The sequence below is a fragment of the Lampetra fluviatilis genome, chromosome 5 (assembly GCF_964198595.1).
Source record: "Lampetra fluviatilis chromosome 5, kcLamFluv1.1, whole genome shotgun sequence".
In the NCBI taxonomy this organism is placed as follows: Eukaryota; Metazoa; Chordata; class Hyperoartia; order Petromyzontiformes; family Petromyzontidae; genus Lampetra; species Lampetra fluviatilis.
The window spans coordinates 10556143-10627507 of NC_136279.1; the positions used below are offsets into that span (position 1 = coordinate 10556143).

A 71365-nucleotide genomic window follows, 5' to 3' on the forward strand; every position below is an offset into this window, starting at 1 on the left:
GGCTGTCGCAGAGTGAGAGTGATGTGAAGACAGAGCCCAATAAAACTTGCCTGCAGGTACAGGCACGCTTCCTGCTTGACTGGTTAAGGCTCATGCTTACTGGTGCTTGAAATAAAAATACTGCAATTTTATAATGATTTCTCCATCCAACGTAATCTGGGCAGAGAGTGTGACGAAAGTATGGGCAAGAGAGTCTTTATTAGCTTCGCTCTTGTGCAGCATTGTTTGGGTGGTTAAAGCCGCCTCCATTGATGCAGGACTCATTGGGTTTTTTTCTTATTCTCAGTTTGCTACATAATAGCGTGCGTGCGTTGTCCTATCAGATGCCGGCTCATGTCAGACGTGGCATCACGTGTCCGATATTACATTGGCCATTGTTCACAGCAGCAGGCTTATGTTTTGAGACATGCATTTTGCACTGTATCAAATTAAACTCCGAGGTAAAATAGTTTTAAAGCTTATTCAATGTAAAAAAAAGATATATATATTAATTAATTTGTTCTTGTGTAATAAAATGTATTATCAATGTGTTATTTTCACAAATTAGCTTATATTTACTAACCATACAACCCTTTTCAATTAGCAATTGTGATTTTAGGTTCAGTGAATGATTGCAGTACTATATTTTCCAATGAACAGTCGTTACTCTGCTTGTGACTTTAAATTAGTTCGTTGTACAAGAGAGTTAAACATAGTTATTGATATTGAAAATAATTCGAATGTTTAGTTTATTCTACCTTGAGTAAAACGTAATTTTGGCAACTTTTAAAAATTACTCAAATATTTTACCTAAAAAATCCCTGGAGATTAAACATCTCTCGTATGGAAGGATATCCAGGGTGTGTGTGTTTGTGCACGTGGTTGTGCATGTAGTATGTCAGTGCATGTGATATCAACTTTTATCCTGGGCCTCGCCTCGGTTTGCTCAGTCTCAAATGAGTACTTGGTGCAGTATGAACAAATGGTGCTGGGTGTGCTGCTGGCAATGGCACTTCGTCATGTGCAGTGCGGGCCTTAATGGATGATTTCTCACTGAACAGCACTTGTTCCAAAAGTCTATATGGAGGACTATTGTTTTGTTCATGTGTGTCCATACATGTGAAGTGTAAGCGGAGACAAAGTTTTTCAGGCGCACCTTCTTTATCACCGCCTTCACAGGTTCACAGGTTTGCCCTCGCACTCTCCCTAGTCGTCTAGCCTCACCTAAACACAACCCCGACCGTGTAACACCGATGACGCCGACAGAGACAGCCAACAACTATCCGGCTGCGCAATATCCGGCGAAGGCGGCAGCGACGAAGGCGGCGAAGACGACGAGACGAGTCCACTCCCAGAACCGGCAGCCACGAGCTCCCACTCTCGGCTGCTTTTATGCTACGCAGCTCCGCCCAGGCCGTGCCTCCCTTCTCGAACCCACTCGCAGGTTCCGGGGGCTTCCAGACGGGGTCTTCCGTGACCCTTGCCCCAGTTCCTCCGCCCTGCCGACACACACACTGTGCATATGCTTACCGGTGTGTCTGCTGTTCATCCACCGCAGTTGCCGTGGCTGGACAACAGTCGGCGCTATTACACTACACGTGTGTGTATATGTGGGGAGCGGTAGTGTAGTGGTTAGCGCGCTGCGCGACGAACCTGGCAACCCGGGTTCGATTCCCCCTCACGGCCAACACCAGTGACGGTTATCTGAACTGGTCCTGCGCCTCCCCTAGGTGGTCTCAAATGAGTACCTGGTGCGGTGTGTAAATATCGTCACGAAGGAGACAAAGGCGTGGTGTTGGCCACCCACCCCCTCGTGTGCCGTGCCAGCCTTCATAGGTGCTCGCTAACAGCACTTGCCCCAACAGTCTGATCAGACTATACGGGGGATCTTTGTCTGTGCATGTATGTATGCATATAGTGTATACTAATACTTTGTAAATTTTAACAAGAATATAAACAAATTAAAGGCATTTTATAAAACGTCCAAAGGTATCTGTAAATTCACGAAAACAGCTTTTATTTCGATTTGAAGCTTTTGTGACTGCAGGAATCCATACTCTCTGATTCTTTCGGTAAAGTCACGTTAATAGAAAACATAATAAAAGAACACGACGTTTCGGTCGCAACACAAGCGTCCGTCATCAGGTGAAAAAAAATGATCTGCTGCTGTGGCTTTATATCGGCACGGGAGGGGGGTGAAGGGGGGGGGGTCTTGTAGAGTCGTGGCTGCAGGAGTTCACGTGGGGGAGAGGGGGGAGGGTTTGTGGCGTTCAGGGGCTATATAGAGCCACAGCAGCAGACCATTATTTCTCACCTGATGACGGACCGAAACGTCGTGTTCTTTTATTATTTTTTTTCTATCTACGTGACTTTACCGAAAGAACCAGAGAGTATACATTTTATTTCATTTCAATGCAGCCCACATTTCCACGGCCACACCACCTGTGTTGTGACCCGATGTTTACAGCATAAGTCAACTGTCAATAATGTTAACACAATATGATAAGGATAACAAAACTGAGAAAGTGACCTTTTTTATTCCGTTGTTGAGAAACTTGTGCAAATTAATGACCGCACTCATTGTTAACTTTTTTTTATATATCATCCGGAAACTGGGTAGGTTCTTTCATTGTCATGAATTTCCGTGTTTTTGTCGCAGTCAATGTTACATACACACCGAGGCTGCCACTGAAACAATGTTGCTTTTGACGGCTGCCAAAAATTATTTTGGGAATGATTCATTTTCCATTTCCATAACACAAAGTTTACTCATAAAACCTGGGAGCACCTGTTTAATTTCCGGAAACCCACATTCGCAGTTTGATTATAGAGTACATATGCAAGGCAAATTGCACTCGTTAGTGTGCCTGTTTGCTTTAGCGGCACGCCATTCAAATTGAAATATCCTTGCTTGTGCCCCCACACGCATTTAAGGGTCCGCGGTTAAATAAAGGAGTGCTTAGGTGAGAACAGCTCTGTCAACATCCTTGTCGGAGCCACACGGAGTCTGGCAGCATATATAGTTTTGTTAGTCTCACAAAAGACAAACACATTTCCCGTGAACAAAAAAAAGCTGTGGATGATTGATGTTCGACGTGTTGCTTCGAAAATGACCTGACACGTAATAATGATAGAATAATCAAAGGCATGACAAAGACATTGTGCCCATTGAAATTATATTGCAAAGGCCAGGCTCCACGAATGGTATTTGCGTTTGTATAGCGATTTCGGATGTGAAGTTAGGTGGCCCTTTATTTACCGATCTTTATCTTTGAACTTTACACCGACGGTCATAAATTTACAATCCAGGCACACACTATTTTTCTCTAACGGTCTGTGAATGAAATGTGCGGGTGACACACTGTGTGTGTGTGTGCTCAGTCACAAAACAAAGACAAAGCTCCTTCATATCGCCTTAACAGAGAGTCTAGGCACCGATGAAGGGCAGCACGACACACGAGGCAGTGAGTGGCGATCACCACGCCAGGCCACCTTTGTCTTCCGAGTGACGATGTTTATACACAGCGCACCAGGTACTCATTTGAGGTTGAGTCGACCTCGGGGGACTGCAACGACTGGTTCGATATTCGAACTCGGGCCGCCGTGTTCGTTGCACAGAGTGCTAACCGCTACATTACCGCTCCCCCATCAGTCACGCAAACGCACACAGTGACACGTGCAGGCCCAGTCACATGCAAAGCACCAGCACACCCACATCACAAACATCACCTTGCTGTAAACTTCCTTCACGGGCAATGCACTTTTCACTCCGAAATGCCTTCCTTGAGAAAGTTCTGCAAATGAATTTAACAAAAAGGATTATCATCGAGATGCATTTTAATGTGGATTGTTGCTTAATATATTTCTAAATATCTCATGTAGCCAATTTATCAATTGTTTTATTTCTTGTCTTTTATCTGGCGAACACAACGACAACAACAACAAAAATCGTACTCGTCTGTGAAAAAGTGTCGGCATGTACACACCGAGCACAAAGACAAATATCCCCCGTATACCCTTATCAGACTGTTCGGGCAAGTGCTGTGATCGAGCACCTATGAAGGCCGGCAGGTCAATCAGAGGGTGGGTGGTCAGCACAACGCCTTTGTCTCCCGAGAGACGATGATTACACATCGCACCAGGTACACGTTTTTCAGGCTGAGTTGACCTAGGGGAGGCAGGCTCATGGACCCGTTCAAACATTCGCCACTGTCGTTGGCCGTGAGCGGGAATTGGAACTCGGGAGTCCGCTGGGTTCGTAGCGCAGTGCGCTAACCACTGCCCCACCGCTCCAGCCCCGCAGAATTTTCCCTCTAACCCACTATTGCCTGTGTACACCTCGCACGCATACAAAGACACACAACTCTCTCTCTCTCTCGCTCTCTCTCTCTCTCCGCTGAACGCTCAAGCATGCAAACACGGAGTCAATATAAGTTCACGGCTTAGCGCCCGGCACCGTTGAGCAATCTTGAGCGTGGGCGTGGAATGTGCCCAAATTCACTCCCGACGACACCTGATGCTCAGGTATGATGGCTGAAACCCACCGGCGTTGCACGCATTACATACGGGGGGAGGGGCGGGTTGCAAGCCGCCCACATGCGCGCGAACTCCGACACTGACAAAAAAAATGGGATTCTTTAGCTTACAGCTACAGATCTTGTGGTTTTGGGTAACCAAAGCAAAGATTGCCCATTTCATAACTTAGGTTGGTCGGCGTGAGAAAAAGGTGGCTTAGTTGGGAAGGCGCGCGGATGTGCCCCCTCTGACCCACCCGGTGCATCGATGTTGCGATGTTAACACCAGGGGTCTTAGGTAGGCGACGGACAAAAAAAAATAAACACGGCCATTTAAGAGTTAAATATTAGTGGGATTTAGAATGTGTCAAAGAATGTAGTGTCAAAAAAACCCACAATTTTTCTTATGCTGGTCCTTTCGCATTACTTCTGAACAAGAATTGTGGCAGTTGAGTTCTGCCACCTACTGGCAGCGATGACGTCATGTCGCAATGGTGAGTGCAGAGCGGCACGCTTTTAAAAGTGCCCATTGATGGTTTAGCACTGTGCCCATTGGTTATCCAAATAGATGCGCAAATACCATCTCCTTCATATATCTGTCTCTCCACGTAAAACAAAATCAAGTTTATATTTAAACACACTCATTACCCCAACGGCCTTCTGGCAGTGTATACTTTATGCTCTTTGGTTCTTTGGGTAAAGTCACGTCGGTAAAGTATAAAAAATACTTTACCGAAAGAACCAAAGAGTATGGATTCCTGCAGTCACGAGAGCTTCAAATCAAGAGTGTATAGTTTCTGCAGCATTGATTAAAGAGGAAGCAAACTCTGGACCGGGTTTCAATGCGCATTGTCTCATCAGCATTGCCAGGCTTAACTGGGTGACAGATTGCTGAGATACAATAGATGTTTTTTTTACGTGATACCCTTTGTTACTGCGAGCATTGTCAGATAGATCATGGGCCGATTGTGGCTGTGTTGCGTCGGCGGGCTTAATATCAAATGCTGAGCGAGTACAGTCTGCTGCTCATGGAGTCCACTTGGTGTATTTTGAATACGAACAGCCGGGGATTCCTGAAAAAAGGAAAAGCATCTTCTTGGTTCTTTCGGTAAAGTCACGTAGAATGGAAATAATAAAATAATAAAAGAAAACATCTTCTTGGTTCTTTCGGTAAAGTCACGTAGAAGGGAAGTAATAAAATAATAAAAATAAAACATAATAAAACAATTCTCACGACGTTTCGGCCACAACGCAAGTAGCCGTCCTCAGGCGAAGAATGAAACACCACCAAGCTTGGAGCGTATATTTAAGCTGGGTTAGAGGGGGGGAGGTGGGAAGAAGAGCGCCTAGACAAAATAATTTGCATATCAAGAGGAATTCAGCATATGGGAAATGCGTAGGAGGTGGGCGGGGGGGGGTTCCAAATCAATACTATGCCCGTGCATTATGCAGGATTAGCAGCATCAAAGGGGGGGGGGAGGGGGGTAGCATTAACAAAGGAAAGGAATGTTAATAGTATGTAGCTGCAGTTACTAAACAACCACGTAAAAAACTAAAGTAAAAACTGCATAACAAACTAAAGTATAAACTACATAGCATCATCAGTGTACTTACTATACTCTACAATAAGCTGAGTTACTAACAGTAAGTAATACATAAAAAATTCTACGTTGTAAAACATTATATAATATGCTTCCATCTAAACTTTATTCTCTTACATCACACGCGTCTATACGTACTATATACTGCCATAGACAAACCCAACATTAAATTACATACTGTATTGCTATAAACCATAGTGTTATATTAAAATGTATATACCTTATACATTTTAATATAACACTATGTATTATTCTACCCACCCTAATGTGTATCGAAATGGTTTATTACGTCCTTCCAGTGATTGCTTTTATTATGTTTTATTTTTATTATTTTATTACTTCCCTTCTACGTGACTTTACCGAAAGAACCAAGAAGATGAATCCCTGCAGTCACGAAAGCTTTAAATCGAAAAGAAAACATAATAAGATAATTTTCACGACCCAGATTCCAGCTTGGGATTTGGAAATTTTAAAAGAAATAAAACCACGGTTGTGTAATCTTCTCCACAAAGTTAGACGTGTTTATCGAGTATGCTGCTGATCTCAGCCCTGTCGTCGAGTGGTTAGGCTTTGTACCTGATTACATCCTTCACATGAGCGTGCATACGTGAAGAACAGAAGCGGTGATAATGTATCATAATAATAAACTCAAATATGAGTGTGTACATGAATGGAAAGATATCTCCACTACATACATGGACTGGACCGATCATTGCCTGCACTTTGTTTGGAATAGAGCTGGTGACCTGGAGATGTGTGGAAAAGCAAGCAGAGATTATTGACAAAAATAGAGAAGTGACTGATGGCAGAGGTGTGGACTCGAGTCATGTGACTTGGACTCGAGACAGACTCGAGTCATGAATTTGATGACTTGCGACTCGACTTGGACTTGCATAACAATGACTTTGTCCCACCTATGAGATGTGGACTCGAGTCATGTGACTTGGACTCGAGTCAGACTCGAGTCATGAATTTGATGACTTGCGACTCGACTTGGACTTGCATAACAATGACTTTGTCCCACCTCTGACTGATGGTCAACTGAACTATCGGAGTCAGTCGTAAACTTATCGTCTCGCTGGCTCAATTGCTGCTCCTCTCGAGCCTTCGGATGAACTGTAAACGATACAGCAGGGTAATATAGCACGCAACAAATACTACTGCGCACGACGCTATTTTGTTGAACGCATCTCTTTCACGGTGACTTCGCAGGTTTGGGGATAATATTTCAGCAAAAAAAAAATCCGCTGCGACATGCTTGTCTTTGCTCATGGCTTCAGACAGGTGTTGCTCATGGCTTCAGACAGGTGTGTTGAGTTTAGTTTTCTTCCCGCTTTATTCCCCCGCATGGTTTCAGTCGAGGTCCCCTTACACGCCCGTGCTGCGTGGACTTGGGTTTTCGCCGCATGAGCGCGTGTTTCTTGTCCGCGACACGCGAGCGGCTGTGCGCTGTATTGTGTTCCGTGCTTGCGTAGACGTCGCAAATCAATTGGCCTCCGTGGTGTGAGCTCAGCTGTAGCCTGGCTCGGCTTGCATGGGAACAGCTGACTGACAGCTGGCAGCAAGGGTCAGGTGTGAAGGAGGGGGGCGGCTGAACGTGCACGTCACGCATTACCCCCAGAACGCAGCAGAGGATTCTGCATTCGCTTGTACGAGCGTTCGTAGGTGCGTACATCTAGACGCGTGCGTTTAGAGGTATGCCCAGGGCCAGATCGTGATTGATGGGAGATCGGGTCTGTTTTCCTTTAGGAGCCCATCTTTGGAAATGCATTTTTTTTGTCGAAATGTTATTATCACCACTGCTTCTAATATATAGGTGTATGGGTTTTATTGTTGTTGTTGTCAATCCACTTCTATGTAAGGGCCTCGCCATGCGGTGCAGGCCACGTGGGTTATTTGACCATATTTCACCACGCTGCTACGTGTGGGTTTGTGAAGGTTCGGGGCATTGATATTGAAGCATAGTACCGTGCAACAATGGTTTTTTGTGCAACACTTGTTTAATCCATGTTTTACCAGATCTCGGTTTTAAATGCGTTCGTTAAGCTCATTCAAAGTTCAAATGAAAAATATTAAAAATTTGCGACATTACTGACAGTAAAGCACGTCGTGATACTCTCGCTTTAAATGTACAAGTTAGTTATAAGAATTGTTGTACAACTTACTGGTGAGTTGATACAAGAATAATTTGTGAGGTAAATCCTTGTACACGTGACAATCAATTTGTGCGGCCGTGCCGGGTAGTTTGTTAACGTCACACATTTGGTCAGATCATCACGTGGCCTAAACCGAAAATCAGTTCCGAATCATAATGTTGCCTACGAGAACCTGCAAGTTTAATCAACACATTGCTCTATAGCATTCATCATAGTGCTACAGTATTTTGTTTAAACCATTATAATCAACATATATTAAAATGTTAGGGGCCACTTAACATCTGAGGCCTCAGACTGCAGCCCTTAAAGCCCACGTGCTAAAGCGGCCCTGGCTGTGACCTTTGACCAAATCAACTGGAACACACCCGATCTCGTCAGATCTCTGAAGCTAAGCAGATTTAAGCCTGGATAATGCTCGGATGGGTGACTATCAAATGCATAAAACAGGCGTTGTAGTCTACTGCAGGGCTCGTGTTTTCAGCAGAGGGCATTGGAGCAAAATCCATAGTTGCTCTGTACTATGCTCCTATGTCTATGCTCTTTGACTTCACCGACCAACACTGACCAGCGTTATGAAGTATGAAGTGTGGTCAAACAACCCCCATAACCGAGCATTGCATGGGGATTCCGTCATCCAGCAGTGCTTTGCAAAGGGGTGCAAATGATACCGAGATGTCTTCAAAGTGCCAATTTGAATTATGTTTAACTACTTTTTTATTTATTATATATCTCAATACGAATACTCGCTCAGTGCAATCTTATTCAGTGTCTCATGGCTTCTCCAGAGGCATACGAGTCGGTCTGTATTGGCATAGCTATCATGCAGCATATGCCACCCTTGATGTGTACTTCTGTGGTAGCCCCTTTGCCCTATGACCCCACTCCAATATATCTAGAGGTTACATATCTGTGAACATACCAAATCAAGAATCGCCCTGCCACGGAAACTTGCAGGAATTATCTGGGTCGCCTCAGCTCATGTGCTGTGAACTGTGAAACCCTATAACTGAATCCACTCCGTGGCAGGGTATTGCGCTCCAACTTGGTCCGACAGCTCAAACACAAAACTGCTAGATATACAATTACATGACACATAGCGCATCCTACACGGAACACTGAAACTGCCACCAATAATATGGGCTCCTTGTTCTGGCCTACATAGATGCATGCAATCTGCAAGGGAATTTACATAATTTTCTTGCCACTGACATCAACCAAGGTCTCAACCATGTGCCTCACTGCCAACTCAAGTTCTGATCACCATTCTGGGATCGTGCTCTCACCATCTCACCCAGATCCAGAACAGTGCTGGTGAACAGAGTGGAACTACACGGACATTCAGAAATGAGCACCTCATTCGAGACTCAAACATCGCACCCCCTGTCTTGGACATTCCTCAAAGACACCGGTGCAACCATCAACTCCATCAGAACGCCAACAGGCCAATGTGCCCATCCCCTTCATATATTGAAAATTAAAGACAAGCATTAATTCTAGATTTGAAGTTTTCGTGACTGCAAGGGTCCTAACTCTTTGTTTTTTTCAGTAAAGTAACGTAGGTAAAATTTTAATTAAAAAAAAACAAATTAAATCACGACGTTTCGGAGGCAACACAAGCTTCCGTCTTCAGGTGGCACCGTCAGTAATTTTGCTGTGACGGTGCCACCTGAAGACGGAAGCTTGTGCTGCAAAGACAAGCAACATTGCGATGGTGGCCATGCAACCCAAAATATTGCAAATTTACACAAACGTTCCTGTAGCACTCTCGTGGCCAACAGACCTCGACATTGGCATTGAATTATTGAACATTTTGCCATAAGCAAGAGCAGTATCGTAGGTTTTTGATATATCTACTGGTTATTCAGTGTTCTCTTTGTATCTCGTGCGTGTGGGTTTTCTCTGGGTGCTCAAGTTTCCCCATCCCACGCAGTGAAATATTTGATGAAGGAGTTGCCAAACATCCGAAGCAGGATCCTCCTTGGGAAGAAAAAAAAGTTGCACGACTCACGGAGACTTTCCTGGACAAATAAAAGGGCATTACCATTATTTATACTTTTTTTTTCAGAGCCGTGTAATATTACAGGACCTTAACTCGCATTGCTGGAGCAATGCTGCCAACAAGAAAAAAAAAACGCTTTTCTTTGCCGCTGATTATGTGGAGCCGTTGATGCGAAGGAAGGCACACAAAAGGGACTGTGTTTAATGTACATCTTAACGTGTGCAGTGTTAACAAGTGGGTAAATATCCTGGCTCTCACACCACTGGAACCCTTGACCATTAAGTGACTGCAATTTACTGTAATAAAACCTCCGACCGCAAGAGCTTTGAAGTAGATTAACCATAATTGGTGTATTTACGTTGGGAGTTTTTCGCTTGTGCCAAATCAAAGTTATTATGTTGTTCACGGCATTCGTTACCAGTGCTCTCGGATTTTTTGGGTTAAAACCCACAACATCCAACAACACCGTGCCAGCGATGCACCTACGTGAATGGACTCCGTTCATTCCAAAGCCACAAAACGCTTCATACATTTTTTTTCCACCGCCCCCCCCCCCCATCGGGACCGCTCTACAACGGGATGCGATCGCCATTCACACTTTCATTCATAACGAACGACGGCGTGACCCGCGGCGAGCGCGCGCGCGCCGAGTGTTGCAGGAGTGCCGCTTTCCCGTGTAGCACGGAAACGGCAGCGAAACATCCTGGGCTGGAGGGGGAGCACCTCCCGGGGGTGACCCTCACTTCCCTCTCCCCCCCCCCACTGAGCGGTCGTGCGTCCGTGTGCGCGTCCGTGAATCGCGCGATTCACGAACGCGCGCTACGGGAGGCTCGGAGATTCCTGCCCCGAGCCGGAGGTGCTCGCCACCACCACGGGCTCGCTTCGCAGCGCGCACTTCAAACAAGCGGCGGTTTTTGTTGTTGTTGTTGTCCGCTATTGCGTTGGTGGGAGAGCCACAATTCCCCACCCCCCCCCCCCCCGTTTATTTTTTTGATACAGCTCTCTTGATGTGTTTCCTGGCTCGAGTGAGCGGATGTTAGTTTTTTGTGGTGTGATATTCGACCTTTCGCACCGCGTGCTCGGGAGTTCAGTTGCTGACGTGGTTTTAGAGTTGTACCGCGCATTGTCCGACGTTTTGCCTCCAGTTCCTCGTAGGTTCATACCGAAACAACACGCGGGACAACCCGAAAACACATCAGAAAGAGCTCTACCACCGTGAAAACCACACGTAGTTGCAATGCTCATTTGAGTCACCTATCTGCACGAGTCAAGACTAGATTTATATTAGAACTAGCATAAGTACCCGGCGTTGCCCGGGTGAAAAATATATTTCTTAATAACCTTACATATATACACAGATGGGCTGCTACCCCTGCCCCCCCCCCCAGCCACGATCTCCTGGGCCGCTGTGCAGTAATATGTACGGCCTATAGTGTGGTGGGGTGTCGAGGCCTAGTACCGTGCAGAGCCTCCGGCCTCGCCTAAATTGCCCACCCGGCTGAGGCTGGGTACAGGGGCCGTTACCCCCCCCCCCCCCCCCGCGCTACAATAATACTGTCTAATCGCTATAATTTTATTATCTACCGACCCTATAATAGTAATTGCACACATTGTGGTGGGGGGGGGGGGAGTGAAGAGGACGTGAAACTTTGATGAATTTACCGCCGTCCAATGAAACTGCGTATGGTCCGGCGACACAGACAGACATACACACAGACAGACAGACACACACACAGACAGACAGACGGACAGACAGACAGATTTGCAATTTTATATATATAGATATAACCTTGCCTGTGGCCATGATCACACTGCTTTCATGCGTCTTGTATATGTCGGGGCTATTTTACTTCGGGAAAGAGTTCACAATCTTACGTTCAAGAACGTTGTGTTCCACAAACTCCCCCACCCCCTTCACTCTCTCAATGACTTGTTTGTGAAACATCTTCAAAGCTTTCAGTAGTGTAAAAGCACGTGTCCGCGTGACCTCAAGGAAGTGCACCTGCCGTGTGTGCTTATGGCCTTAAAGTGGTGTTTTTAAAAGTCGGGCTTGAAAGATGTTGACGCACGAGCTGCCGTCCACGTGACGTTTATTGTCATTTTTTTTAGCAACAAAGCAGCTAAAATGTCCCGGGGTCGTGTGCATGTGATAATCTAGACCGGGAAATATCTTAGTGTTAAACGGTTTTGAGAAAGTGACACACATCTAACATGTTTAAGAAGCAAGTGGCTACACTTTGCTGTTCTTAACTCTGGAACTCGCTATCTCTGTCTATTGCGTTCACGTCCAGGCCCAATTCCTTTCTACACCTCACTTCCTACGTTTCTATGCCATGATACATGCTCACCAATACCGCATTGTAGACTTATTACCACCACATCGAATTTTTTTTCCTTTAAAAAATAACCCAACTCTCTGCTTTCTCCCATCACAGCTCCTCTTCACCAAGGAAGTGATGAAAGTTATTGAGTGTGCAGGAAGTGCAACTGCACCGCGACACACAGGCCGGAAGCGTCCAGTTACCGAGGTACGAAGAGGGGAGGAATTGGACAATGGGGGTTGGGGGGGAGGGGGCCCATGCCAACCACGTTGTTCCACTGCTCATAGATGATCATAATTCATGTCCCCCCCCACACCCACCCACCCTCCGATATGCAATTGTACTTAAACGCTTCATGAATGAATGTCGCATCACGTTATAAAGAGTAGAGGTGCAGCCCTGCAATTGCTTGCTCATGTCACTGGTGGTTGAAGAGCCAGTACGAGATGAAGCTAAAGACAGCACCTCTAAAGGCTATCTGGCTGACTCTTCCATACCGGCCACATAAACTAAACTGTAGATGTGTATTTTACCAGGTAAGGACCACTGAGCAATATAGCTCTTTTTCAGAAGCGATCTGGCCACAAAAAATCATGGCTCAACAAAAGGGGCTTACTTATCATGTGCAAATGTTTTGCAGCCAAATACTCTAAAAACAGGTTTCTAAATGTGGAGGACCTGCAGATGAATGCACGGGACCATGGGGAGAACATGCACAATCCAAATATACATCAGGCGTCAGGGTCGGGATCGAACCCACGTCCCCCTGTAAACCAGGCAAGGTAGTTAACATCTCGCCACCGTGGTGCCCCTTAGATACCTTGCAAGAGGTGAGATTCCACACACCCTACCCCATTGCACACTTTACCCCACCACTTTCCGGAGATGTAGCCATTTATACTGCTGAGTGGACATATGTGGGGTGGGGGGGGGCGGTGGGGAAGAGGAGGAGGTGACCGGAGGAGAGAGTTCAATAATGTTGCCCATTGTTCCAATTTGCTTGGCCGGGAGATCGAACCGACGACCTGTGGATTGCAAATCGCAGCGTGCTGCTGACCATCGCCACCGGGGCGAGCGCCTCCCGCGTCGCGTCGCATCGCACTGCGCCGTGCCGACTCCTTTCATGGCGTGCATGGCGCATTTCCGCGAGGGTCCGCAGCATGCGTCTCGAAGGAAGGGCTACATCAGCACATCCCTCGCCCCGTAACCCCTCCACGCCACAGCTGTTTGTTTGACATTACCCACACAGACCCTTCCCATTTCCATTCCCCTAAATAGACTCAATTAGCGCTAATTACGTTTAATTCACTTCCCGCACTTTTAAACTCTTGAGCGTAGGGGCCGGGACCTTAGAAACGAGCAATGCCCCCATCCCCTTCACCTCTCCCACCTCCCGCCCGAAGCCCACTCTCAAAAAACCCACGCTGATGTGAGTTGATGTGAGGCGTGTTTCTGTCTGCCATGGATGCCGGTTAGTGGTTATGTTATTGAAGTTGGAGAGACCGATGTTTGGAAAGGGAAGCGTTGTATTTGTAGTTTGTGTATTCAGGGCTCTCGGTTAATGGTGATAATAAATCATTTCATAGCCGAAGACCATTGCAATTCAAAATAAGTAAATAGAAAACAATAGCAGTCCATTAGGTTACAGCCAATTACCAGTGAAAGCTTTGCACCGAGGTAGCGGCGTGTGGCACAATTAGGTAAACGTTTGAGGCGGCCGGGCTGGCCCTGTGGTCAGCGTGCTAACCGTCGAGCCGGTGAGCATGGAGGCCTGGGTTCGAATCCTGGTGCCACATGGCAATTTCTGCCATGAAATACCAAAGCGTGCCTCCTATTGTACAGTGGATGTTAAAGGGCTGACTTAATACACAGTAATACTCGCAAATGCTTAATTTTTTAATGATAAAAGCTAATTTTAAGTGTCACCATGATCAAGAAGCATTTGAAGCTTCGCTCAGTTCCGCGTCTGTGAGCCAACAACGGGAATTCTAGATTTCTATCGCGGGAAATCTATTATATAAATGGTGGTATGACCATAACTAGTTTTCCGCGTACCTCTTGCAAATACAACAATGCATAATAGCAAGCTGACATCTGTGTTTTTTGTGAACATGTTATTTATTGTATAAATGTTCTTCGTAAAAAAATTAATTGATACCCCCTTGTCAATCCACTGTTAGATGAAGGGCTGCCCTTACCGTATCGGGTTGTTTGGCCATACTTCGCTTCACATTGCTGACCAGTGCAAGTTGGTGAAGGTGGGGTGGGGGGGTAGAACTAGTTCAGATGTCACTTGATACCTCGTCACTGATGTTAGCCATGGCCGGAAATGTAACTCTGATCAAAAGGCCCAATAGCGCACTGCACCAACCACTGCACCACAACGTCAACCGCGATTACATGGACTACATATGTATAATTTATATGCAGCAAATGTTTAATTGCAGCCTGCAGTGTATTATTGTTTTAAAGATTATAAAAGCATCTCATAAAAAGAGATGAAATACATCTGAAGAGAAAAGGGGGAAAATAATTCATCACACTGTTTTTCACCAACCAGCCAAAACAACACACAACTGCTTATTTCCGTTTGACAATAAGGCACGACTGCCTGATATTAAAATGGGTGGCGTTTTCAAAGTCCTTCTTGTTTATTTACATTTTTCTAATGTGCAATGGTGTTTTTTTCTTCTTCTTTTTGATCGTTGTTTGTTTATTTTTCAATTAAGCTTACCGGTTGTCTGTGTGGTCCTTTAAGGAGCATCGTAAGCGTAAAGGGATTTCAAGATGAATGTGTCCCTTATGTCTTCATAATGTTTGGAATCGGGCAAGTACTTTAACCACCACACGGTTTGAACATTTTACTATATTTGACTAATGTATTCCAGTTGACCATCTTTTGACGGCCCCTTTTATAGGACAGTAAAATGGGTTTATGGTTCAAAGGTGGTCAATGCCATCTTAGTGGGCAAACAGAACCTAAAGCTTTACTGACTCTTTTAGGTGGATCAAAGGAAAAGTGGTTACCCATGCTTTTTTACCCGCGTTGTGCCTGCGCAGCAACATCGCACGAAATCAGCCACTGTAAACTTATATTTGGTACAATTTGCATCTTTTTTCTTTTTTAGGGCACTACTCTTTCAAACCCGAGATATAAAAACCCATTGTGCACGCGACCTCTCGCTGTGCAGTAAAATCACGCCGGGGCTTATCTCTGCAGTTAGCTGTTAAGGACACCGCACACGGGGAAGAAAAAAAAGATCAAGCCGTTTCAACGCATTCCGATCCGTTTACAGGAACACCCAGGCTCTGGCTCCCTCCGTGGGCTGCGGCCCCTATGAGCCACCGGCGTGCGGGTCCCCTATCCGCCCCCCACCACCACCACCACCCGCCCGTGCGTTGCGGGCATTGTCATGGCTAATTGAAAAGTGCCAGGACGGTAATAAATGGGTGGCGAGCGGAGCTGAGAACATAGCCGGCTGGGTGTTCACACAGCCATCGGCGGATTAAAATGCGGCCGCGGCACCCGTTACGCTGGCCTCCGGGTCCGTGAAAGCAGTGCGAGTTATTCATTCGTGGGGTCTGTTCAACCAGCGGTTGAGATTTATTGCGCCGAATTGCCACCTTTGGACTTGAACCCCGCTCCGTGGACGCTTTGAACTTCAAGCCGTGAGGCCGTGTTGCTCTTAGGGCATAGCTGGTGAAGCGTTTCAAATCCACAATCAAGCAGCTGAAAAGCTCACGTCGGCACACGTGCAGGATGCATTAGAGCCACTATTCGAGAGGCCCGTTAATGACCGTTCCTCGTGACTGGACACAGCCCATTTGACATCGTTGGCATTCCGGACCGTGTGGTCGACGAGAGGACAGGGGCTGATGCGTCTTGGGTCGAACGCTTTGGCTTCGCGTGCATCCTGACACTTGAAATAAAGCGATGGCACCGAGCCAGAATTCAAGTTGAAAAGATAGTTGGTGGTAATTCACGATTTTAACGGCAACTTAGGAAGCATCACGATGTGTCGTGAGTGTTGATGCACGCTGTTATACACTGCCATATCATCCCTCGCTTATCTTTATTCTTGATATAATACTTCCATGCACATATCTTAAATGCAAGTCTGGCTTAATTGTAATATCTTTTTCAGTCTTAATGAATAGCATGTGTTAATTCCACACTCAGGAGTAGCTAAATTTACGGTGAAATCATATTATGTTTTAACAAAGGAACTCTGCACTTGCCGTTTGTTGGGGTGAGGATGTTGTGGTAATTGTGGTCACCAGACCCATCAAATGAGATGATGGATTTACTCGAAAGAGACAGGTGCTCAACCAACTTCCTCTCTTTAGTACTAAGCAAGCAAATTATTATCATCATCACCACAATTTTTGAACAGAATAACAAAAAGAGAATAAGCAGTATTAACTGCTTATCCTCTTTTTGGAAGAAAAAAAAGTACACTTGTAAAAATGGTTGTGGAATGTTAATATTAATAAATGATCATTCATAGCCCATTGTCTTGTTATTGCTGTATGGTCTCCCCATGTCATGTTGGTCAATGGGAGTCGTTTGACCATACTTCACCATGCCGGTCAAAGCGAAGGGTGGGGTTTGGGTGGGAAGGCATCCACAGGTTCAGTTAATATCACTTGTCACCGATGTTAACTTTGGCCAGGAATTGAACTCTGGTCGTCCTGTAGTTAGTGTAGTGTACTACTTCGTGGAATAAAAAGCACATCTAACCAGTGTGCCCAGTGGAAATCTATTCATGACAAGAAGAGCACATCGAAATATCCTAATAGGTCTACAACCTACTTGCTGTACCATGCTGGCTTCTATAGGCCTGCATGTCGTAAAAAAAAACACAAGTTGTTTAAAACTGAGTGAAAGGCCATCAAGACAAATGTCTCCATGGGAGACATGGGAAATATTGCGAACAGCGATAAATGTTCTATTGAATTTAACTGTGACTTGACGAGTGAGAGAGTCTGCAATAGAACATTAAATTACAAAGCCTGTCTTTTTTAAGCTGTGGAGGATGTGACGCTTTGAGGACATGGAAAATTCTGCAGGGGAGCTTCAGAGATAAACTTACCACCACTAAGCCACAGTCACCCCTTTCCTTCCCAGGCATTGTGTTCAAACCCTTAACTGCGACATCTTCAACATCTGCTTGCACACAACTGTGTTGCTAATGCAACCCCCCCCTCCCACCACAAGTCCTTGACTCACCCACCGTACCAGGATACAAGGTGAATATTAAGGTTGCAGTACTGCAGCTATTAGATTCCCGATCCATCTGCACTGACTTCTTAGCTGGGTGAAAAACGGGCTGCATGAAGTGATATCTTGCCATGTTGGGATTCCTTTAAATTTGCTGTTGAAGACACCTTGTTGCTTAGATAAGATTCGTGTCATCTCGTGTGTGGGTTTTCTCCAGGTACACTGGTTCCCTTCCCCACACTTGATTTCTCCAGAAGAAATTGACCAGGGAACTTGAGCGAGATGATCTAGAACACGACTCCAGTCTTGGTGGTGTTTATTTTCTTTTTCTGGATAACGGGTTACGTGAAACTTTCATTGCTGGCTGAGGACGGCCAATAAGAATGTGCACTGCCCATTACTCTGACGCAGTTGTAAGCCCCCTGGCAAACTGAGTTGGATTCCCAGCCACAGCTAATATCAATAACGAGTGATATCTGAACTGGTCCTGGGTGCTCATATCACCAACTGGCACTGCCCAGCGTGGTGAAGTCTAGCCAAACAACCTCCATGACCAAAAGCATGGTGGTGAGCAATGGCTTTATAAAGGGGTGTAACTTAGATTACATAAGTCGAATGAGCTAATTCTGGTGAGGTATGGCATGAAGTATGATGAAATAACCCCCACAACCCACATGGCATGGGAAGACCCTCATCAAACAGTGAGCTTCAAAAGGGCTCTGAACTTGTATGTAAATTAAGTGCCTCTGGTCCTATTTTGCCATGCCAGCTCTGTCCGAAATAGTCAGGGCCCCCACCACCACCCCCCGTTTGGAAGGTGGAACGCGTGCATGCACTCTTTGCCGGTGGCCTCTTTTCAACAACTTCCTCTTTGCTGCGAAAAACCGTGGAAAAACAGGAAACGTGGTAACATGCGTGTGTCCCTTAGCGCAGGAGGCGCAATTTACAACTCGGAGCTCCTGCGCAGCGGCACTGCCAAGCTGTCTTTATGGGCTGCTTCCATCGCTACAGCAAAATACTGTATTCGTCATTGTCGCTACTGTAGTTTTTTTCCGTCTTCCTTCCTTCAATTGACTTAACAGCGAGGAAAAATGCAGCTGATCACAGCACGTGATCAGGTTCGTCAAATTACCGGTGTCCCCCCCCTCCATACTCAAACGACGATTCAGCGGTGGTCATCTCTGATGGCCGTCCTGAAATATGGGTGAGCAAATAACATTCCGATGGAGGGGACAAGCTATGTTTCTCACAAAGTTGTACAAATTTTATAAACTACCGAGTTTATGATGTGCCGAGTTTAAATCCAAGTTCACGCTCAATTGGGATGTGAACTTACATAATTATTGTCGGATTGTTCGGGTGAAACAGGTTCAAGCTCGATGGATTATTGTAGAAACGAGTTGCACGCACAGGCAAGTTAACATCTTGCCAAAGAATTCGGTCCATATGTAATAGAAACAAAATATATTTTGAAACTGCAACATTTTAGTACAATAGTTTTTTAGATTTTCTTAATTTATCTGCTTTGCAGTGCAGAACAGTTTTGTTTAATTCAAAATATGCAACTGTTATGCGTTGGTAGCCGAAGGGAAAATCACAACAGCATGCACGTTTTTTCTGGGAATATAGCACCACCATGTGCAGTACTTTACAAGTGCACAAACTGCATTGCCGAGCATTGCGTGGCATGAAAGTCGGTGGTTGCGATGCATTTTCACAAAAACATATGTTCAGTTGAAACATGTGCCGTGGGTAGAAAAAAAGCAGTGGTGCAAAACCCATTGTTGTCCTGTTTTATGCTTCCCCACCTTGAACCGGCATTTAACCAGCGTGGTGGAGTTACGGTTGAAATTACCCCAATGAGAACCCCACACAGGCATGGGGAGGGGGGCACTCATCCAACAGTGCATTGGCAAAAGGGCTGTACACAGTACATGTACGATTACCAATATACAAACACAGAATTTCCCCATGGCCACGTGGCCATTCAAGGATTAGGCAATTTATTATTGCCATCAGTCATTTGTGTTGAATTGTTGACACTTGACTGCATATTTTAGGTTTCAGATTTTGTACCTAAACCACCTGAAAAAGAGGCTTACATGTCCATAGGAATACAAACTAGATGTTTAAATAATTTAATCAAATGATGTGAATTATAAATCTCAGTTACATTTCTCCTGCCCTGAGGGTTTAAAGGCAATGAAAAAATTGCTGTCAAAGCAAAATAATGCACACTTTTAGTAATGACAGTAAATGCAGTAGTTGTGTTTTATGATTTATTCACAGCTGGGCTCAAAACAATGCAGTCAGTCGTACATCTTAAAAGTGAACAATGCCTGCCATTACCTAGCGGTGGGAAAAAAATAGAAGATGTTTACAAATCCCTCGTGGCCTTTTAGTTCATCCACATAATGCACTTTACATTCTGAAAGTAACAACCCACGAACAAGTGCCGTGTGAATTTGTGGAAAAAAAAATCTGAACTCGTGAATATCACAACTCTAATTTAGTGCATGACATTGTTTTTTTGTCACAAGTTTTAGCCACTGTGCTTACCCTTATTAATTTTAACACACACTTCCGGACATCTTGTTCCCAAGTGTAACATATTCTCCGCGACATAAGATGCACTTTTTCCCGCTGTAATATAAAGAAAAAGTCGGGGAATCTTTAATAATCTGCTAGGTGTGTATGCGAGATTAGATTGGTAAAACTTGAATGAAACCAGGCGCAAGTTTGGGGTGCGTCTTACTTGCCGGAGCATCTCATAATTCGGAGAATACGTTAGGTGTTGCATGAAGATGCTCACTAGCTCAGAAGGCGCGGAACGACTGGTTGGGAAGGAACCCCAGTTGCAGGAAAGACAACTGAGCTTCGCTCTCAAGTGCGGCAAGCTCCTGCACACTCGGCGCCAGCAAGTCCACATGGCCCTTGTAGCCGCCGCTGCCTGCCGTGGGGAAAGAAAAAAAAAACATTCACACCATCGTGAGCGTGAGCCTTTTAAAGGCCAGTCTGAGTGATATAGCCAGGTGGCTCAGAGATCAGAGCATTTGGGCTGGCAACACTGAGTGCATGGGTTTGATTCCAGGTAGCCAAATCATGATTAAACTGGGTTCTCAATTATAGTGAGCTGATCATCACAGCTTGTTCACCAATAAGTGCATACAAATACATTCCAACAATTTGTACTTAATTCGCTCCAAGAATGCAAAATTCAGTTTCACTGTCAGTTTCACTGTCCTGCGATGAATATGAATCTCGCATGGCAGAGAGGGTGGGAAAATGCTGTGCGGAACAATGGTAATTTTAATACAGTTCAGAGGTAGCTCTGTGATATCTATTTCCATTGGCTGTTCTCCATCATGGTGGGTAGACACACTACCCTGGGAGAGCTCTGAATGTATACTTCCTCTTATGACATGATGCCAATAGCACAATCAGGTATAATGGCTAGTAAATGTCAGTATTTCTCTCGAGTCCCTTTAAATTGTAGCATCATGAGTTGCTATTTGTCCACGTTTAGAAACATGCGTTTAGATGAGTTGGCTGCAATAAAATTCCACGTAAGTCACTTCGTTGAGCTATCATTTGTGGCCAGGTCACTTCTGAAGAAGAACAGGTCAGTGGGCTTTACCTGGTAAAATAAAACGTTTGGTTTCAGTTGATTTATTTTTAGTGATTTGCTTACCTTTCCTATACTTTGCACTCCTATCGTTTGTTGTTGCAACTTTCTGACCCACCCCGACTGGACATCTGTAGGGTCAACGGCGGCGTGGTGTATTCCGCAAATATGGCCGACTGTGAGGGCGGGCACAAGCCGGCGTGAGTAGGTTAAACGTTGAGTTTTATAAGGGCACCACGGGGTGACCAGCCCCTCCCCACCCTCCCCACCCAGCCCCTCACCACCCTCCCCTCCCCACCCATCCCCACCCTCCCCACCCAGCCCCACCCCACCCTCCCCACCCAGCCCCTCCCTCCCCTCCCCACCCAGCCCCTCCTTTCCCTCCCCACCCAGCCCGTCCCTCCCCACCCAGCCCTCCCTGCACGACGAACACAATAATCCCCTGTGGGCTGGTGTAACCAGGAGGTTCCTACCAGTAAAAGAGCTTCATAGCTCATCGTATTACTCCAGGATAAATAAATATCCAGATTAGGAAAGGTTTATGATCTCATATCATGCTCGATGCCCTGCCTTGGGGGGACCATGTCTCCATTCCATTACCATGTTACAGCACATTGTTCTGTCAACCCCTGATGCTTCTCTAGGCTCACACAGAGGTTTTGAAATAAAATCAATAGTTTCCACTTTGGGTCGGGAAAAATTGTGTTGCTCTGTAAAAAAAAAAACCACTCCGTGCGGAAGCTTAAAGTTCCACGAACAGATAAAGTTTCCAGGGTTAATGTAATCCCTTTCCAAACATTACTTGTTGAATAATTAACATTTTTCATAAGCAAGAGGAAGGGAGGAGTGGAGGAGTTAATGTGATCGCCACGCTTTAATAACCATAAATAAGCAATCGCAGCACTTCCTCGTGTTTTCCAAACGGGAGGCAAGGGATTCTTACCAAAGCTTATTCGACACATGCATGGAAACTGAAACACTTCACCCTTATGGCACTATGTAGCTCATGCAGAGATTGATATACTGATGAGGGTGTTTTTTGTTGTTGTAAAAGCAGCACAAAGGTCAGTTGAGGGAAAGGAGATCAACACAGAGGTGGGAGGAAGGCTAATAAGGGCTTTTGAAGATGAAGGATTATATTTTTGTTGTGCTGATTCATAGCACTCGAGGACCAAAGCACAATAATGTGGTTCCTTTTTTTTACAAATCAGGTTGCCGTTATAGTTAGGAGACTAGCAGCACCGATCGATCATCTCAAGTTTTGAGGTGACAGATTTAGGGAGTCAATGGCTACAGTGATCAAAGCATCAAGTAGTGACAGCCATGCACGGAACTCAGGATGAAGCAGTCGAGGAGTCAAGCAATTATTAGCAGAGTGGAGTCATGAAGGCGTTCAGTGATAAGAGTTCTTGGGTGACGGCTATGAAAGGAGGCCGGGTGCGTGGCTGGAGTGGTTATAATACCTCCAGCTGCTTTCTTCTGGCCGTACACCACCTTCCCGTCAAACTCATCCGCAGGCACTTTGATGTCTGGCTCCACCTGCTGGACGGTGATGCCCAGGTGCTCCTCCACGTCTGCTAGAAGCTGCGTGTGTTTGGGAGTGCAGTGGTGAGAACACTATCTCACTCAAGCGGCTCAGACTGTGAGTCTCTCTTAAAATTGAAGTATATGATGAGAAAGACGATTTGTAAAAGTTATCATCTGAAACCATGCCTACAATCCAGGGCTTTGGAGAGGAGTTAATTGCAACAACTTGCAGTGGCTTTCACCCACATTCTCTTGGCTTTAGCATAACTCTTCAAAAAAATAACCTGAAAATGTCAGTTATTGATAATATTGTGCCATATTTCAACTCTATATGCCGGAAAACCTCCACATACATTTCCTAGGCTTACGTAAAAAAAAAATAAAGAAAATTACCCCCCAATATTTGGGGAGACAAATTCTGATATTTTTTTGCGGGTTTCTTATCATAAGTAAAGACTCAACTATATTGTTTTCCATATTGTTGTTTCCCAGTGCTTACAAAAAAAACATAATTGGAATTTACGTCACTCACAACCATGCTTCTTAACTCCAAACCTGCAGGGCTACAAGGTAGTCAGTAGAGGGAAGTCGGGCAAGTATATTGCTCAGCCATTTGTACAAAATTTTTACATCCCATCTGCATAAGTGTTTCAAATTCTTCTATTTTGTATGCAAGCATTTCGTTACAATTCGACAAGTGCGAAAAAATATTGCACCTTGTTAAGCAGGGGTTGAGCCTTAATAGTACCTGGATGGGTGTCCACAATTCATGAACAAGTTATCGTAGGGCTGTGGGATGTGTCGGGCAGTAGAGGGAAGTGCAAGCAAAAAGCATTGCTCTACTGTACTTCTACGTCCACGAACCCACACGAAAAAGCATGAATTATGGGCAAATAATCCCCAAAGCCAGCATGGCAATGGGGGCCCCTCATCCAGCGGTGAATTGACAATACCGCATAAATTGTACCGTACACACGCTCACCTGTTGCTCGTTGTACCAGATGGTGCAGCCACCTTCATCCTTCAGCCTCGTGTTGTAGCAACCGCGCCCGCGGTTGGCGCACACGTGGTACCACACCTGTGCGGGTGATCACAGTCAAACTTGCAACTTTGCTAAATAGTTTGCTCGTGACTTACTCCCATTGTATTAACTGTTTGTTGACGCGAAATTATTTTGTAATTTTCAAAGTAGACATATGTCTCACAGTTCTCGCCCAGTTATAAAGTTCAAAAACGTGTTTACTTACCTTTTCTTTTTCCGTTGCTACCAAGGAGATGGCCAACCCCATTCTAAAGCAAGCAAAACAAAAAGTTTCAATATTGGACATCAGAGTACATGTGTTTGAAAATGTTTAAGAGCTATACGCATCACACCGTACCTCTCAGCTCTGCCTACTCTGCCAATGCGATGGACGTAGTTCTGCTTTTCGTCGGGAAGCGTCACGTTTATCACTGAAAGTGCACAACGTTTTGCACGATTAGTCCTCGACACTAAAACGGATACACAACCCCGGCGTGGTATTTTGTTCGTGAAAAGCCAAAGCGTCTTTTATATTTGTCATGGTGCTGTGGGCAAGACTGACCAAAAGGAATCCCAGTAATATCGATCCCTCTTGCTGCAACATCAGTACAGATCATGAATCGCACTTCCGCTTTCTGAAAAGGAATTCAAATAAAAAAACGGAATATTAAAGGCAGTCGATTGAAAGGTTGCGTGCAATCTGGTAAGGTGTGGGTATTCCCACCTCTTCCAAGATGTCTAGCCAGTGTGGAAGAGTAGGCCAAATACACCCTCCAGAAGGGCTCTCTAGAGCGCCCTCTCAGAAGCCTCTTTCCACCAGCAGTGGCATGAGCAAGAAATTCCCTTTAACTTTTAGTTTTAACGTTGCAGCCTCATACATTACGCAATTTAAATAATGGTTGGTTAAAACCCCTTCAACACTTATGGCATAACTGGTAATTACCTTAAACCTTTCCAGGTTGATTTTGCGTTCGTTTGGTTTTCGGTCGCTGTGCAGGCAAACGCAGGAGTACTGGTGTTGTTTTTTGTCGGGCCCTGCGAGTGGAGGCAACTTTATTGGTACAGCAAACATAAAATATGACAAGCGCACCAAAAATGCAAGTCGAAGAATTCCCCCTGCTAGAGTGATCGTAGAATGGTGCTCATCTCCAATGACAGAATGGAGCCCAATCCTGGAAAATTACACATTCCAAAATCAGGGGCAAAATCTATTGAATGCATTACCAATATTGACTTTTAAAAAAGTTTGTAATGATTTTGACCCTAGAGGGATCAGTTAATGCCCCCACCCCACAAAAAATTAAACTCACAACCTTTCCCATGTAATTTAAGCATTCTAACCATACCATCACCCAACAGCACATGCAAAAACTACAAGCCAGTGCTGAATCGCAACATCCTGTATTTCACATGTAAGCTCAGACTTATACAAACAAGAAAGATCATGCATATGCATGGCTTATGTAATATTTTCCAAAGTCTTTTTCGATGTTTGACATTGTGAGATGTCACATGCAAAGTCGTTTTTGTTGCCAAATTTTTGGCCAGCCCTAATATCAATTTGACTGGCTTTCTGTAGGCCAAGTCGCAAACAGCAACAATTATCATAAAGAAGATGTAAGATTATCTTTTCAAGAGTCATCATACGCTACTGTTACAGACAGGCAGAGCTAATGCATGCATGCTTTCAACATTAGTCAGAAAGTGTTCACAAAAACAGACTTAACGGAAGCACGTGTGGCACATACCTCCTCCAAATTTAATCATGTACTGCTCCAGGTTGTCGCAGTCGAGTTTGGTACGGCAAAAGATGATCGCCTGGTCCATCTTATGCTCACGAATGGCACACAAGACGTACTCGCCTTTCAGTAACTTGACGGCCTCTGACCACATCTCTACAGCGGACATGCGAACGAGCCAGTTGTCACATTTTCAAGTATTTCAGCGTGTGCTAACATTGGTCACAGGCATGCTGTCAGATTAAATTTGTCTTGAGGTGTATTTTTTTCAGCATTTTAAAAGTATCAAAGTAAAAACAAAAACTTACCAGAGCTGTTGGCTCCAGGTCTTGTATTATCCTTCTGATGCACACCATCTGTCTGAAATGTGGAACAAGTGTATTGCAGTGTTACGTTTTGTCAGTGCCAACTAATATGTCGAACATTTCATCAAAAAACTTTTGGTACAGCAAAAATGATGCGTGGGATTCATTCAACTTTACTGAGCACAACAAGATTTAGTTTGTGTTTGGGAAAATCGGCACTTGTAGTTACATAATTTGTATACACAGGTCACTTGGATTTGGTTGTGACAAAGGCATATATTGGCATATGGCAAATTATGCAAATTATCTTTAACAAAAACTTTTTTTATCACTGGCTCAAGACTGCAAACTGACATAAGGACTGCTCCACTTCTTTTACTTAGGGAAAAAGGCACATTTATGTAATTCACCACAGAAAGTACAAGTGATCGCAATAGAATTGTTCACTGTGTGCCAAATAGCTGAGTGGCGATGGTGCCTTGGTCTGCGGTTCCCATGCGCATCACGGTTGCCTGTGAATCAATGACGTAACCAACCAGCGTGCAGGTGTGCAACTGCACCGGGGACCTTGGGTCAAAGGGGCCTAGGGGACAGGGAGCAAAGTGTCGGGGGGGGAAAGAAATTGGACAAGGAGGCACCCATTTAATTCCTTGCAAAAAGGCCCATGCCAACTGCACTACTCTTCTTCTGCTGCTGCTGCTGCTGCTACTGCTGCAGTTGATACCATAATGCGGTTGCTGGTCAGGCGCTCCCAGGAGCGGTCGGCCTTGGGATTGACAGGCACCACCACATGGTGCACAGACTCGGGCACGCAGTCCTCCCCCTTCAGGTCCACCCAGATTGGGAAGTGCATGATCTTCTCGGACAGTTTCTTCACATCGAAGGAATGCAGGGTGGCCGAGCACACGATCACCTGCAGCCAGCGGGGGCAGACACACATGATGAGGTGAAAGGATTGGGATCATGAGTGGGAAACCTACAGGCCAGGACTCTATTCAGTAGGGACAATAGCTACAAAGGCCACACATTGAAACGGCCCGCAAATTACACCGCTGCAAGCATCGGAACTGCACTAATTGGTTACTAATAGGCAAATCATATTTACTAGACAACACTTTCTCATTTTAGAGCCACGTTCAGTAACTTCTGGCACCACAAAGGCCTCTTGCAGTGACAAGTAACAGAGTTGTGTGTGTTAATGTGACACACTTTGGTTATTTAGAAGCCCTATTCGACCCTCAGAGAGGAAAAGGTTTCCTACTCCTTATATAGATGCTGCATAACATGGGAAGGTTTTGTTTGTTGTGTGGCATACAGCAACCACTTGGCCCAATGCACGTGTTAGCAGGAAAATAGCACTTGCTGGCATACATTTGTGAAAATTTTGCTCATTTTCAAACCAGCAACCACATGCATGAGGTCCAATATCTGTCACAAAAGCTAGATTAAATTTTATTTAAGCAGGAAGGGCTCGATGAGCTATTAGGCTCCGTTTCAACGGTGTCCTGCTACGGTGCATATGGTATACAGTATAGATCTTAATTACAATTGTAATAAGAGAGCGCCATCTCCTGCATTATTGTGGGGGTTACAGTTACAGACTGATACAGTCCACGGATTATCCATAGTAGGGTTTCTATCTGGGGGAAAGGTGATCGATTCTAGATTTGAAGCTTTCGTGACTGCAAGGATTCATACTTAGGTTTTTTCGGTAAAGTCACGTAGGTAGAAAAATTAAAATAAATAATAAGGCAGAGCTACGTGACCTTACCGAAAGGTGATTGGGCAGCTCTAGCAGGGAAGCCTCTGGAACTTTCTCGAATGTTCCAGGAGGGGCGTGGCCAGAGGCGGGGCTTAGCCTCTGGGGAGTGAATATAAGCCGGGGGTACAGCAACGTTAGGGGTCGGTGTTTGGAGATCGAAGAGGAGCTCCCCATCGCTGCTGCCCACCATCTCCACCTACCACGGGGCGGCTCGACCTCCAGCCGCTCCCTAGCGCGCCGCCAGCCAGCGGTGCGTTAGCGAGCGGGGTGAGCGCCACGTAGCACGGGGCAGCGCAGCCACGAGAGCGGGTCGACATCCGCGGAGAGAGAGAAGTGGCTGTACCGAAGATTTAATAAATACCTTGAAGTTACGTACCGTGTCGGAGCCACTTATTACACAATCGTAGGCAAAGCATTTAACAAAAACACACAATCACACTATATTATCTTATCATGGGTGCAGCTGACTGTCGGTTAAAATGAATTTTTGTGTCCAGTGTTATTTAGTCCAGCGTCCATCAAACCTGCAGTCGCTTGCCATCTGATGTGACCTGAGGGATCTGTCTGTGGAGACGTGTGATGAAGTCAAGGTTTCCTTGACTTATCAGCCCATCCTGCAAAAGCCAAAGCCAACATTATGAATGTATTATTGTCTGTGAGCACAATGGTGAATAAACAAGTATTCTATTATTCCATTGCTTTGCACGTAGGCTCCAGTGTTGCTTTCATGTTAAAAGAGTGATGTTTGCTGCATTCATTAGCTTTGTCTTCAACTAATTACACTACATATATAATTAATGATAAATAATCCACTAAGTGGCCGCACTCACCGCTTCATCCAACACAAAGAAGCGCACTTGGGAGACTGACAGCTTGCCAGTTGAAACGAGATCGTCAATTCTGCCAGGTGTTCCAATAACAATGTCAACCTGAAGGCACATACCAAACATGCACAGCATAATAATACATTCCTCGTGTGTACCTTTGGTGTCACTTATTTATTTGAAGCTTACACTTTTTCTTTGGATCCACATTCAACAGATGATACGTAGCATAAAAAAAAAACTCGGATGCCTTTCAGGAAAAGGCATTTACACTCGGTGTCAAGTTACCATTTGAACTTATTGTTTTTTTTATTCATGGAAATAAAAAAAAATAGGTGCAAAAAAGACGTACCCCATCGATTATGCCCTGCAGTTGATCTTTTGCTGCCACACCACCGATAATGAGCAATTCTCTGAATAAGAAAAAGTAAAAGAAGCATTGCTGTAATTATGACATTTAGGTCCTACATTGGTATTCATAGAGAGAGAGACAAAGATATTTCCACACTAAAACAAGCATGGGGCAGTAATCATCTCTACTGGCAACTAAGCTTCCCATGTCTAAAACTCCCCGAATAAATCGAGAGTATCCAAAAAAAGGATTAAAACACACACTTCCGATTGTGAGGCAGGTGCTGACCAGTGCCACTTAGTAAAACGTTGTTGAGCAGCACATTAGATGAATCGCAATAGTTTTCTTTTGTCCAATCCACTGCTGGATGAAGGCCGTGTCAGTCATGGGGTTTGTTTTGACCATGCATCCAAGCTGATCAATGTGGGTTGGTGAAATGGTCGGGTAGGTGGTGGTGGGGAAGGAGCTGTACCAGTTTTGATATCACTGACTGCTAACGTAAGCCATGATAGCCTCGTTCATAGCAGTGTACAAACTGCTGTGCCACGCTCCCCATATACTAAACATGGGTTGGCTGAAAAGTGTTGAGTAAGACCTGGGAAAGAGTGGACTTAAGGGGTTTTTGTGCAGTTGTATACCTCAGTTTTGGGTTGTCCACATGCTTCCTGAACTGGCAGACGTTGTTGTAGGTCTGCTCTGCTAGCTCCCGCGATGGCTCAATGATAAGAGCCTTGGGAGCGTTGGGCTGGTTCTTGGGCTGTGCCATGGCCGTGCTGCCTGTGTAGAACAAAAAAAGAGAACATGCCAAGTGTTGCCGTTCACGGAGCGGACGATATGGTTTCGCTTGCAGTAAGCAGTACACCTGTGTCACAGAACATCTCTGGAAGATCAAGCAACAGACAATGCTTACCCATTTAATGCCGATTTTTTTTTATTACAGAGTTTTTAGCAACCCTTATCAATTTACCCAGTTTTTTTTCTAGACTAAGACCTGAACAGCAACTCAAATTTATACAAATATTTCACTTAAATTGGATTATTTTTATGAGTTATTGTGACCCCATGGTACAGAAAAAATAGCACAGTGCTAATGCAATAGCACTTTAAACTTTAGTCAGATAGCATTCGTCGGGACCTAAGGAGTCGGTATAATCTGTACCCCTGAGTGCTCGTGGCTGGGCCTTGCTGCTGCTGCTACTGCATTTTGTATGTCAAATAACCTGTGTCATTGTTTCTCCAGGACCACTTATTTCAATGAAAACACATCCACTCGATGCAGTACTCACCTCTGTATTCGGATGTAGCTGTGCAGTTCTGAGGTGCTTTGGCCAGAGCGATGTAGCCATCCTTGGGTGGGAACTTGAAGTCTTCCTCGCCCATGTTAAACTGCAGTTCTCCATTCTACAGCGTAGAGGCAGGGCATTTATTTTAAATAGAGTATTAAGCAATGATTTGTATTGGTAGGTGTGTATGCTTGTTTGGTAATTATAACATCGAACATATAAGTGTATTTCCCAGGGAAGATTTTATGATGGTAAATGTACAGCCCTTCTTGCCAATCCACTGCTAGATAAGGGCCTCTCCACACCATGTGGGTCAAGGCGATGTATTTGACTAAGTCACCGTGCGGGTTGGTGAAGGCTGAGAACCGAGTAGAGGTCAACGATGGATGTTCCTGTACTGCCCTCTGCTGACAATGTGAAGAAATACTGTGACATGTATATATGCCGAACTTCTTTAACATCATACGTAGCCAACCGTGTTAATCAGGTGGGAATAATACACTCTTAAAATCATTAAGGTCAATAACAAGCCAATACTCAAATATTATTTTGAAACATAACTCCAATGATTTCGATAAATATGAAGAAAGTAAATCACTTAATGTTGTTACCTTCAGAACACAGGAAGCAAACATAGCTTGGCCCTTCAGAGGTGGAGGGATTTCAAATGCCAAACCCAAATCTACGCCTAAAAGACAAATAATCAACAGAGGGTTAAAAACTTATATTGCCATGTGACATTGCCATGTGCATTTACAGATGAAACAATTGCATGTTATAGAATGATGACATGCCAGTTATTTTAAAATATTAAATCAACCTAAATTGTATTGTATGTTTTCATGCTGTCACTATACAACTTACCATTTTTGGCAAATTTGATGGTTCCAGCATCCATGTCAATGTAGGATCCCACAACGTCATGCATTGTGAATGACTAAAATACATAAACAAACGAGGATTTTCACACATTTCGGTTTTACCAAAATTGAATTATGAATCATTTAGTAGAAATGTAACGATGCATTCACATCGAGTCTTGCGCTCACGATTATGCATTGAATCACACGTGCAAGAATCACATATGTTATATGTAAAAGGTTCACGTGACCATTGCAGTTAACAGATGCCACAAGTTTCATCACAATGTAAATAAGTATAACCCGTAAAAACAAAGTTTTTCACTATAAATCCTTTATATGCGTGGCAGCGAACTTAATATAAAGGATTTAAAAATACATTCGCCTGTGGAGGACGCGGGGATCGATCCCGCGACCTTTGGCATGGGAAGCGAGGGCGCTACCAACTGCGCTACTCCGCCACGGCCTGTGGAGGGGTTACGCTCTGGGCTCTTATACTGTGACGTTCAGCCAAAGCGATGAATGAGTTCTATTTGAATATATGTAAAATACAATTTTTTTGCCTAAAAAGTGTACAATTTTGGGATTTTTTTTTCACGAACATTAATTGTCTGGCACAACGAGTCTGTGTGGAAAATGTCAGCTCGATTGGATCACGGGAAGTGGGTTAAAAAACGAGCGAAAGATTTGCACGGTCCTAAGCAAGCAAGCAAGCACGCAAGCAAGCAAGCAAGCACGCAAGCACGCAAGCAAGCAAGCAAGCGAACTTAATATAAAGGATTTAAAAAGACTAACTGAATGACAGTGATTAGTGACAATTTGTTTTTATTGCCAGGAAGGTGAATCGCTATACCCACTCTCATTTCGCTTTTCTGTATTTTCATTAAACCATTTTTAAACAGAGTGATATGACTGTCTTGCATTCTGCATATAGCAATTGTCTGACCGTATTAATCCGGCATAATTAATGTATTCGTTTTTGCACAGCAACATAACCACCATTATGGGTATCAAGTAGCTAAATAAGTACGCAAGGCCATGGCATTTTCTCAATTGGGAACACATGAAATGCACACCTGTATTTGTTTTTTTGTTTATTATGAGAGCACGTTAAATTTAAACAAATTGTTTGATTAAATAATAAGCATGCCATTAGCTGCAAAATATATTTTGGACTAATTGACACGGTGCAATAAATAAATGCAGCTTATAGAGTCATAGCACTGGATATATATGTTCTGTGAGCATTCATAAAGACAAGAGTCATCATTATTGATTATAGAATAACATTGTTCATGTGTGAACATATTGGCCCTTTAAAGCATACTTTTATATTTACTAGTACTTTAAAAGAATATGAATAACATTTTACTTACCTCTCCATAAGTGTCGAACTGCTTGTTGTTGGATTTCTTCCCCGTTCCACCAAACCCAAAACCAAACTTGTCAGTGCCTTCACAGAACGCAAGCAACACGGTAACAATGTGCTGGGTGTCTTGAGCATGGTAATTATAATTTGAAGGAAAAAAATCACAGCTAAATACAAATCCTGATTTAATTTTACGAAACAAATTTTACATGAAGTAATCATGTAATGTAACAGTAAAAAAGAAAAGAAAAATCTAGTTATCTAAAACACCACTTAAAAGATAGTTTGGTCTTAATAGGTAAAAATAAAAACGAATTTAGGGACAAAATTGGGGGACACATTTAACAAACCAAAATGGCACTGTGTCTCCACTACAACATAGGGAATTAAAGATTGTACAACAAAAATATTTTACCGACAGGCATCTCACTTACCCAAGTCAAGAGCAGCTTTTATTGTGGACCAACCCACACGGCACAAACCTTCATCGTTGCACGTTATTTCATAATAGTATTTTCCTGGAAGAGAACATTGGGAACATTGCAGTGAGATCTTGAAATGAGCACATAAAAATTCTGCACATTTCTCTATGAAGTATGTCAAAAAATATTTTTACACAATTCAAGCTAAATTTATGCTGTCAATAATTTTTCATGTAGTAAATGCTGCAAGTTGCCCCGGATGAAAATGAATAGCCACCGTGTGACTATGGTGATGAATCGCAGACCATGGACCACATTGTCCAGCACTGCACATTTTGATCATTCACTGTCACCATTTTGGACCATTACAGACAGCGCCAACTGGCTCGATGACCTTGACATGAAGATATAAACGTTTTGATCAACTCCCCACCATACGAAAGAAGATGTGTTCAGGGTAAACAATGTCATTGTAAGGATTGTATGCATGTACTCGTCATGCAATGCATGACAAGTAATAGATGGCTTTGCTCACCTTTGGTGACACCTTTAGTGGAGCGACAGCCATGCCAGTCCTTGAACTCTCGGCTTTGGCAGCAGAGTCCATCAGGCCCAATTGCTGTAAGTACACATATAATGACGTGCAATCTTCGTATCACATGAAGGCCATTAAAAGCATAAACATTCATCAACAATTACATCAATTAGAAATGTGCACAACACATCAAAATGTTGCAATAATAACAGGTACTCACCGAACGCAGTGCCCCTATCATATGGGTTCATCTGCCACTTGTTCAACACTAAAGAGGCAAGGAAAGGGCATTAATGAAGCAATATTTGTTTTCATTACACATGTATTTTAAAATAATGACAGTTTGTGTTTTTCTCTATTAAACATTATTTCAGGTTGCTTTAGGATTGGAAATATCAGTCTTAAAATTCCAAATAAATACAGAGTATCATTAAAATCATGTTGCCTATTACACCATGTCCCACATATGACAGATTACTGGGAGAAACTCCATAAAATGTAAGCTAAAAATGTAAATCGCACTGCAGAAGATCAAGAACTAAACAGCATGAAAAGCAATGGTTAGCTATGTATCTTAGCTATGTTTCCATGCTGCGAAGTAACGTCACATGCCCGGCAGTTCCAGTTTATTATCCACTGTAGCATTAATGAAACATTGTCCATTCCAGACATGGCTTGTGACTTTTAGTTGTTTCAGCGGTGTTATTTTTACCTTTCTTTATTGTAGCCACATAATATATATTTTTACGTATAAATATCGATATGAATATTATCAGCTGTAAATGGGATATAAATATGGTCTCGATGGAATGTATGCATGTTGAACTTATTTCCCACTGTACATAGCCAACCTTGCTAATCGGAGGTGCGAATGGGCTTGTTTATAAAACATATATATATCAGTGGACCACACCCCTGAATTAGCCCAGTATTTGGAAGACACACTGATTGATACCATCCGATATAGTAATGTCTTGCTGATCAGAAGCTTACCTGCTGGTTTGGAACTCACTGAAACTTTTCCTCCTTTTCCCTCCTGCTGGTCCTTCAGAGTCTCGTACACAATCTGGATGACGGGGATGCTGAATGCCTGAATGATTAGGAAACAGCATCACAATGCAGGCAAAGCATAACTTGCCAACACTACCGATTTAGGCAGTAGGCTGACGATTTTTTTTTTGTTACCATATACCAATTTCCAAAGCTAATCATGCCACTTGATGAAAAAAACATTTAGCAATTTTTTGCTTTGAAAATCAGTGTGCGGTAAAAGGTTTTACAAATCAGCAGCTTTCAGCATAAATCTTTCGGTTTGCAAGTGGCAATAAACACGACATTTTGAGAGAAAATGTTAAATAGTTTGCGATTTTAGTAAAGGTGTAGAAAGTAAATATAAAATGCACGTGCAAAAATCATTCAGGTGTTTACTTACTCCAGTTTTACCACTGCCGGTTTCTGCAGCCTAAAAAATATAAAATACAAACTCGTTTATAAAGTGAAACGGCCACGTACAACAGTCAAGAGAAAACCACCGTCTTACAGTGCAGACTAATGTGTTTGACATTGTGTACATTATTTTGTAGTGTAATTCATAGTCAATTGAAATTATTTCATACCATGAGGACATCACCACCTCCAAGAATGAGTGGAATAGATTCCGCCTGAATGTCTGTTGGAAGTCTGAGGGGTGGAGTGGAGATGCACATTGCAGGATTTCAATACATTTGCTGACATCTTGTGCATCATATTCCTGTCTCAATATCCTAATTTGAGGTAAACATTACAAAATGAGGTAAATATTACAAAATGGCATATCATAGGCTGTACAGACATCTAGAGCAATGCACTACAAACCCAGTAACTTGATTTCGAATCCCAGCCACGGTTTATATCAGTGGCGAGTATGTAATATTTCACATGGTTCTGAGCCACTCCCTCACTAATTCTCACTGACCATCTTCTTGGTTCTTTCGGTAAAGTCACGTAGAAGGGAAGTAATAAAATAATAAAAATAAAACATAATAAAACAATTCTCACGACGTTTCGGCCACAACGCAAGCAGCCATCCTCAGGCGAAGAATGAAACACCCCAAGCTTGGAGCGTATATTTAAGCTGGGTTAGAGGGGGGGGAGGTGGGAAGAAGAGCGCCTAAACAAAATAATTTGCATATCAAGAGGAATTCAGCATATGGAAAATGCGTAGGAGGTGGGCGGGGGGGGTTCCAAATCAATACTATGCCCGTGCATTATGCAGGATTAGCAGCATCAAAGGGGGGGGGGGGGAAGGGGGGGAGCATTAACAAAGGAAAGGAATGTTAATAGTATGTAGCTGTAGTTACTAAACAACCACGTAAAAAACTACAGTATAAACTGCATGACAAACTAAAGTATAAACTACATAGCATCATCAGTAAACTTACTATACTCTACAATAAGCTGAGTTACTAACAGTAAGTAATACATGAAAAATTCTACGTTGTAAAAAATTATATAATATGCTTCCATCTAAACTTTATTCTCTTACATCACACGCGTCTATACCGTACTATATACTTCCATAGGCAAAACCAACATTAAATTACATACTGTATTGCTATAAACCACCCTATACCTTATACATGTTTAATATAACACTATGTATTATTCTACCCACCCTAATGTGTATCAAAATGGTTTATTACGTCCTTCCAGTGATTGCTAAGCCAGAATCCATCTTCTCGGTTAAAATTGTCTCTGTGTTTGTAAATGTGGATCGCCTCATGTACGAATCTCTCATGATAGCCAGATGGCTTGCAGAGAACCTCTGTCTTGGAGAAGTCAATGTCATGTGAGCCCACTGAGTTGTAACAGTGATCTGCCACGGCTGAGGTGTTTGTCCTACAGTGTTTCAGGTCAGCTTTATGTTCACGGATGCGGTCCGAGACATGTCGTTTGGTTTCCCCAATGTAACTGCTACCACAGAGGCAACTTAGTTTGTAGACACCAGGGTACTGTATGTCTGGAACCACATCTTTTACAGATGGTACCAGATCACGGATTTTATGTACTGTGTTGAATCGGACCTGGATCTTGTGTTTAATCAGGATTTTGGAGATCTTTTTTGTGACCCCAGCAATGTAGGGTAAGGTGATGGTCTTGAAAGGCTCCTCAACAGGATCCTTCTTGGTGGTTGGAGTGATGGCTTTGCGGATTTTGTAGTCGGAGTAACCATTAGCCTTAAGAGCTTGGCGTACGTGTTTGAGTTCACTGGAAATGTGTTCATGGTCGGAGATGCATTGGGCTCTATGATATAGAGTCTTGATGAGGGAATTCTTCTGGGATGGATGGTGGTGGGAATCCGGTTTTAGATAAGCATCCGTGTGGGTGGCTTTCCTGTAGACAGAGTGGCTCATTGAACCATCAGGTCTCCTTTTGATTAGGACATCCAAAAAGGGTAGCTTGCCATCATTTTCGACTTCCATGGTGAATCTGATGGCTGGGTGTATGGAATTGATATGGTCGAGAAATTGGTCTAGAGCAGGCCGGCCATGTGGCCAGATGACAAAAGTGTCGTCTACGTACCTCTTCCATAAGGTCGGGCGTAGAGTGGCAGTCTGGATGGCGTCCGTCTCAAATTTCTCCATGAAGATGTTGGCTACAACCGGAGATAAGGGGGAGCCCATTGGGGTGCCCTCAATTTGCTTGTAGAAGGTTCCATTCCAGGTGAAGTATGTATTGGTTAAGCAGTGTCTCACCAGGGGGGGTACCCCAGCATTCAGTCCTTGATGAACCAAGTCTTCAATGATTGCGATGGTGTCAGGCACAGGCACCTTGGTGAACAAGGAAACCACATCAAAACTGACAAGCAGGTCGTCTGGGGACAGGGCAATCCCCTTGATTGTTGATACCAGGTCAGTAGAGTTTAGTACTGCAGAGGTGGTTTTTCCAGTGAAAGGCCGTAGGATTTCGGACAAAAAACGAGCCAGTTTGTAAGTCGGGGAGTTGATAGTAGAGACAATGGGACGAAGAGGTGTATCTTCTTTATGTATCTTTGGCAAGCCGTACAATCTTGGTGGCCTGGCTGCAGAAGGTTTCAACGAGAACTGTTTGGTCTGATCAATTAATGCGGTTGAAGCAGAAATGATGTTGTTGGTTTTGGAGACGAGGCTGTTGGTGGGGTCTCTTTTTATTTTTGTATAGCTGCCATCGGTGAGTAGTTCTTGAATTTTGTTGTTGTATTCTATTTTGTCCATGATGACAGTGGCATTGCCTTTGTCGGCTGAGAGGATGACAATGTCATCCCTCTTTTTTAATTGAGCTAATTCAAAACGCTCATCTTTGCTGATGTTGCTAGCTGGCATCTTAGCGTTTTTGAGGGTTACAGAGATTTCCGATCTTGCCCCTTCCCCCCCCCCCCCTTTGATGCTGCTAATCCTGCATAATGCACGGGCATAGTATTGATTTGGAACCCCCCCCGCCCACCTCCTACGCATTTTCCATATGCTGAATTCCTCTTGATATGCAAATTATTTTGTTTAGGCGCTCTTCTTCCCACCTCCCCCCCCTCTAACCCAGCTTAAATATACGCTCCAAGCTTGGGGTGTTTCATTCTTCGCCTGAGGATGGCTGCTTGCGTTGTGGCCGAAACGTCGTGAGAATTGTTTTATTATGTTTTATTTTTATTATTTTATTACTTCCCTTCTACGTGACTTTACCGAAAGAACCAAGAAGATGAATCCCTGCAGTCACGAAAGCTTTAAATCGAAATCTCACTGACCAGTGTGGCAAAATATGGTCAAACAACCACCATGACCGACAAGGCATGGGGAGGCCTTCAACCAGCAGTGCATTGACAAAGGGCTGTACAGTAAACGATACGTACCTAGAAAACAGCGCAAATATTAAATCCGCGAATATTAATATTTAAACTTGTGGAAAATTGTGTTAGGGTGCATAAACATATATTAAGTTTAAACCTATAAACTGTATGTATATATTAATGAATGCATACATTTAGTGATTTAAATTATCTTTAATGAGCATAAACCTATTTAAACGTGCAAATATCAATGAATGAATAAATATCTTAATTCCATCTTGATTTGAAACTTTCGTGACTGCAAGAATCCATACTCTTTGGTTCTTTCGGTAAAGTCAAGTAGGTAGAAACATATCTTCATTCCAATACATTGTGAAGGACAGCACTCGCGTGTAAAGGCACACTGTGGGAGATCAACTTTCACGCTTTCACTATCTACACCGCTTCCATGCCTCACGACTTCTTGTCAGGTAGTAGCATTCTACAGCCGCGAATATTTAAAACATAACGCTGATAAATTTAAACAGCAAAAAAGCGTAGCGATTACTGCACTTTAAGTACACACATGTACTGTTTATACTCTATCGCTTGTTGTTGTTTTAGTAAGTGCTTTGTATTCAACTAAAATATATGCTAAAACAGAGCGACGATATGAAGGATGCTGTTGTAGGATGTGTGCAGAATGTGGACTCACAGCCAGCCCATCTCCTCCACGGCCTGAGCAATCTCGGGCATCACACCCATCTCTGTGGAAACAGAGGTGAATATTTAGACATTGATCAAATGTATCTCGTGTGCATACTAATAGGCTCTTGTTGCAAATAGCAAATTATATTAACGGTAAAAAGTGGGCTTGTGCAAGAGACGTTGGTAGAGTTAGATGATGGTCAATATTAAGGATGGAATGTCTACAAGAACGTTAACCAATGAAATAAAATGATGAAATCAGCTCGTGTGTTGTAGGTGCTGGGTGGTTTGTTGTGTCAGAAGATCATGCGATGACGATCACTTGGAAAAGACCATCATCCAGAAATATACTGAGTACGGCTGATATCATTACAATAACTGACATAGCGATTAAACACCAGTAATCTCCATAACAGTACCTTTCAAATAAGGAGATATGACTTAACGTTCCAAAACCGCCCACAAAAAGTGCTTTATTTATTTTCATTGCCACATTAATATATCTGGGGCGTGGATTTCATCCGAGACGTTTTAGTGGTCAAATAATTATTATTTATCGCCCCCTTTTGGAAAGTGTGTAACGCTTTCGCAAATGTACGTCTATAGGGGCCATCCATTTAGTAAGTACGCAAAAATCTGTCAAAACTTGACCCCTCCCCCCCTCCCTGTACGCACGCGGACTTTTTACACCCCCCCCCCCCAACCTGAATCCTATAGAACGGCCGAATTTAATCCACGCAGAAGGCCAATGTAGACAAATTATTATCGAGGCTTCACCGCCCCCCCCCCCCCCCCGTTTCCTATGGGTACGTACATTATACTAGACCCCCCATACGCAAGAGTACGCATTTGGGTTAACCCCCCTCCATGCGTACGTACTAAATGGATGACCCCTTATGCGAGGGATGTCATACTATAGGCAGGTTATACTGGTAGGAACGAAGTGGACCAGACCACCAATAGATTAATGTGTCCGTCCGTCCGTCCGTGTATCAACATCGCCCCCTACTGCAAACACTTGGCATGACCCTGTCCGACAAGATGGCCGCCCGCTCCCCCTGCGATCTGTGAACTAAACAAGATGGCCTTCGCTTCCGGCGCCTCACGGCAAAACTTTAAACTGCGCTTCAAATTTACTTTACTGAAACGCAGCACGTTTTTTTAACACAGATACATTTATTAACACAGAGACGAGATACATTTAATCGCCTTATTTGTGCACGAAAAGCACGGCGCGGGGCCTAGTGCGGCAGGCTTCGCGAGGCCTAGTGCGGCAGGCTTTGTGAGGCCTACTGCGGAAAAGGCATCGCGAGGCCTACTGCAAAGAAGGCTTCACGAGGCCTAGTGCGGCAGGCTTCGCGAGGCCTACTGCAGAGAAGGCATCGCGAGGCCTACTGCAGAGAAGGCTTCGCGAGGCCTACTGCAGAGAAGGCTTCGCGAGGCCTACTGCAGGGAAGGCTTCGCGAGGCCTACTGCAGAGAAGGCTTCGCGAGGCCTAGTGCAGAAGGCTTCGCTAGGTCTACTGCAGGGAAGGCTTCGCGAGGCCGAGTGCGGCAGGCTTCGCGAGGCCTACTGCAGAGAAGGCATCGCGAGGCCTACTGCAGAGAAGGCATCGCGAGGCCTACTGCAGAGGAGGCTTTGCGAGGCCTACTGCAGGGAAGGCTTCGCGAGGCCTACTGCAGAGGCTTCGCGAGGCCTAGTGCAGAAGTCTTCGCTAAGTCTACTGCAGAGAAGGCTTCGCGAGGCCTAGTGCGGCAGGCTTCGCGAGGCCTAATGCGGGAGGCTTCGCGAGGCCTAGTGCAGAAGGTGGTGGTGGAGGGTGGTGGGGTGGTGGGGTTGGGTGGTGGTGGGGGGTGGTGGGGGGGTGGTGAGGGCTGGTGGGAGGGGTGGTGGGAGGGGTGGTGTTGGGGGGGGGCTGTCAACTGGTGTAGGAGGCGGTGCACTTCTCTGCTTCAATTTTGTTGCGATTTATTATCTACACACAAACAAAACCACCGAGAAGTAAGACGCGCCACCCAGCCCTGCCACCCAGCCCTGCCCCCCCCGCCCTCTCCCCCCACCAATATTTGAGTGATATTATAATTAAAAACAATGATGCAGCACCCCCGCTTTTACATTAGTAAGCAAATCACAGCAAGATGAGTTTTTTGCACACTACGGGCAACACATTTTCTCCAGTCACTGCCTTAAACCCGTTCAGTCGACCGAGTGGAACAACAGAATAGGCGGCTAAATACGGATTGAGTGGCACATAGAACACATTCCTGCGGAGGGAGCTGGTAGGAACGTTGGGTTGCTCGGTCAATGGCCAGGGTCAACGGCGGCATGGTGTATTCCGCAAATATGCCCGACTGTGAGGGCGGGCACAAGCCGGCGTGAGTAGGTTAAACGTTGAGTTTTATAAGGACACCACGGGGTGACCAGCCCCTCCCCACCCAGCCCCTCCCCACCCAGCCCGGTCGATATCCCTGTACCGGTACTAAGTATTATTCCTACCAGCCCACCCCGCAGGGTCCTGTTATCTAATTGAGGCAATCTGTGCAGTTGTGTTACCCAGTCGTATACACGCGTTTTCTTACACAAGCAATAAACTAATCAATGGAAGTGACCAAACATCGCAATGCAGCACCCTCCTGGAAGCAAACCTTACGGTAAGACTGAGCGAGGCTTTACTGGATAAGAGGCACTAACTATTACGGTATTCATGTAACAATGTGAATAACTAAACTACGATGTCCACTAATCGTTTGGCCCACTCAGACAATGTATTTTAATTCGAACCTAGCAAAGAAAACCATTAAAAACTTTAATTTGGCGTTTCAGCTTTAGTAAGGAACCATCTCACCCACTTTCACGTTTATTTGACGGTCATTTGTCTCATCAATTGTGTGTAAATTTGTGCGAATTTCTGTACAACAGTATACAAGTATTTTGCGTTGGACAGCATTTCCACGTGTTATTGTACGGCACAATATCACGGAAGACAACCCCATAGCCGTACTCTGTACTACGCTGCCCGCCTTCAACGATTCATTTAGCAGTGGATTGACGAAGGGGTGCAATTGTACAATCCACCGTATCGAGACACACGCATTGACAGACCCATTCGCGTTGGCCTAACCCAGTTAAGGCGCATAACGCAAAAATATAGCGACGCCACAGAACACAGTCACAATTCGTCGCACGATTGCTGTTCGTAGGCAATCCCAACGCAGTAAGTTCTCTCTACAAACGCCGTCAGTGTTGTTGCTGTAGTCGTATCGCAAGTAACAATTCCTTTCTTCACAGTGAACTCACCCGAGAAAGCCGTCATGATTGCTGCATGCGGTGGCGTCTAAAATAAAAAAAAATCGCGATTTGTAAACCGCGACCCGGGGGGGCTTCCGTAGCGTTTTAGATTTATTTTTAATAGATTGCCCTGATCTCTTGAGTTTTCTCCTGGTTAACGAAGTCAATGTGAATCTAAATGCCGTAAAAAAGGCAAACTGTTCCTCAAGTATTAATGTAAAGTCCTGTAATTGCTTGCCACGTCAATACTGGCGGAAGGGGCCTCCATGAGAGGGAGCTGCACAGAGCACATCAAGCGGTATTAGTCATCCAGGGTCGATACATTAGCGACAGAATTTGTGGCAAGCCGGTAGTGAGGTTGTGTGCTTTGTTTTGTTGTTGTAGTATCACGAATAACGATTCCTTGATAACCACGAACTCACCCGAGAAAGCCGTCATGATTGCTGCATGCGGTGGCGTCTAAAAAAAATAAATCGCGATGTAGATTTCCTAGAGCGGATACGCAGAGGCCGCCGCTGTGATTGGTCGAAGACGGGCGCAGGTTGGCGCGCATTCGCGTTGGGAAATCTGAACGCGTGGCGGTCGTGTGAATGATTCTGTGACGTCATCGCACTACAACTCAACCACCGACGCCCCGCGACGTGTCGCCATACGGTGACGTCACCTACGGCACCTGTGACAGCAGGCCCAGGTGCACTTTTTGAGGCCACGTGAAGTTGTCGACGTTATCGCTGCTGAATGGAGGTCTCGGGATCAAGAACCCAGCAGGTGCAATGAATTGTAGCTGACTGAGATGACCAGTATATGCCAACTCACCCCCCCCTCCGCCACTTCCACGTGTGTTGCCTCACTCAAGATGCCCGCCGATTGTTTAAGCACAATTACGTCACGCTCAGTTGCACATTCGCTTTAACGCGTGCGACGGAGGTGTTTAAGCACAATGACGCCACGCCTAGTTGCACGATCGCTCTAACGCGCGCGCGTGTGACGGAGTTGTTAAATCACAATGACGTCACGCCCTGTTGCACTGTTGCTTTAGCGCGTGTGACGGAGTTGTTAAAGCACGATGACGTCACGCCCAGTTGCACTATTGCTTTAGCGCGTGTGACCGAGTTGTTAAAGCACGATGACGTCACGCCCTGCTGAGCGATCGCTTTAACACGCGCGCGACGACGACGACGGGAGCTCGGTGGTGCCGCGCCAAGCGCGCAGAGTTTTGCGTTTTGCCGTAGAGACGCTCTGGATCGTGTGGCGGCGACTGCCGTCGTTCGTTTCGCGTTCGACCGCTTCGCTTGGCGGGCGGCAACCCGCCTCGTCGATACCGCCTCGTGCGGCAGGAGCAGCAGCAGCTGCGTTACAACGAGCGGCGGCGGCGACGACGATGAGTGATCGTGAGCCCATGCACGTCGACGGCGACACCCTGGAAGGGGTGAGATATTCGCAACGCTGACTTCGCAACAATTCATCGTGCTCCATTGGAACCTCGTTTGCCAGTAGCAAAATATGATAAAAAAAAATTCATAATCAACGTTTTTGGGTTTAGATCGCGTTATTTTTAAATGTGTCGTAACCCTCCACCACCCGACACGGCCAATCAGTAAAAAAGTGTCACGTTGACAAAAGACAAATAGTTCACTGCTTTAGCCCACCCGTGTGTTGAAGAGTGAAACCACAACATTTACAATTTGAGTACGACGTTTCGCTGGTAATTGCATCCAGCATCATCGGGCAATTCTCCAGAATGGTGTTGATTATGAATAATATTGGTCGCGAAAGCCTACGTGTTAAATTGTTTTTTTACCCTTTTATCTGGCAACAAAACTGACACTTTTTTTTTACAAGGAGTCATGTTTGCATTAACCACGATACCTGCAGTCGGAATGCAAACAAAAAACACAACTCTGGCGGACATTGACGACTTCCTACAAAGATGCCCTCCGATGGATTTTTCAATGCGTTTTTTTATTTCTCATCTAACGCGGATTATTGTGTTGCTTTCGCTGTGATTTGTATTCGTTTCGTTGTTGCGTTGTCGTCGCCTTGGTAATCGTGGTGATCAAAGTCACTGGGCAAAGGAGGCTGCCCTGATCTCTTGAGTTTTTGACCTGGTTTAAGAAGTCGTTGTGAATGTAAATGCCGTAAAAGAAGGCAAACCTGTCCCTGAAGTGTTCGTGTAATGTAAAGGCGAAGTCCTGTAATTGCATGCCACGTCATTACTGGCGGAAGGGCCTCCATCAGAGGGAGCTCCAGAGAGCACCTCAGGCGGTATTTGTCCTCCCGGAGTCGATAAATTAGCGACCGAATTTGTGGCAAGCCGGTAGTGAGGTTGTTGAAAACAAATGTACAAGTTTTCAATGTTCAAACACCAAATAGAAACCTATTGCAAAGCATCAAGGCTGCATTAACCACACGTACTTGTGGCAAAACATGCAAACAATGGCAAAGTGGTCCCATAGATGTACCTGCTCGACCCGCGATATTAATAATTTGAGACTTGCATTGCCTCTGTAGTTATTCGCCTTTTGGTGTTCTCTGGTCTGACACTGGTGAGACAAGGCCATAAACAAGGCTGTCTCTGCTGTAGGCCAATCGGTTTCAAAGACAATGCCATATATTATCAGAGCATGTTTGTTTGGATGCTCTGCCGCACGTGCTTGAGGTTATTGCAGATTTCACGCCTTGCAAATGGGTATCTATTTGGTGTTAGCATATTGATACTGGCAAAAAGGTCCCACGGTGAGGGTTTTCTGTCAAAAGGATTGTTTCCAACACAGGAATTGTGGAGCTTCCACCTGCCGGCGTAAGGATGTCATTGATGTCCGTGGAGATATCCCTACACATTATTCCTCCTGCTGCCTGTTAAGTGTGATTCCAGGAATCGCATACTGGTTGTGATTAAGTAAGTAGGCTTGGACAGGGTACGTCTCGAGAAAGTAAAGGATCGAGAATAGCGACGGATTGGCAGCCAACGGATAGTTAACGCTGTAAGAGGACTGCATCCCCGTCTCGACTCGCTTGCCTCTCTCCGTGCCCTCCACTGGCTACCCGATTGCCAGCAGGGTGACATACAAGATCACCTGCCTATGCCACCATGCCTTAACATCTGCCTGCCTCCCTCTTCATTATTGACGACTTGCAGCACAGCACACGGCAGATGCCTTAGCAGTGCGACTCCCGACCTCCTCTTGATACCAAGATCCAGGACGGTCACGTCTATGCGCTGTTTCTCGGTGGCTGCCCCAACAGTCTGGAACGCCGTCACCCCTCTGCACATTCTCAGCATCACCTCAATCGTCTCCTTCAAGAGACATTTAAGAACTCGCCTCTACAACCACGCTTTCGAGTGACTGAGCTTGGCTCCGCACCTCCGAGTTGCGGCCGTTACGTCCGCAAATTTGCGCGCGTTATAAATTGCATGATTATTATTAACCGTGGAGACAGAGCGATGGGATCAACTTATGTGCAGGAGCTACATGGAGTATTACTGTGAAAGATGGCGATGGCTCGGGGAGGCATTCATCCAGCAGCAGACTGATCGTGGTTGATTAACACTAATGGGAATTCAATATCAAACACTGCTACAATTATGCCATGCAGTTGCGTATTGCTGGTGTCAGGTCAATTGCAGTGTAGTTTCTCCTCCTGTCCATAGGTGTCGCGTCTGCACAGCTGGTAGGACATTTGCTGACTAAGCAAATAAGTGACTGTTAATGGGAACACAGCTGTGAGCTCTCCTAGGCATTGCATTACAGTGTTGGCAATCTCATCCTGGTGCAATGTATGGAGCGATTGTTGACTTTAATGGGAGGAGCGGTGGTGCAGTGGTTAATGTACTGCGCTACGCACCCTGAGTTGTGTTCCCGGCCACGGTTGACATCAGCGGGGAGTGATATCTGACCTGATCCTGTCCCACCTCGCTCCTTCACAAATCTGCACTGTTGAGTGTAGTGACGTATGGTCAAACAAATGCCCTGACTGACACGGTATGGGAACATCTAAATGCAGCAGTAGATTAATGACAAGGGGCTGTGCATTATTAAATATTTCAAAGGTTTGAAATTCAATAAATCTTCAGCCCTTTGTCAAGCCACTGCTGGGTGAGGTCCACTGCAGGCCACGTCTGTTTGCCTCAGTGAAATGTGAAGTACACTACAGTTTATTTGTGGATCCTCTTGGTAAACAATGGGTCTCACTTATTCAGTCAGTCTCACCCACCTAAAACAGCATGTTGAAAACCTGATTACAGAGAATTTTCATCTGCATTTGCCTGAAAGCTGGTGGCCGCACATATCTGTAATCTACGACGTTATAAGTGGGGGTGGTCAATCACGCAAGTTGACCAGGAGATGGCACTGCAGCACAAGTGTGTGTTATCTGTGGAATATAAGAGTTTTCAATATTATACCCCCATGCCTAGTTTTCTCCAACACGCTAAAAACTCTAACTTCAAATTAATCAAGATTTAAAGTAATTTGCTGAATAGCCAAATGTAAGACTGTTCCAAAACATGTTAAATCGTAATTGTAGATTTTTTTGTACGAGTGTTTTTTTGAGCGACTACTATCCCTACACATTTGTATCCAATCACGTACCGGATGTTTGTCCAATCAGAACTTCTTTGGGTTGTGCTTACCCGTGAATGGTCCTTTCCATTTCTTGCTTCATTAGCTTTTTAGTTGATAAACTTAAAAGGGGTGCCACTTATTTTAATGGTTGTGTAGGATTAAGGGTCATTGAGATTATTTGGGTAGGAATTAGAGTTTGAGGTTAGGAGTTAGGGTGTATAGGATTAGGTTATGGACATGAGTGGCTAAGACTGTTTTTTTAACCATGCATCTGGTTGATAGTAATCTTGGCCTCATTAGTATTATGCAACCGTTGCATAATGCAATTGTGAGCCCAAAATACAGGGCTCACCATTGAGAGGTTGTGAGTTAAAATACCAATCAGAGGTCTACATAGGGCATCATCCTTGTGGAGTTTTTAACACTGGGAATTCAGTTTTGACTGTCAAATGGAGAATTTGGCCCCTATCGTAATATGTAAATGCATTTTCAGCTATTTCTTAATCCACTGCTGGGTGATGGTCTCTCCACACTGTTGCTTATGGGAGTTATTTTGGTGGAGGGTGGTGATGCAGATATCACTTTCCACTTACATTAACTATGGCTTGGATTTGAACTCAGATCGCTGGGTTCATAATGTACTATGTGAATCACTGCATCGCCACACCTCCTGGACCCTGTCATAGAAATATGGAATTTCTAGCACGAGCTTAGGGTGCCAAACATAATGCATTCCTCCACATTTTTTTTTCAAATTTCAACTTAGTTTTTCCGTTTCCATTCATGTCCATGTTCAGCTTTGTTTTACTGCGTGATGCTGAAGATAAACTCATGATTTAATCCAGGAAACCCTCGTGAAAAAGACCATCTTTCATGTCTTTGTTTTCCCATCTCCTGTTGAAAAAAAAGTTTTCTCGTTTTTCTTTTGACAAGCCGCGGTAGTCGAAGCTTAAGAAAATTCTGAGATGAACGGGACCGTGCACTTATTCACGTTTCAGGGAGGACAGATCTTGAGGGTGTCCTCAGCCTTGAGCTGCATCCTTGGAAAACCCATCCACGTGACCAAGATCCGGGCTGGACGCCCCAAGCCAGGTCTGAGGCAAGGACATTCCCCTCTCCCTTTGCTCGGCTTTAAAGGCGACATGTCTGTTCAATGTATAACTGTTGTTAAGCGCTATTATAGTCGTGTTGTACTATGTTATTACTGCAACGAGTGAACTATAAATGCAACTTTCAACATTCTAATTCGCTTATCTGTAGTGAACTCGATGATATTTGTGCATTGTTTTTGTTAGGAAGTCATGGAGTCGGAAGTTTTACACAGTTGCTTCTCGTTAAGACGATCAACCTACAGAGTGACACCGACGCAGATTTAATTTAACACAATGTAATACAATGTAGGCAGAAATAAGAATGAGATTTTTATCGATATTGTGAAGTGGAGGGCCACTCAAATTGTGTCTCGTCAGAAATCAGTTAATCGTGTGACTCGGTGAAATCTGATGTCACCGTGCTTTCCCTGAGATGCATTTGGGCACTGAAAATCTGAAGTTCTAAATATGGCCATCCAGAGCATCTTTCAGAAATTGAGATGCTTGCATTTGTTTGGCCATTAGAGGAGTTACATTTTACAATAAATAGATACCCTACATTCTTTTATTTTTATTCACGCTTTCCAGCTAAGTTTTATCCAATCAAAATAAGTTACATGTTAGTTTCAAGTTATGTTGCTCTTGGACAAATTGAAAGAGTTACCCAAAAAAAACTGCAATAATGAGTAAGTCTTTTTGGCCAAAGTGATGCCATCACACGTCATAATATGACTTCGTCTCACGTTTTGCCGCTTGAAGGTCTGGCTGTCATTGCTAATTAGATACAGTACTTCCGAGGACAAACTGTCCTGGAAAGGTGTATAGAACCGATTCATATGCATAATTTTTATTAGTAGTTTTTTTATCATCCGATGCAACAACACTTTTACATTAATTAGAATTTCGCGAAAATATGTTTAAGCCTCAAATTTCAAATAATAGGTGTTTTTTTGCAGTCATTAGTGGTATTTTTTTGCAGTCATTAGTGGCCAGCATCGGGCAATTAATTAATGAATTGGTAGCTGAAACCCAGTTTGAACCAGCTTAGGTGCTCAGTGCTCTGACCTCTGAGTCAAGTAGCTAACCTCAATGGTCACATTGATGTGGTGATGCTTTAATTTTTATTTTACATAACTGCTTACACTTATGTTGTATGCAGTATATTTTTAGCGAATTAAACTTTATTTCTGAAGTTTGTCAAATAATCTTGATTCTCAGCAGTTATTGGCTCTTCCAATTCGTTTTTGTGTCTGGAGTAGCTCAAATTATTCCTTGACAAATTGTGGAGTTTTTCTTCTTCATATTTTCATTGAGAAGTAACTCCAGGGTTTGACATTATTTTCGATTATAATTGAGACTTTGAATATCTCATTCCATTAATCATTCAAGTCTGACATCCCAAGATAGTTTCTAAAATTTTACAAAATTATTAAGTGTGAAGTAGTTGTATAGTTACGTGTATTTACATTACACATTAACTGATATTGGCTGTTAGCTAAATGTGCGAGTATTACTGGGTCAGAAAATAATGAAGCTGTGTGCAACTCTGCTCCCTGATAAGCAAACACTTAGCACACTTGTTGTGGAAAGTGTGGTTACCAGATTACTTACAACACACCAGCTGCCAAATTCAGGATCCCATTATCAGTTTTCTATGTGGAAATCCTGTGAGAACATCCTATTGATGATTAAAACCCTTAGTCTTAACACACACACACTTGCATTACTCAACCAAAAATGTGGGCCCCTTGTGCAGACCACAGCACCTGATGGGACTCTCCACCCTGCGGGACCTCTGTGGAGGACGCTTGGTGGGTGCAGAAATCAACTCGTGTGAGGTGACGCTGTATCCTGGGCAAATCCAGGGTGGCTCCCACCGTGCTGACACACAGACAGCGGGGTAAGATTAATTTGCACAACTTACATCTGTCGAACAAATGTGTCATTGCCCAGAATTCCAACCTGCTTGTGCATTATTCGATGGGGGTGTAGGCCCACACCCATCGGTAGTGTTATAGTCAGCGTGCTGCGCTACGAACCCGGTGACCTGGGTTCGATTCCTGCTCACGGCCAACACCAGTGACGATTATCTGAACCGGTTCTGGGCCTCCCCTAGGTCGACTCGGCCTCAAATGAGTACCTGGTGTGGTGTGTAAACATCGCCACTGGGGAGACAAAGGCAGTCAGGCATGGTGCAGGCCGTTCTGGCCTTCAAAGGTGCTCGCTAACAACACTCGCCCAAACAGCCTGTTAAAAGCTATACGGGGGATTTTGTCTTTGTGTCGGCCCATACTGGTGCTGTGTAAGTGTGCCACGAGTTGTGAGTTTGGCCAGTATTTTTTTTATTTTTGTCCCAGTCTTAGTCCAGTCCATGAAAACCTGTGGAATATTCGTTGAGTCTTAGTCTGGATTTGGCATAGAAATTATCTTAGTCCACTCGGCTCAAGCGGTGAAACATTTAGTCAACACTCTTAGTTATTAAATATTGGTGTCATGGGCATATGAGTAAACAATTTAATTATTTTTTTATTTTACCTGGTAAGGCTCGCTGAGCTATATAACTGTTCAGAAACGACCCGGCCACAAATGATAGCTCAACGAAGTGGCTTATCATGTGGAAATTTATAGCAGCCCAATACTCTAAAAGCATGTTTCTAAATGTCAGGGTCAGGATCGAACCCACAACCTCCTGTATACCAGGCGATGTAGTTAACATCTCACCACTACGGCTTGTTTTGTCAATGTCATTTATGCATTGGTCTTTGGTGGGTAGTCCTAATCATCGGGATGCTTGATTACTTTCCGCATAGTCATCGTTTACTAAAAATACATATTTAGTTGACTTATATTTTCATCACTAATTTCTTTAGCAAAATTATCACTTTTCTCCCCCTGGGTGTGCAGGAGTGTGTGTCTGATGGTGCAGTCTACGCTGCCATGCATCCTCTTTGCTGCTCGCCCTTCGGCGCTCACCCTGCGAGGAGGCACCAATGTCTCTCACGCGCCCCAGATCGACTACACGACCACGGTGAATTTGTCTTTTCGGTTTTGTAAATTCAGGCACTAATGCAGAATGCTTTGGTAGTTTCCAAGATGTCTTTTACTACTTGGCCAGGTTGGGCAACTTCCTCATGCAATACATATTATTAATTGGTTGGTTAATGTAAGCTGCTCTGTGGTAATGTGGCATGAATCGACAAACATTCTCAAACATGTTATCGAACGAATATTGTTAGTTGAATTAATATATTAACGTTAACCAGAAGTATTTTTTCGTGACTAGTTGTTATGTGTCATGGTTTGTCAGTAATTTTTTTCCATATCACATTTCACTTAAACATTGCAGTCCTGTTTGTTTGCAGGTCTTCAAGCCATTTGCCGAGAAGTTTGGGATTAAATTCGACTGCGACGTCAGAATACGGTTGGAATTACCTTCTTTGCGATCTTTTTAGTTTTTTTCTGTTTTACTTATGTCTGTTGGTTTCCTCCAATGTTTTTGTTCTTTTTGGGCAATCGGTGTCGTGTCATGAGATGAACTTTCTATTCGAACCTCTCGCAGCGCAGCGCGACCCTTTGTGTTCAAGAATGACCCATGTAAGGATACCACAGAGATGTCCCTGAGGTCCCTTCCAGTGACCTCTGGGTCCACAATAGGAGGCCACATTTTACTTATTTGCCATCTTATTGACTTGGGCTTTGCTCAAGGTACACCAGTTTCTTCCCACATGCAGAATCTTCAATGAGGCATTGGTAAATTCATTCAAGCAGAACCCTTCTGAATAATGTTATCAGCGTTAAGTTGAGGTATGCCGAAGAAAATACATTTCTTATTTTGAACCTATAATCATTCTGTGTTAATATTAGACCATTATGTTTTGTGTGTCAACACTTTTAGTGATAAGTACCTTTTATCAATTAACTGCTAGAGGAGGGCTTCCTCACACTGTTGTGGGGGGTTATTTTAGGTTTATATGAACACACTTCACGATGCCGTTCAGTCCAGGGTTGTGAAAGTGGGGAACATGTATGTTGAAGCATTGTATTGTACAACATATATATTTTTTGTGCACTGTTCTTTGGTGATAAAATAAAATATTTATTCTGTAAAAAAAAAGTTTGTGGGGAAAAATATTTTGAATTTATTTCGACATTGTTTCCAATGTTTAGTTTGAAGGTTGCATGGTAAACTGGCTTTGGTACGTCACTGCAGGGGTTACGAGCCCAAAGGAGGCGGGGAGTTGGTTTTGAGCACAGCTCCAGTTCGGAGCCTAGAACCCATCACAGTGACTGAGCGAGGAGACATCACAAAGATATACGGGAGGGCCTACGTAGCCGGTGTTCTTCCCATCAAGGTGAGACTTCCTACGGCTTATTCTCTCACCGATCGTCGCGTAGCCAAATTTGCCACAAATTACCATGGGTAAGGATATGTTGGATAGGAATCGTGAACATCGCCCAGATCGAGTCCACGCAGATGTAATTGCCTTTAGTTTTAACCAGATGACAACCTGATGAGTTTCTGGGCCAAATTTACGTGTTATATTTGCTATACATCAGCAGAAAGACAACAAAGTAGCAGAACATTGAGGCCAATTGGTCATTTGTTTTCCAAATGGCAAGCAGGAATTCCCTTTCCTCTAACACATAAATCAGCCCCTGTGTGTTTATACAACGAGTATTCGGCTCCACAGGAAGGAACCACAATTACAATAACTTATGGTTTGGTAATTTTTTACATTTTTGCCTCTGGCTTTGACATGGTCTCTTGATGTTCTTTTCCTGTTCATTATGCCATAGGATATTTTGAGCAAAATTCCAAACAGATACCATTGCTGTTATTGCTACAACAGCAATGCTCTCTGTTGGTGTTGTAGCAACCTGTCACATGAATGTTTGGCTGCACAATTTACAAACTGAAATCTACTACTTTTCTCATCTGGCAAGGAGAATGGAGCAACTTTATATTTAAGCCACATATAATGTTGGTAATTTCCCTTTTCCATATGAAAGCAGTAGTTTTCAGTTTGCAACTTTGAAGACTGAAAACTCTAACAATGACTTGGTGGCAAGCGCGCTGTTCAAAGATACGTTTAGTATAATTTATATGCATCATATGTACATTCCGAAGATGATAATTATAATAAAGCAATACAACCTCTATTATCACAAGTTTCTAGTTAAAAATGATATCTGTTTAAATGAAGTATTTTTTTACATGTAATGTCATCATCTTTCGGTCAGTTCGAAGGTCACTCATTTTCCTGCTACCCCCATCGTCTGAAACTTCCCCCAGCCATCCATGCTGTTGACTGCCTACCCATACTCAAGTCCCAGCTGAAAAGCTTCCTTTTTTCCTCTGCTGACACTTGGTGGCCTCCCACCATGAAATAAATACGCCCATTGTTTCTGTACAGCATCTTGAGATACATTTAAACACTACGTACATCTACATTTTATCCTATTTCTGGCAGATGGCAAAGGACGCCGCAGCAACTGCTTTGCGGAAGCTCAAGCAGGAGTTCCGTGACATCAGCGTTAACATTAGCGCCGTGCAGGAGCCCAGGGAGGGTGCTTTCGGCAATGGAAATGGCATCATGTGAGTTGTTGCTCAGCACACTCACGAACACCGCCACGCAAACCGACATCCGTCCAGAATCCTCCCTTATTTATTGCTCAGAGGGGAATTCTGATAATCTGGAGATTAACGCTACAGTGGGTGAGAAGTCATTCTTGTACAGACACGCATTGCGTAGAACATTCTAATGGAATGAGTTGTAAATTGGTGTACTTTATTCAGTTATATGGGGGTAGAGTGAGGACACAGTGGTTAGTGCGCACTGCACTATGGACTGGACCACTCAAGTTCGATTCCTGGCCATGGCTCACATAAGTGGCAATTGATATCTGAACTGGTTCTGGGTGCAACTCTTTCACCAACCAGCAATGACCAGTGTGTTGAGGTATGGTCAAACAACCACCATGTGTGGGAGGCTTTCATTGAGGAAAGGATTGATGAAGGGCTGTAAATTCTGATGGATAATATTATTATATATTGACTCATCAACATTCACTGCTGCTTTATTATCTGGCAGCCTATTTAATGAGAGGTATTTTCTCAAAAGTAAAAATCCATCATTAAAATGTTACAATAAACACGTCTTCGGTATGTGAAGCTATATTTTACCGAAATGGGTGATAATAAAAAAAATGCACAATTTAAAAATTTTCATTAGCAGATATATTAAGTGGCCATAGTGCATGTTAAGTTTTGTGCATGATTGTGAAATGCCATGTAATGATTTTAGATTTGTATTTTTTACTTTTGTAGCGTTTTTGCAGAGACGAGCACTGGTTGCATCTTCGCAGGTGATGCACTTGGAAGGCGAGGTAATGTGAAACTAATAATCTTCCTCATTCAAGACCCACTGGATAGTGTAACAGTTGGCACACTGGACTTGCAATCCAAAGCTCACCATCAGCAGTTGAAACAATGGCCAGGTTTATTAAATCCCCCCCCACCTCTGTCCACCCATCAGTATAAATGGATAAACTGCAGTCGCGGCTGGTCACTTGTGATGGGGTTTAATGTTTGGGTATTGCCGCTTCCAAAGTTCATGGGCAGCATAGAAGAATGGGCCAATATATCCTGCAGAGCTTCCTCTTGTGGCAGTGGTTTCGCCAGCAGTGGCATGAGCAAGCAGTTCCAGGGCCCTGTCCTTTACCGTTTTGCAGGCCAAAAAAGCGTGTTATTTTTTATTCCTTTCGGCTTTCATGCATTTGAACAACTTGGATTGTTGTCACATTTCCCCTGCTCCCTTAGGTCTGCCTCGAGTATTTTCCAAACCACTGAAGCAGTCTCCCTTGTTGTTGGCTTTAGTAAAGTTACATTTTTGCAAACATTACATTTAATCTGTACGAAATAAATTATATGTGCCAAATATTGATGCGTAAGGTATTCTTATATTTTGTTAATGCACAACTTTGTTCAATTAACTGTTTAAATACAAATTAGCTTAACGACACATTTCTGTGATTTTTTTCTGTTCTAATTTTTTTATGTTATGTCGATCAGTTTTCTCCTCAGCTTTATATGCATAAATGAATTGTAAAATCACAGGTGTATTCCCTCATTACATTTGTTTTACATTTGTATTATTTTGCTGCTATAAATTTCCGAATGTTAAGCCACTTTGTTGAGCTGTCACTTGTGGCCAGTGCGCTTGTGGGAAAAAAACGTAATACCTCAGTGGGCTTTGCCTGGTAGGATGACAATGGTTACGTTTTATTTGTACGTTCGAGTGATTTATAATAGAGGCTTTTTTGGGTTAGATCGCGTAAATATATAAATGTGTCGTTAAAACCCGTCGCCACCCGACACGGCCAACTAGTAAGGGTTGTCACGTAAAGAGAACATGCCAATTCGTCACTAGTACGGCACACCGGTGTGTTGGAGAGCCAAGCCACAACATTTACAATCTGAGTGCGACGTTTCGCCAGTAATTACAACTAGCTTCATCAGGCAACAGCCAGATTCGAGTGATTTGTTTACCTTTCTTGTACTTGCCACTATTGTCATGTTGTTGTATTGTTGTTGTACCGTTTGAGACGAGGCTCAAAAGAAAGCTGTCTCTGGTGTGGACCAATCCGTTCCAAGGACAATGCATATCTTATCAGTGTTTTTTTGTTTGCATTCTCACCACAAGCATTGTGGTTAATGCAGACATGATTCCTTGTAAAAAGGTTTCAGTTTGCTGTTTTAACATCTTAACACTTGTTTTGTGGCCAGAAAAAAAGGGAAAACCTATTCTCAGCTTTATAGCTCTTCGTATTCCTTCAGTATTCATAAATATTCTGATTAAATGTCAGTGTATTTTTGAGATGTAATGTTTTATTTGCATGTTATTGTTCTTTTCAGGCGTGACTCCTGAACAACTCGGCACAAATGCTGCCGAAATGCTCCTCGGCAATATCCGGCATGGAGGCTGTGTGGACGAACATCTGCAGGACCAGGTCGCTCCTTACTCTGTTCATATGACGTTTAAAATAATGGTTTCCCTCACTTTACGCGGGAGATGCATACAGTAAACATGTCCCACGTCCGAATCGCATAGCCGCATACGAGCGATTTCAAACCGAATTCTACACATTTTCGGTCGAAATAGGTTAGCCGCATATAGGCGAAATCGCGCAAACTTACCCCGCAATAAGCAAGGGAAACCTGGATAGCTGTTTAAGAATACAAGATTACTTTATCACAGAATTGTGAAAGAGCTGTTTATCCAGCTGTGACTAAGGCTGATCACGATGACAAAACTACAAGCATCAAACAGGATTAAAAATACATAATTTTTCTCTGCAGTGTATAGACGGCAATTGTGTAGAATTTAATTTCAAGCTATTTTAGTTTAACTTTTAGGCTTTGTTTTGATGAAATTCTCTGCCAAAAAGTCTGGCCGGTTTGGTGGAGTTGGTCAGAATACCCTCTAGAGCAGGGGTCCCCAACCCCCGGGCCGCGGACCGGTACCGGTCCGTGGCCTGTTAGGAACCGGGCCGCACAGCAGCAGGAGGTGAGCGGTGAGTCCACGTGTGGCCTGCCCAGCTTTGTCGCTAATTTTTCATTTCGCAGAGGTCATAACCACAACAGTAGCCGGGCCCAAATTTTAAAAACAACATTTTGGAGGACATATTCAGACCCTTGACAGCCCTTCCTGCAAACAATCCAAATGACAATGCTCACAAAAGCCGGATGCAATCAATTTATTGGTACATTGACGCACGTTGTCATTCTGATTTGTTTCAGTATTTTCAGTGCTTAGCTGCCTGTTGTTTTTCGTAAAAAAAACACATTTGAGGTTGTTGTCTATATTTTATTCTTTAAGCATCATTGGACACTATTGTTGGGTGCAAGTCACATTGGTACTAAAATAATAATTTACAGCTCTTTTTCAATAATGTGCTGGATGAAGGCCTCTGCATGCCAGAACAATGAGGCCGAAATCTTTTGCTAGGTGCTTGAATTATGAACAGTTTGTATTACTTATTTAGCAATTTATGTTTACCATTGTTTGTGCAATATTAACATGAAATATTGATATATGCAAAGTAATGTAAACATTTGTAGGTTTAATCCTGATTATTAGGACCAGGCATTTAAGGATGTGACTTTTTACACTGCCACGAATGGGCCTTGTAGATATTGTGTAAAATACTTTGTAGGATCGCATTCATGTTGCTGTCTGTCCTGAGCGCAATGTCTTACTGAATGGGCTAAACAAACCAACTGGTTAATTTAAAATACATGAAGAAGCATTTGTGCATCCGCTGGTGTTTATGTGAGTGAACGTTACCAAGTCTGACTGGCCCTTTGGGAATAGTTCTCCTGGGATGTTGAGCCAGTCGACTTTGAGCTGCAAAGGCAGAACTCTCACGTCACGCGATCTCCGTAACGCTATTGAGACATCAAAGTAAAAAGGGCGTAATGATGAACAAGGGATTATAACCTTAAAATGAAATAAGTCTGTGTCACCGCGCCCTTACAAATTGTACACGAATGAATGCAATGAATATCACGTCGCGGTCTGCTTTTTGCGGTCTGCTTTTCGCTTGCAAGTTTCAGATTTACTGCAATACACCCGTCCTTGGACGGGAAAAAGGCGAGTATGCAATATATTTAACGTGGAATTGGTCCTTCTTGGTCACACACATCATATGAACCTTATGGCGGAACCCCGGGGTCCCAAATAAACGGAAGTCAAAATCGTAATTAATTTATTTTTGCAACTCTATCCCACCGCGCACACAAACGAATGCACAAAAGAAACAAAACTTTGATTAGCGCATCGTGTAGGGCTCGTCGAGAGAAATAGATTGCCGTATCGTTCGCCTTCAACAGACATAAAATGACGTCGCAACGCAGTTTATGCAGGAGCCAGGGCCTTATGGGACCCCGGGATCCCGCCATAAGGTTCATATGTACATTAGCTTGAATCTGCCTGGCTAATGTTCGACTAAGTTTGTGCTTTACGGTGTAACCCAAACTCCAAGTCATGTTTTCATTTGTCAACAGATAATAATTTTCATGGCGCTTGCAAAAGGAACATCCCGAGTGCTGACTGGACCCATCACCTTGCACACACAGACAGCCATCCACTTTTCAGAGGCGATGACCCCGGTAGGTGAATGTCTCGATTTAAAGCTTTCGTGACTGCAGGGATTCATCTTGGTTCTTTCGGTAAAGTCACGTAGAAGGGAAATAATAAAATAATAAAAATTCAACCTAATAAAATACAATTCTCATGACATTTCGGCCACAACACAAGCAGCCGTCCTCAGGTGAAGAACAGGGCTGTCGGAAAGACAGCGTCCGACAGCCCTGTTCTTCACCTGAGGACGGCTGCTTGCGTTGTGGCCGAAACGTCGTGAGAATTGTATTTTATAATTTTGTATTTTTTTTATTTTATTATTTCCCTTCTACGTGACTTTACCGAAAGAACCAAGAAGATAGGTGAATGTCCTTCGCTGTTGGATGTCATCATTTTAAAGCGTTAGTGATTTTCCCCTCAAACAAGCACTCTGGTGCTCGACGCCAATTGTGGCACTTAGCAATGGGTAGAAATGCTTTCTTCCTGGGGTGCGTTCAATGGGCAGAGGGCCCCAGAGTGCTTTGCTATTGAATGACCTGGTTAGCCCAGAAGCTCATCGTAAACAAGGAGCAAATGGTCTCAGGAACTTCCTTGCTGACCATTAGGTGGACCTGTCAGATTGTGTCAAGATGGCAAATATTCGCTACCAATGCAGCGGGCGTCCATGTTAGTTAACGTTTCCATCTTGGTTATGTCATCTTGCCAAAAGTAGCATTTTTTCTTCACCATTTTAAAAACCGCGGCATTTAACAAGAAAATAAATTATGTTACCAAAGGCTCATCGCTCTCTTCATTGAAATGTTTACATATTCAAAGGCTTGGGTTTCTTTGACCATGAACACAGCATCTGTTTATTAATGCCAATTGAAATACAATTTAAATACAATTGCCAGTAATAGAATATGGCATGCTTAAGAACCAAAAAGGTAAGAGAAAGAGACGATGAGTTGAAGCTGCATGAAAATAGTTGTCTGTTCAAGCTGTTTTGAAATCATCTTGTGAATCGTGGTTTTGTTTTTCCATTTTAATGTCCCTTTAGGCCAGGTTTACAGTGAGCAAGACCGAGAGTCAGCTGCCCAATGCTGATGCTTACATCATCGAGTGCCAAGGGATGGGAGCGAGCAATCCAAATATCTGAATGTGTGCCCTTGATTTCATCACTGAGGCACTGTTGAATGGTTACTGCAAAACTTGCGTGCAAGGTGGTATCAGCATTATGTGCCCATTGTCTTTCATTTGTTAACAAATTTCTTTAGTCATATGGAATGTGCTTCGAATGGTGTCTTCATTGTTTGTATTCCCAGTTGTCCACGGTCTTGAAAACATATATCAAACCCTCATCTGAGAGACACATTAAGGCAAATTGATCCCAATGTGTATTGGAGGCTCCCTTTGCATTTTATTTATACTGCCATCGTCACTGAAATGGAAGGAGAAACCATTTAACTGTAACGGTACACAAAATATCCTATGTGTATAGGCATAACGTTCGAAGTTTACTTTGCGGAATAAATTATGTATGCATGTTGAACTTCTTTCGCACCATACATAGCCAACCGTGCTAATTGGTGTTCGATAGTCTTGTTTACGTGCGACAAAATAAGGTGTGCACTATTTTATGATCATGTTCATCATAAACCATGTACTCTCCACTACTGTATGAAGGCCTATCCATTTCCTCGCCATCCCCCCCTCCCCACAGTCCTACAATACCGCAATTCATCTACACATACAGTAAACGGATCTCCTCGCCCCAGCTTCGTGGTGGTGATCCTCTAAGGCTTGTTTTCTCATCATACTGCCGTTCAACTACCAGTGTCATCCATCGGACATCATCCCTTCTAGCGTTGAGCCCTACCCAAGCCTTTTTACCTAAGTCAAAATGATGTCGCTAATTGTATTTTGTTCTGCGATTCATGTGTTCCTTATTTTCTGTCCCTCAATGAATATCCCATCTCCACAAGGTGTTTGTGTGCACATTTCAGCATCATTGTGCATGCCGATTTAACGTTGAAAGTAAATGATTATGAATGCCATACATGCTTAAAAATGCACTTGAACTACATACACTTAAACATGCAATGTTCTTAGTCCGCGTATTGGAAAGAGATGTATGTAAATAAAGTGCCAAATACTTGACCTTTCTCCTGCAGCACTTGGAAATAAATGTCTGACATACTTAAAGTTTGCGGTTTGTGCTTTAGTTTTCCATTTGCGCTCTTCAATTGCAAGTGTTTCCAGTTGAAAAGGTGAACAATGCTGCTTTGCAATCTTCTCTGGACCTCCGTCCCTCCTCCCTGTGCCCAATCCCGTTTTTGGTCCTCTCTCCTTGCAACCCCCTCCACTGGAATGAACTTGCCTAGTACATTAAGAAGTCGCCCTCCTTAACCACCTGTTCCTTTCTTAAAGCTCGCATCTTCTCTTGCGCATTCTCTTCCCTCCACTCCTTCCCATCACTCCCTTTCGTGATCCATAAATACCCTCTCGCGGTCACTCATTCCACAACCCTTGCACGCACCTGCCATCTAAATCATATTGGCACCGTTTTTTTTAACCAAGCTAAGCGCCTTGAAGGAAGGCGCTCTTATATAAATATAAAATTCGATTAGATATAACTGCACTTAATAGTGCGTGTTTTGATTTGGTGATCAAAGGACATGGTGTGACATTGGTGTTCACAAGCTCGTTGCAAGCCTTTCCAAAAGGTGTGTAATTAAACAGGCGCTTATTTTATTTAGAGTGGTGGCGCAGTGATTAGCATGTGCTATAAACCCGGTGACAGAAGTTTCATTCCCGGGGACAGCGAACGTCGTTGACGACAGATCTGAACCGGTGCTGAGTGTGCCCCCTTCAATACGCATTGACCAGAACGGTGAAGTATGGTTGGACATTCCCCATGATAGACACGGATGAGGAAATGCCTTTCATTGAGCAGTCGATTGACAAGGAGCTTTCTATTAGTATAGACGGTCTAATTTTCAATCGCTACATTTGGCTATATGCGAGTGAAAGTGTTATACTGTATATGGTACAAGTCGTTACATGTAGCGGTGGCCTTCATCCAGGAAGGAATCGCCGAACCTCAACTCCATTTTCAGCAAAGTGCCGCATTGGGGTTGTCCGATTGCCTCTTGTTCAAGAGTGTTTTTGCGTCACGGGTTCTGTGAAACATTTGTGACGGGTGAAGAAAAATAGTGAGAAATCTATCCTGCGCACTCAAATGTATGTATCGGTTATTTTATTTAGCTTTTAATACCTATTGATTCTTGCACATTAATGCTCTTGTACAGTGATAACAGTTATACACCAACATTCCCTATTAAAGATCGTAAAACTTAGTGTGCGTGACTTAAACCACGTATTTAATTTATATTGGTTTCTGAAATTGCTTCCACTAATCTAAATGGACAGAATTATTGATATTCTTTGGTTCTTTCAGTAAAGTGTCGTAGATAGAAAATAGTAATGAAAATAAAGTGAATAAAAATAATCTTAATAAAAACCACGACGTTTCGATCGCAACACAAGCGGTCGTCATCAGGAAAAGGACGAACGCTTGTGTTGCGATCGAAACGTCGTGGTTTTTCTTTTTATTCTTTTTTCTTTTTATTTCTTTTCTATCTACGTGACTTTACCGAAAGAGCCAAAGGATATGAATTCCTGCAGTCACGAAATTTTAAAGTCAGAATTATTGACAGTCAAAGGTCCTTTTATACTGTCTGCAATAAAACCTGCATCATTTCATTGGCTTATGTTGATTCGGCAATCGAAATCCACCCCCCACCTTCATGACATGTTTGGAACTTGCTTACCGTATCTTTTTACTGATTATGCTTACTGGTTGTGCTTGCTGTGCATTCGCCACGGTGACGTGATGTTAATGCCCTTCTCGCCTGGTATACAGGGGCCGTGAGTTCAATCCTGACCCTGACGCCTGTTTATTTGGGGTTTGCATGTTCTCGCGAATGCATGAACCTTGTTCCAATGGGGAAAATGGGGTTACCTTCCTGGTACGAGTGAACATAGGGAAGGGGGGGGGAATTGTAAATGTTTAATAACAATTATTACAAAAAATAAATAATACATTATAAATATCAATATGTAGTTTCATTACCGATGATGATTTGACGGAGGTGGTGGTGATGAATTCAGCGGGATGACAAAAACAACGCGCAGTTGTTATACATTTTAGCAGTCTGGGGAGCACGAGCCGCAACACTTTCCCCGATTGCATTCGCGTTCTTTTCAATGGATCTCACAGTCGACGCCTTTGTAACCAAAATGAACGAGTCCGCTCCCAGTACGCACAGAAGTAAAAGTGCACAATAGCGAGTTCAGAGCGGGATTACTGCGTGATTTGAAGACTACGCGCGCGTAATCTTCGCAGACAGTTTCAAGTGTAAAAACTCTACGGTCTGGCACAACTTCGTACGCTCCCGAATACTGTGAGTCCGGTGAGTCGCGAATAGGGAAGTCGTATACTTCGCGAATACAGGATTTCCTGTAGTTGAATAGTTTAATTGTTTAAAGTGAGAATCTGCTTCTACGTATTTATTTGTGTTTCGTGCAAAATCTGGTCATATAAAAACTCCGGTTCAGCATTGCGCTGGACCTCGCAACAGGTTTGATTCCCGACCACGGCTAACGTGGGAGCTGGAGCGCGCATGCACGATAACTTTAAAACATCCAATTTGAACGCAATCTTAGTATTAATGTGTGCTGCTATAAGAGATTCACCACGCATAGTACAGGGGCAAATTGTTCAATGGGCTGCCCAATGGGCAACAGAGAAGGTGTGAGCTTGAAGCGAGGCACAGAAGGATGTAAAAGGAGGGCTATTTTGCTCACGATGTTTTTTTCTTATTCTTCTATGCCGATTACATCACTCACATCCCGATGACAAAGACGTTATCTCGCCACAGCACGTGCGCGTCATGTCATCTTTGTTTTCCGGCTCGGAAGCTTTCATCATCATCATCATCGTCAGCCGTGATCAATCCACTGCTGGATTAAGGCCTCGTCAAGCTGCCCACCCTCCAATGCCCTTGCGATGTAACGATGATGCATCATTACACTTGTTTATCCAGGAAAGCCTCGCCGAGTCTTTAGACTCGTTCAGGAGAGTCCTGCCCAGTCTTTGCAGTATGTTACGTGACTGTTTGCTATGAATATTGCAATTGAGTAATTTGTGGGAGATTTGTTTTTAATTCATAATCCACATTTCACTTGGACGCGTTTCCTTCCTTGACTGCCACTCATTAATCCTGAACATCAGCAATCATCCCTTCCAGCTACGTTACGGTACGTGACCAAGTCTTTGTCATGGATATGTATTCTCATCCATGTGTTCCCCTTCCCATCTCAATATAATTCCAAGCGTGCATCTCTCCATGTTTTTTTTTATACACCTTTCAGTTAGTATAACATTTTCTTCATTATTCTCGATGATTCTGATCAATACGTCATAGCAGGTAATATGCATTCTTTAATTATAATTGTTTCAACTTCCGAGGACAAACGCACGTTGGAAAAGCGCTATTGAGTCCATGCTGATGGGTCATTTTTCTTCGTAAACTTTCTATTCAACCCAAAATTATCCTTCTTTATAAGACAAACTATTCCTCCAGTGCCTTGACCAAGCAGTAGTGCGTTTGGCATTTGTTGCGGCGGTTCATGGTTAAAAGGTCCTGGCCGCCCCAGTTAATACTGCGGGTGTAATTACTATAAAATAAATATGCACCGTCAGCTTCACAGTGGACGTTGAAAAGATCCCCTGACATTGTTAAACAAAGAATTGTCCACGTGTGCCGGCAAAATAGCCTAAAGTTTAATAATGACTTCGTTGGAATAACCAATAGGAGCATCACCCCATTCTGGCAGACGAATGCTCGCTTGCTGTGTTCCCCTTGTGTCGCACAGGGACGAGTTGCCATTAGGGGGTGTCCTGGGCTATATAACATGTGCACTGGGACATTTTTTTTACATAGATATAGTATGGGCACAATATAAATGTAAGTATCATTATTTAAACGCTCCGTTCCTTTTCCGAGTTGTGGCTGTATCTCACCACACAATTTCGCAGTGTGCTTTCTAATTGATAAACACGCGCAAGTGCGGTCTGGAAGTCCACTTTCAAAGTGTGCATGCGATCTTTCACAAGTCACAGGGTCTTCTCGCTCAAGTGATTCGTGATGGGCACTGTTTATCTCCGTTCCGGCAGCCCTCAGCCAGTGGTGAAAATGGCACATTCCCATACCAAGACCTTCTGCATACTTAGTACTCGCAAAAAGCCTGTACCAGATTCTGAAAAGTAAAATAAACTTAACTATTTAAAATATTTTTTTCAATTTAAAGCTTTCGTGACTGCAGGGATTCATCTTCTTGGTTCTTTCGGTAAAGTCACGTAGAAGGGAAATAATAAAATAATAAAAATAAAACATAATAAAATAATTCTCACGACGTTTCGGCCACAACGCAAGCAAGGCAGCGTCTTCCCGACAGACCTGTTCTTCACCTCAGGACGGCTGCTTGCGTTGTGGCCGAAACGTCATGAGAATTATTTTATTATGTTTTATTTTTATTATTTTATTATTTCCCTTCTACGTGACTTTATTTAAAATATGTTTATTTTACCGGGTAAGGCCCTCTGCGGTATGCAGCGACCTGGCCACAAATGATAGCAGCTGAACGAAGTGGATTATCATCACGTGGGCATTTATAGCAGCTAAATACTCTAAACGCATTTTTATTCTAATTGTGGAGGGGAAACCCGGAGGGCCCAGTGAAAAATCCATGCGACCACTGGGAGAACAGGGTTGGGATCGAACTTAGGACTTCCTATTACACAAACTGAATGGTTTATTTAATAAAGAAATATGTTAATCTGCTGATTGAATTCACATTGTTGTGCTAGAAGGTGCAAAAGGGTTTGTTGTAATCTTTACAGCCAAATATTTCTATAACCTTCTAAACGTCATTCTGGTTCCAACAGGACTGCATTTAGAGCTGTATAAACAGCTGACCGAAGCTAATGATGCATTTTCACAGACTGGTTTCTGTTTGGTCTCAGATTTTTGTTATGGAAATGTTTAATGTGTAACTGTTTACTCGAAGCATATATACACACAACATTTTCACGAAACTTAAAAACCCAATGAGCGTGACTATACGGGTCACACGGGTGTTGTCTACAACTCGGTGAGGGCATCAATTGTCGGACTGCATGTGTTGTTATCAAACCCAATGGTGTTCATGCAGGTTTCACATTCTCAATGGCAATCCAAGGGCATTGCTGCCATGTAAGGGAAAAGCTAAAGAATGGAGATGAACATTCCCTTTCTGTGGTGCAAAGCAACCAGATGATTCATACAGTAGTCTGTTTGGGAGGAGCTGGACATTTTACGTAAACATACTTGATTTGAAGCTTTCGTGACTGCAGGAGTCCATCCTCTTTGGTTCTTTCGGTAAAGTTACGTGGGTATAAAATAAAATAAATCACGACGTTTCGGGCGCAACACAAGCGTCCGTCATCAGTTGGGAAAGCGAGTATATGAACATACTTATTTTTGGCTAATGTCTGATTTGTCAATGTTTTGTTTTGCATATTCGATTGAGCAATTACAGTGCTGCTATACCGCCCACAATGAGAAACTAGTATAATGATTTGCATACAGCAATGTATGATATTGTTCACACCAGGAAATCAGTTCACACAAATCAAAACAATGTGCCGCAAAAATGCACTGCACTGCCTTATCACTGAAAATGAATGCGACGTTCGAGTCAAATGCATTGTTTCGGGGGGAAATGTGAATAGCTTCGTCTGAAAACAGCATGTTTGTAATTACAACAAGGTGTCACATTACGTTCATGTTGCACATACTGTCCTTTTATTTTTACCATTTATACAATACAAATATAAGGTTACCTCTAGATTCAAAGACTGAGCTTCATAAGCGAATGTTGATAAAAGCTTTCTATTATATTGTCCTGTCTTGGAATGAAAAGCACAGCTAATTTGTGACACGCAATACGTCTACGAGTGAAAAACCATCATATACACGTTCTGGTCACGTTTTTCAACGGTAGAGACTCACATTCGGAAATTTCCTTCGTTCGTTTCTCAGTCCGCTTGTCCTGGTGAGGGTTGCGGCGGCAACATTTTCAGTAGACGACAGACTCTAGCTCTTCCTGGGGAATTCCCAGGCGTTCCCAGGCCAGCTGAGCGACATAGTCCCGCAAGCATCGTGTTCTGGGCCGGCCCCGGGGTCTTCGCCCAGTGGGGCGTGCTGCCCGGTAGAGTTCCAGGAGGAGTCTACCAGGGGACATCTTTACCAGGCGCCCGAACCACGTCAACTGGCTCCTCTCGATCCAGAGGAGCAGCGGCTCGACTCTGAGGCTCTCCCAGATTACCGAACTCCTCACCCGATCACGGAGAGTGAGCCCGGCAACCCTGCGGAGAAACCTCATATCGGCCCCTTGTACCCGCGATTTCATCCTTTCGGTCATGATCCAGAGCTCATGACCATAGGTGAGGGTGGGAATGTAGATCGAACTGTAAACCACTAGCTTTGTTTGAGAACTCCCGCTTCACTACCACGGGACTTTGCAGTGCCCGCAACACTGCGGACGCCACACCGTTCCGCCATCCGATCGCCCGCTCCCACTTACCATCACTCGTGAAAGAAACCCCAAGATACTTAAACTCCTCCACTAAGAGCAGCTGTGGTTGGGAAATTTGTGGTTGGGGATTAGGTCAGTCCATCATCCCTCTGGAGTCGACAAAGTACATACTAGTTTGTGAGGAAGTCAACAGTCGTGTTCCAATGGATATATTCAGTGTTTCCTGCACCGTACTATGAACCTGACGACCTAAGTCAAATTCCCAGCCACAGCTAACGTATACGAATCAGCCCTGATCCAGATCCGCTTCACCAACCTGCACTGACCTGCGGAATGCACTGTGGTCAAACAACCCTCATGATCGAAGCGGTATAGGGATGTCTTCACTCTCGGGGAATATTTCTGGAAATGGAGGCTCAAGCCAAATCCGAACAAAACAACTGGAACTGCATTTCATCTTGATGATAGAAGCGCCGAACACACTCTGAAAGCGATCTGCGGCAATCTATCTCGGAGTGAAGCTGGGCCATACGCTAATCTTCCACGACCACACGAAAAAGGTAGCTGCCAAGATCAAAACTATGGTCAACCTGGTCCAGACACGGGAAAGCACAAGCTGGGGAGCATCAGCACCAGTGCAACGGGCATCAACGATGGCCAATGTGTACTTTGTAGCCAAGTATTGTGCACCAGTGTGGACCAGAAGTAGTCCCACTCGACTTGTCGATGTCCAACTGAATACTGCAATGCGGTGTGTCACTGGAACCCTCAAGTCGACCCCAATGCCCTGGCTGCCCGTTCTGTCACAGATCTCTCCCCCACCCATCCGCTGGACAGCTGCAATCGTCCAGGAAGTCCTGAGAATCGAGGAAAACAGTCACCTCGTTCATCAGGACCACCTCCCTCGTAATCGCTTGAAGTCACGCAAAGCCCTTTGAACCCATGCGATTAACCTTCAACAATGCTAGTTCAACCCGGATGAAGCTTGGGGAGCTGAACGGAGTTCAATAGAACTCACAAACAAACACCTTGTGAAAGACCAAACGCAGACGATGCTTGGGTTTGATCTTCCACGAAGCTCATGGTCCACTCTAGACCGCATGCACACAATCCATGGCAGATGCGGATACCTGATGCACAAATTGAAAATTAAAAACTGTCCAGTGTGCGACTGTGGACACCCAGAACACACCATGCAACATAGAATGACACAATGCCAGATCCACCAATGCGAAGGAGACATCACAGCGATGTTGCTCTGCATCTACATCTGCCATACGAAGCAACGGATTGACAAAGAGTCGTAGATTATTATACATTATAAATATAAACTTTTCTAGGTACGCTGAATAACATGAATAGGTTTTGAGGGCAATAGAAATTATGTCTGTAAACATGCGTTTAGAGTATTTGGCTGCAAAACATTTTTCACATAAGCCACTTCGTTGAGCTTTCATTTGTGGCCAAGTCACTTCTGAAAAAGAGTGATATAGCTCAGTGGGCCTTACCTGGTAAAATAAAAAATAAAATAAAAAATGTGTAATAGTATTGCAATGGCACTCGTTGGTTACAAACTCGGCAGTGTGTATTTGATTTCATGCCACGGTAGACATTAGCTCCCCCAGATGCCGTCGAATGGCTTGCAAAAAAATATTCCATTGGAACCAGTTGCTTTTTCAGTGGATTTACAGGGCTGTGGGTTATTAGAGTGCGTTGCGCGGTAATAATACATGGTGTAAATAAAAACGGGTGCATGCTAACATTAGTCTTTGCCAACACTTTGTATGCCAGTCAACTTTTATTGCAAACAATCAAAGTTCATTAATAATTGATCGGAGCTTTCTGAGCCACTTTTTTGTGTCATTTCTGCCACGTTAGCTTTTGGCTACGAGCCTTCGTCATAAAATTCCTAACAAGCTTGACTTTCGGTGAACATTACATGCACACATGATTTATTAACCGTGGACATACCCCCCGGTACGAGTTTAAAGTTAGTAGAGGTGTTTGGTATTGCTCGACTCTCATACCCGTTGAGTCACCGGTGGGAATTCTAAATTGCTATGATAGCGGGCAGCCTCGTCACTGGAAATCCACTGTTGGCTCGCAATAAAGGGGCCGTCCATAAATGACGTCACGCACCTAGGGGGGGGGGGTTGAGAAATGTGACGTCACATCAAAATGTGCAACTTTAAATAAACATAGACAACACGTTCTACTTAATTAAATAGACTTTTTAATAAATGTTTTCTCCTACAACATCAGAGTGCAGCGCCACATTAAATACGCACTACAATGACAATAGTTTAAAGCGATTTGAAGCATGTTTTATATTTTTGGGGGGGAGGGGGGGCAGAGCTGTGTGACGTCATATTTGAGGGGGGGTCTGACTTTTTGTGACGCCGTGTGACGAAGGGGGGGGGGAAGTCAAACATCGTCCAAAATCGCGTGACGTCATTTATGGACGGCCACATAGTCGTACGGTACTCATTTGATTAATCCCCTCCACAACCCTGAACGAGGATTTCAACTCGCAAACATTCCAATTGTTAGTCGAGCACTCTGCTGCGACGCCACATGCACAACAGTGAACTGGGGATTTCCCAGTTGATGCACACGATACGTTTAGGGGTAAGTATCTGTGCACTGAGTGAGTCAGTGGAAAAACGGTGGCGCAGTGGTTAGCGCACTGCACTCTAAATCTGGCAAACTGAGATTGATTCCTGCACCATGGTTAACATTAGCACTGTCCCCACACCCCCCACACCCTCATCACCAACCTACTCTAGCCAACATGGTGAAGTATAGTAAAAAAAAACATGTTTGGCATGGCATGGAGGCCTTCATACATCAGTATACTGTACTGGTAAAGGGCTTGTATATTTGCGTGAGTCAGTCATGATATTTTGCCTCATAGGTGTGGCCAAAACTTGCACTTCCAGAATCACCACGTATTGTAAGGAATTCCTTTGAGAACATGAGGACATGGAAGTTTGTGAGTTGCGCACATGACAAAGAAAAAACTCAAATATAATGCTTTAAACCGAAAGTATACCGTGTTTCCTTATTATGCATGCGTACATGCACGTGTGCGTTCCACAGGTGAACTGCATTGCAGGTACAGCAATTGTGGATCTTAAGGTATATGAGCCTAGTAATAGTTATATTACGTTTTATTTTATATACCCACGAAAGCCTCGCCAAGTATCAAGGATAAACGTTATGCAAGGCCCCACATTGAAATGTTTGACCTCTACCATTAACCACCGAGGAGGCACCGACAAATCCATTCGTGAAAGACTGAACCGCCATTTCATGACCATATTACAGTGTACAACTTCTGGTAGTTCCAGTCTCTTATCCCAGTGCTAACATGACTCAATAATCCTTGGCCTCCGAGATCGGACGCGTTCAGGGTGATTTAGTCATAGCCAATGTATGTGCTGGGTGTGCATTCATATATTTGAGCACCTTTTCAATTACATTTACATTATCACATACTTGTATATCACGATCATCAGCAGCCATCAATCCACTGCTGGTCGAAGGCCTACCAAAGCTGTCAGCATTCCTCATGAGCCTAGAATGCCACAAATCCGTCTAGCACCTGTACACAAGCTGATTTCATTACTCCATCTCCCCTGTAGACGTCCTCTATAACTCATGTGACCTACATAATATGATGCCCGATCTACTACTGCAGCACGTTGCATGATTGCTCCTCTCTGTTAGGTCACTGGCATCGGAAGGCAATTACATTTTTGTTAATGCTCACTTGTTGAAATAATTACATTGCCAATTATAATTAGAGCGTGAATTTGTCCAACAATGTAATGCGGCGTTGCCCATAATGCAGTCGTTGCTACCCACCACCGCGGCACGCGTTTACATGTTTACCAGTCTTCTCGGGTTCAAATACAAGTACTCACTCGCTGCAGACGCGTGATTGCGAAGTGGCCAACATTTAGAAGACCGATGTATTTACATGGCTAACGATGGTGAATTATTTCATAGGCCACTCATTTCCAATGGTAAATCACGAAATTCACTGTTATTGGCCACATACACAAATTGAAACCAGTAAAGTTATGCCACCTCTGGTGGTTACTGTGGATTATCTGTTATTGACTAACATACTACATGGGATGAGGAGGGCCATGAATCAAATTAAAAGTGCACTACCCATCGCGTGTGATACACACGTACACACAATCCCTTTCAATTAAAGCCATAAAGCGTATTATCTTTGGCTGGAATAGTCCTGGTGGTATCAGAAAGGCTGTGCCCGGTGGCCCCTTGAATAATTTGTCAAAAACTGGGTTTTGTCCCAGATGACAAATGTTGTTGGCATCCTGAAAGACTGATGATGCAGACAATGGGCGGGGCAACCCGAGAAACGGGTGGGATTGTCAGTGGCGTAGGCTGGGCCAACGTCAGAAAGAGCGAGGATGCCACTCACTGTGTGGAGCTAGTGATGGAGTGGGCGTGGTTATGAGAAATAAGGCGGGACTTATAGGCAGGGAAAACCAGCGCACTGTATGTCCCTCTTTGAGCCTCTCAGAAATGTGGTAGCTATCTCAATTAGATTGAATAGTTTTAATAGCAGCCAGACTTATTTTCCACAGACTGAACGTCTATTGAATTGTCCATGGCAGTGGTTCCCAACACACGAATCACTGATTATCCACAAGGCTGTGCGAACTAATCCACAGAACTTTTGGAGATGCGATTTTTTTCGCAAAACACCACGTTTTATTGCA

General features: G+C 43.8%; 2 protein-coding genes across 3 annotated transcripts; one reads left to right on the top strand and one right to left on the bottom strand.

Annotated features, from left to right (window-relative positions):
* Positions 1 to 20056: 20056 nt before the first annotated feature.
* Positions 20057 to 42736, bottom strand: DDX1 (DEAD-box helicase 1). 2 transcript variants are annotated; one of them, XM_078856727.1, is made up of 26 exons: positions 42611 to 42736; positions 38908 to 38959; positions 35032 to 35095; positions 34848 to 34877; positions 34409 to 34505; positions 33636 to 33683; positions 33416 to 33499; positions 32893 to 32976; positions 32466 to 32542; positions 31094 to 31166; positions 30841 to 30917; positions 30233 to 30347; positions 29585 to 29723; positions 28947 to 29007; positions 28601 to 28699; positions 28295 to 28384; positions 26733 to 26921; positions 26012 to 26063; positions 25713 to 25859; positions 24908 to 24999; positions 24527 to 24599; positions 24323 to 24395; positions 24191 to 24233; positions 23926 to 24021; positions 22880 to 23000; positions 20057 to 20741 (listed from the first exon to the last, which is right to left on the bottom strand). In XM_078856727.1, the coding sequence occupies exons 1-26, from the start codon at positions 42624 to 42626 to the stop codon at positions 20608 to 20610; spliced, it is 2226 nt and encodes a 741-aa protein (XP_078712853.1). In that variant the 5' UTR covers positions 42627 to 42736; the 3' UTR covers positions 20057 to 20607. The 2 variants fall into 2 exon arrangements, with proteins under 2 accessions (XP_078712853.1, XP_078712852.1); XM_078856726.1 differs by lacking the exon at positions 42611 to 42736 and adding an exon at positions 42198 to 42285.
* Positions 42737 to 43298: 562 nt separating this feature from the next.
* Positions 43299 to 60142, top strand: RTCA (RNA 3'-terminal phosphate cyclase). The gene is made up of 11 exons (XM_078856734.1): positions 43299 to 43617; positions 47752 to 47852; positions 49601 to 49744; positions 50749 to 50872; positions 51207 to 51265; positions 52055 to 52196; positions 53316 to 53440; positions 54173 to 54231; positions 55760 to 55854; positions 57911 to 58015; positions 59026 to 60142. The coding sequence occupies exons 1-11, from the start codon at positions 43570 to 43572 to the stop codon at positions 59122 to 59124; spliced, it is 1101 nt and encodes a 366-aa protein (XP_078712860.1). The 5' UTR covers positions 43299 to 43569; the 3' UTR covers positions 59125 to 60142.
* The last annotated feature ends 11223 nt before the right edge of the window (positions 60143 to 71365 follow it).

Excerpts from the sequence above, each read along its gene's own strand:
- DDX1 (XM_078856727.1), bottom strand. Across the intron at positions 33,500-33,635 it reads TGATAGGGGCACTGCGTTCG|CAATTGGGCCTGATGGACTC; the intron begins GTGAGTACCTGT and ends GTGTACTTACAG. Across the intron at positions 28,385-28,600 it reads TCTTTGTGTTGGATGAAGCG|GATGGGCTGATAAGTCAAGG; the intron begins GTGAGTGCGGCC and ends TGGCTTTTGCAG.
- RTCA (XM_078856734.1), top strand. The coding sequence starts at position 43,570 with ATGAGTGATCGTGAGCCCATGCACGTCGACGGCGACACCCTGGAAGGG. Across the intron at positions 47,853-49,600 it reads CGCCCCAAGCCAGGTCTGAG|ACCACAGCACCTGATGGGAC; the intron begins GCAAGGACATTC and ends CCCCTTGTGCAG. Across the intron at positions 49,745-50,748 it reads GCTGACACACAGACAGCGGG|GAGTGTGTGTCTGATGGTGC; the intron begins GTAAGATTAATT and ends CTGGGTGTGCAG.